The sequence below is a fragment of the Mesocricetus auratus genome, unplaced genomic scaffold, assembly GCF_017639785.1.
Source record: "Mesocricetus auratus isolate SY011 unplaced genomic scaffold, BCM_Maur_2.0 Super-Scaffold_6730, whole genome shotgun sequence".
In the NCBI taxonomy this organism is placed as follows: Eukaryota; Metazoa; Chordata; class Mammalia; order Rodentia; family Cricetidae; genus Mesocricetus; species Mesocricetus auratus.
The window spans coordinates 90,493,747-90,565,835 of record NW_024429184.1 but is presented as its reverse complement, the minus strand read 5'-3'; the positions used below and the strand labels follow the sequence as shown (position 1 = coordinate 90,565,835).

Below are 72,089 nucleotides of genomic sequence, written 5' to 3'. Positions count from 1 at the left end.
GAAGGGCGTGAGCCCGCCGGATTTATAGGCGGTGGCCTCACATTCATTTTTGTTTTCAGCGGCCGGTGTCTATCAGGGTGATATCTTTCTTCCTCATACCGTGCCACCTCCTCCTCTAGACCACCTTCTTCGCTAGAATCCAGAGTGTCAGAATCGGAATTATCTAGCTCCAAGGCTTCTAGCTCTACCGTAGGGTATAGGCTAGATTCTGGCTTTTTCTTTTTCTTAGATTTGTTAGGGGGTGAATGATCACTCCCTTCTTTCTCTCCCCCTTTCTTAACTTCTTGGGGAGGGCCTTTTTCTTAGACATGTCTTTCCTTTTGCGAGCTCCCATTCTCTCACTCCGTTCAGTTTCTGACATGCTATCCTGAACTTCCTCTAAGGTTCCCTGACTTTCTACTATAGCAGGGTGACAGGCCTCATCCTCCAAGCAGTTTTTAACTAGCTTCCAAATGGCTTTGGTACCTAAGCGGAGATCTCCTTCTGCATGCTTCCTGTCTAGTTCTTTACCTAGCTTGTTCCATGAGGCCACAGTGAGGGACCCGGAACAAGCATACCATGGTGCCACTCTATCTACCTCCTTCACAAAATTTTGAAGTGTTCGTGGTGCAATTTTGAGATCTCTTTGTTTTAGCACAGTCTGTAGGGCAGTAACCACTGACTGTGACAACCCCATCGCGCTAGCTGCTTATCTAAAAAACGGCGCTCGACTCCTTTACCAGACTGACAGCACCGTTCTGTCAGCACCAGCCACGATGAAGAAGAAGGACAAACAGGACTAGCACCAAAGCCTCCACTGACCCATCCCACGGTGATGACAAACTAAGGCCAAAGTCGAGAAAAGGGGTGTTCAGGATAAAGCATACCTCTCTGAACTTACGTCCCTGCAGTTCTGAATCCGCCCCGTCTTCCGAGGGGTCTCCCGCGGCGCCGGCGATGTTGAAGAGTTCCCGGGTTTCGGCACCAGATGTCCCGCGCTACCGTCTCGCCAGCAAGAACGACGCAGGACACTCGGATCCTTCTGCAGTAAAGCTTTAATACATCTTGAGAGATAGATGATCAGCTTCTGAGAGGGAGACCCCAAGCTAAGAAACCCAGCCCCTTATATAAGCCTAGGAGCTCCGAGTGAGACGTGTAGAGCCGGGATTGGTGGTTTGCTCATCACCAAAGATGACGGGTGAGGCACAGCTTAAACGGTAAACTCCAACTGACAGCAGATGTCAGCGCCATCTTCTAATGGCGATAGCGATAGCGAGGGCGGCTCCTCACACTAGTGTTTATATATTATCCTTCTGTGGTCTTTGATGGAGTTGAAGACAGATAGTTATAATTATAGTTTTCCTTAGTTATGATAAAAGATAAGCTACATATAGAACTTTAGACTCACAAGGATGGGATGGATGATATTTTCTTTAAATCTTGCTAAATGTTTATAGACAAAATATTGTAACTGTATTCTTACTTGATAACTGTTCTGTTATATATGATTTGACTATGTTAAAGTTAAGACCTTTCTTTTTGTTTAAACAGAAAAGAGGAGATGTTGGGGAAGTCCTGTGCATTTGTCAATAAAGTACTGTCTGGCCAATGGGGAATCTAGATAGGAGGGACTAGGAGTCCAGGAGGACTCTGGGTAGGAGAAACACAAGAGAGTCGAGATGTAACCGCCATGGGGGTAGGAGCCCAGAACTATTCTCCGGTAAGAGACATACTTAGATTAACAATTATGGGGTAATTACTTAAAGCAGAGCTAGCCAGTAAGAAACAAGCAAGGCCAACAGCTTCATAACTAATATAGCCTCCTGTGTGTTTATTTGGGAATGATGCGGCTCTAGAACCAGGCTGGCGGGAAAGCTTCTCACAAGGAAAAAGCTTCTCTTTACAGTTTGTTCATTTTATGTGTATGGATGTCTTGTTAGCATGTATGTCTGTCTACCACATGTGTGGCTGGTGCCCAAGAAGGTCAGACGAGGGATGAGAGCCATCTGTAACTCCAGTTCAGGGAGCTGCCATGTGGGTCCTGGGAACTAAACACTGGTCCTCTGGAAGAGCAACCAGTGCTCTTAACCACTGAGCCATCTCTCCAGTCCCTGTCTAAATAAAGTTTTCATTCACCCTTCTGACTCTGGGGTGTGTCCTTGTTAAACACAAGCACACTCTGTCCTGATCTGGAACTCTACTGAGAGACTGCACTGTAAGAAAGTCTCATCACACAAAGGGATCAAGACAGGACTGGTGAAACCCAGAGAAACAGCTGACATGAACAAGGGGGAGATCTTGGACCCCAGACTGATGGCTGAGAAGCCAGCATTGGACTGATCCAGACCCCTTGAATATGGGTGTCAGTGAGGAGACCTAGGCAATCTGTGGGGTTTTGGGTAGTAGATCAGTATTTATCTCTGGCATACAAATGGACTTTGGGTGCCCCTCCCACAATGAGAGATGCTCTCTCAATCTGAACACTTGGGGGGGAGGGCGTGGGCCCTCCCTGGAACAAAATGACAGACTCTAGAGAGGGCCTTACCCTCCCTGGGGAATGGAGTAGGGATTGGATGGGGCCTGGGGGGGCTGGTGGGGGGAGTGGGTGTGGAGGGGAGAGAGAGGGAGCTGGGACTGACATGGGAAATAAGCTTGTTTCTAATTTAAAAATATAATTAAAAAGTGTTTAAAAAAAAGAAAGTCTCATCACATGCAGCCCCTGGACATTGTATGTCTCAGCCCCAAGAACTGTGAAACTGTGAGAAACAATAAGCTTATCGTCTTTGTAAGACACCCAGTGTGTGGTGTTCAGTTATAGCACCAGAAAATGGGCGTGTACTCCAATCCTATACAAGCACTTCCTGGAACTTGAGAAATGAGTGCTTGGAAGGCCATATCCACGTGTTCAGTCCCTAGGCTGTTCTTTCATTCCAGACTACCAAAGCCTCAGGTCTGAGTCCCCACCTGGCAAGAGGACACATGTCTGCATTGCTCTAAAGCCCCAAAGTGCCCAGCACACTCCAGGCCCCGCTATCTCTAAGGGGCCCTAGGGTCCCGCCAGAGGAGGAGAATGGCAGGAAGCCATAATATATTAAAACGGTGGATTAAAACAAACAAGGGCATTTTGGATCACATTACACATCCCTTTCCTCATGTGCGACAACAGGAAAAAAAAATCAAAGGCGGCAAAAGACAATTGCTGACCATAATGGTCTAATAACTTGGTGCTAAAAGTGCTTGTGGGAGATCGCGGGAGGAGGTTGCTTCTGGCTGGGGAATCAAAGCTCTGTCAGATCCGCAGCAGTGTGCGCAGAGGCATTACTGCTTAAGTGCTCGTTTAAGACTTCCTCAAAACATAGCAGGATCGCTGGAGAGTCATAATTAGCCTCAATTGTGGGCCATATTCACACATTGCGCATCATCCTTAAAGATGACAGGGGAAAAAAATCACTCAGGGCTATGTGGGATGGGTCTTAGCCCTTTCGCCACTGGGAAAAAAAAATAAAAAGTTCGCTTAATAACTCCTGTCTGAACACATAGCCTTCGGAATACTGAGTGATATGACTGTTTTGTTTCAAAATAGAAGAAACAAAGCCAGTACAACAAGATGCCAGGGATTTACATTACTTCTGCCGACTTCGTCAGAGCCATGGACAAAGAGAAACAAGGCATTTTTCTGTTCAGGGGAAGCAAAATTCCAGGTAAGTGGCAGGTGAAGTTAGTCAGAGAGACAGCAACCCAGATCTGTTTAAAGAGATACAGCGCTACGAGAAATGTCCATCTGGATGTCCACGGTGACCCCGCCCTGACCCCAACTTTCTGTCTCTCGGGAAGATCGCATGGATTCATTGTTTTGTCTCCACCTTCCCATCATCTGGAGCTCATGATTCACACTGGCCTTCATTGTTCCCACTATCGTCCTTGGCTCGTGTTGCCTTGGCTCGTGGGGCTCCCTCATGGGCACAGTCTTTCCAGGTAAGCAGCTCTCTGAGCAGAACCTCTCCAAAGTACTGTTCGGTTCATTCCACGTTGCACAGTACTGTCTCTTGTCTGGAGACAAACGCCTGTAAGCAGAGATGGAAACTTCTAGATAACGCCTCGATTTAATTCCTGTTCATTGTTTTCATTACCGTTTACCCTACACATACCACCCAATCCCGGAGAAAGAAACCGGTTCCTTCCCCATATTTAGAAGACTTGGGGGGAAACAGGCGTGTGATGTGAGTACGAGGAAAGACACAGTTATGAAACAGGACAAGGTACGCAGAAAGACTTGGAATTCTCCCGTTAGTTTGGAACGAACCAAGGAGACGAAGCCCAACGACATCCTCATTCGTATCATCTCAAGGAAACTGATGGTCACTTTCTCTTTTCCTTCTCTTCTTAGCCACCAAAGCTCTTGTTGGATGTCTCAGAGTCTGACGCAGGTTCACATAGATGTGGGGGCTATCACATGCTGTTTCAGTGATGCCTCTAGGTAGTCAGCAAGAGGTGGCGATTTCTATCTTTCAGATTCTAAATTCTGCATCAGTAAGCACCCACCAGCCATGAAGGAGGCTTCATCTGTCGTGAGGAGAGAGTCATTTGACTGTGCATCTTCTGGTGGTGGCAAATAACTAAGTCCTCATCTCATATCATAAGATGACATAAACTCCAAGCATATCAAAATTATAATGCCTTAAAAGGAAGAAAATGGTCAGAAAACGCAGCTAAATATTTATCTGGCCCATACTTTGAAAGCATAAAATAACATAGGAAGTCACAGAGCAGACTAACAGATCACCCAAAGGTTTTAAACATCTAGATGTAAAAAAAAAAAAAAAAGCAAACAATAGACTGAGAAAATACTAGCCACACACCTGACAGGCAAAAGGTTAATATTCTTACTATGTAAGGCATCTCTACAAATCAATAAGTTACAGAAATAGAAAAAAAATGGGTTAGGGCTATGCATGGATAATTTACAAAACAGAAAACAGGCATGCATGACAAGCACATCTAAGAAGCTATTTATTCACAAACATAACCAAAGAAATTATATGTAAAGTACCCAGATACAGCTCCCTGCTTATCAAATTGGTAAAAAAAGAAAAGAGAGAGAGAAATATTGACAGCAGCAGACAGCACAGAGGTGAATCGAGATGGGAATGTAAACGATGAGCCCTTCACCCTTCCCGGCGGCAGCTTGGCCATACGGCACAGCCTGGAGAAGCTCTCACTGCCTCAACTGCTGATTCTTCATTAAGGACTTTATCCTAAAAGGCAATCCGAAATGCATTTGAGATATTTGTAAGTGATCCTAGAGAGAAGGTTAGACCAGTATAATATGGAGACAAGGTCAGCCAAGAGTGTGGTTTAGACTGTTGGATCATTCATATGGACTATCATAAAGACACAATAATGTTAGTGGCAAGGAGAAATACCTTGTTAAATGATGTGTGCTGGCTGCAAAATGGTATGTAGTATAAGCTCTCAAGATCTTAAAAGTATGAGCATGTGCTTAGGGGAAAAACTGGCTAAGTAATGTGGTTATCAATGAATAAAATAGTAATATATTTTTATTTCTAATTTTGTACAAGAGACATATGTCTTATGATAAGAAAGGATTTCAGAAAAAAATCTGTTTTTTTGCATTAATGTCGTTTTTAATTTACAGTGTTTAATTAATATGGCTGGGTAGATGGTTCGGCAGATAGAGGCCTTTGTGGGCAGGCCTGACAACTTAAATTTCTTTGTTTGTTTATAATCTGTGTCTTTCACATCATGCATCTCCATCCCGTTCATTTCCTTGACCCTTCATATCCACCCTCTGCCCTTGAATCTCCCCTTCAAAATAAAATAAAATGACATTTAAGAAAGAAGGAAAAATCTCTGGGTGGTGGTGGCACACGCCTTTAATCCCAACACTCGGGAGGCGGAGGCAGGCGGATCTTTGTGAGTTTGAGGCCAGCCTGGTCTATAGAGTGAGTTCCAGTGCAGCCTCCAGAGCAATACAGAGAAACCCTGTCTCGAAAAAAAAATAAAAGGAAAAATCAATCTTGTCATAGAAGCTGTGGCGTGACACAGTGAGTCACACAGTAAACCCCTTTGTCCATGTATCTTTACTTGCAAGTGTTCATTGCAGAGTCATTGATCTGGTTCTAGGCCTCTGGTTTCTGCTACACTGTTGATTTAGGCTTGTAACCAGAGGTTCTTTGTCCCTGCCTTGTCCCACCACCCTTCTCCACCCCACATAAACACACAAATGCTATATTAATTATAAAACTGTTGGTTGATGACTAGGGCTTCTTATTGGCTAGCTCTGTCTTAACTATTAACCCATTTCTATTAATCTAACTAATTCCACATGGTCCATCTTACCAGAGAAGGATTCAGACCTGTTACTCCTTTGGCGGCCTACATGGGGACTGTTCTGGTGGGCCCTTTCTGCCTACCTTTCCCAGAATTCTCTTTGTCCTAGTCCTGTCTATATTCCTGTCTCATTGGCCAGTCAGTGTTTTATTCATCAGCCAATAAGAGAAACATATATACAGAAGGACATTCCCCCATCACAGGGCCCTCACTGGGACCTGGGACTCCTCTTGGTTATCCTGCTGTTGCCCCATCTGATGGCTTAATTTTGATCCCAGATCCCACAAGGTGGCAGAAGAGAAGTGGTGTTGACCTCTTACCTCCACAAACATGTTGCAGCATGCATCTGCCCCTTCCCCAGCATACATACACATGCAAGATAAATAAATAAAAGCCTAAAAATAGATGTCATTGACAGTAAGGATTAAAAATATTGGATGTGTATAACATGACATTTATGTACACATTGCACAATGATTACCACAATCAAAGTAATTGACATAGTCCATCAATCAGTACCATGCTAGAAACCTGAGACTTATTTATTAATTTCAGAACTGAAGAGCACAAGTCCTTTCAACCAAAAACTCCCCATGTCTTTCAGCCTACCCCAGTCCCTGCAACCACTGTTCTATTTTCATAGACACTACATAAAAGCAGAACCACAGTATTTGTCAGATTTATTTCATGTAGCATAATATCCTCCAGGGTTATCCATGGGGTCTCAAATAAGTATTCATGTTTTTAATGAAAAAAAAAACTCAAAAATAAATTCACATGGAAGTCAACCTCCAGTCCAGTGATTTTACAACTGCTCCACCCCCACCTTCATCACACTTTTTCCTCTCACAGGAGGAAAACAAAAACAACCCAAACAATTCAAATGGCTGAATCTAAAATCACTTCCGAATTGGTCAATATACATAATTATGACTACAAGATTATTAGTTAATAGTCCTAATTAGTACTCTGTGTTCTTTCTGCCTTTTCTGCTTACTGTATTTTTAATATTTAAATCCCCATGCGTTGGTATAACCAACGTGTATCATGTTAGTGCTGTGTCAGTATACTGCTGCTGTCCATTCTCCAGACTGTTCCCTTTTCATTTCAGACCTACGGTGAAACTAATTTCCCAGGCTCCTTTGCAGTCAGCTGTGACCAGTGACTGGCTTTTTGCTCTGACAGTGTGGGTAGAAATATCATTGTCCCCAGATTTGCAGTTCTGGTTCTGGAAAATGTCCTTGTACTTTCCCTGCTCTCCCTCTCTTTCCCCACTCCCTATCAGAAGCAGAAGGGAAACGATGGAGCCTCTAGATGTAGAAACATGGATCCCCGAGTGACAAGGGAGAGGAAATAAATCCCTTTCCCCAAGGACCCACACTGAATTGTGATGTGGGCAAGGAATGAACTATCATTGAACTATCATATGATGCAATCAAAGTCTGAGGCTGTTGAAGCAGTTAGGCTCCAGCTGAGGCCTAAAGCCTTACCAACCATCCCATCAGACATACTCCTCTTGGATAGTCTTGTTGTTTCCAAATAATCCCATAATTATTGCTGATCTAGCTCCATGTTCTCATTTGCTCCTCTGGTTTATACTCACAGAGCACAGTCCCCAAGGATAATTACCAGGGGGGATTACCAAAGCATTAGGGGGTTGGATGGACTGTTTCATAGTTCTTGTTTCCCTGTGGGCAGACTGTTCTCCAGAACACGGGGCAAATGAGTACAACCTCAGCAGTGTCTGCAGGGCCTCCATCCCCAGCAACACTGAGCTCAGTTTTTTCTGGTATGTTAATGCTATGGCACCCGTTAGAAATGCTTTTAAGGAGACTTCACAGTGGGCATTCATACTGTAGCGCTTGGTGGGAGTTCTTTCACTACAAAGCACACGGCAGATAGTATATTGACCCACCAACCCCTCCCTCCTTCACCCTTACGTAGCTGCAGGGATATTCAGACTTCCTGCTTTAAGGAAGCAATGACATCGCAGAATGCAATAAAAAGAATCAAGCTTTCCCTTCTACATTACAAAACAGGGTTCTGGAATCCCAGCAGAGACAGAGTGTAAAGAGGAGGAGAAGGTCTTGTTGCTTCATAGCCTGACATTTGAGCATAAGAAGCCTCAGGGCTGGAGGACTCAGGGCAAACGGCTTAGGCATTAATAATAGATTTGGAAGAATACTTGATCTGTCTGAGTCAGGCCACTCTGCCTCAGGCTAGATAAAGTTGCTCTGGACTGAGGCTTTGGAGAATTGGTGAAGGAAATAAAGATCTCTGCAGCAGAGCATGTGATAGGAGCTGAGAAGGGCAGACAGAAGCCCTGTTCTCTATGCTCTCACAGGAGCCTAAGAGGGCTGTGGGTGACTCGTCATCCTAAGATTCTAAGACAGACTGTGTGATGAGCACTCTGGATCCCGCAGGTACTAGAGAAGACGTAGGTGGGGCTCCTGTGGAACAGCATTGTGATGGGGAAACCAATAACAAACAAATACATGTGCCGTCAGATTCATATCTTCTCCTGTGTTTGTCGGGGCACTGCAATTTAAGGTCACTGGGATGCCCCGTATCTGTGAAACCAACCAACCAACAAAACAACCAACCAACTAAGCAGAAATAAAAAACATGTGTGTTGAGGGGCAGGGAGTACATTTAGATTGAATATGTGCATAATTTTACTTACCATTATTACCTAAGTACTGTAACGTAACAGGTGTTTACAAAGCACTTACATTGTAGTATTAGATATTAGATGTGGTCTAGAAATTTGCTAAACTGTATGGGAGGTTGTACACAGGTTGTGTGCAAGTACAAGGCTATTTTATGTGAGACTTGAACATCTGGGGATTTGCATATCTGTATAGGATCCTGTAGTCACGAGTGCGCATGCGCATGCATGTGCATGTGCACAGCACACACACACACACACACACACACGCATTTATGTAGACATACATAACATCAGTGGTGGCAAGTGCTTAGACGACAAATTAAACAGGACGAATGAGGGATGGCAGTGTTTCTTTAAATAAGGTCAGGGAAGGCCTCTCTGGACAGTGACAAGTGAAGTGGGAAGGGAGCCAGGAGCATATAGCAGCCCAGAACATTTCAGGAAGTGAGAGCTGCAAGCACGAAGACCCAGAGAAAGCCAGGTGGCTTGGAATACAAACTCTGTGAAGGGGGCCAGTGTGATGGCACCTATCAAAAGGAGAGAGGAGAACAGGGTACCAGGGAGGCTGTCTGGACACAAAGGATGGACTCACCCATAGCTAACACTGATCATTTTTTAGGTTTTCATCAAGTCCCATAGGACTCTGGAGAATCAAGGCAATGAGAGTAGGGTGTCCATTTGGGGAGCGTGTCAGAGCTGACTTCATAGGGACCTAGTTGATAGGCCCCTAGTTCTCTGTGGTTGCTGGCTAGTTCCCTTTTCTCTGCTAACCTCTGAGCACATAGCACACAGGTAGCAGTACCTTCTCCAGATCCTGGGGAGGTTGCCTACAGGATGCAAAGAAAATCTCAGAGGAGAAGCTGATCTTGGACACCTTTTTTTTTTTGGGTCCAAGACAGTAGGTAAGGGAGAAGAAACAAGGCATCAAGACTAATGCACAAGAAACCAATGCCAGAGGAGGAAGATTGGAACACCCCCTAAGGCCCCCCTACAGGCTATATGTAGCAAAACAGAGCATGCGCAAAATGTCCCATGATCTCCAAACAGCAGAAACCAGTGCTAGGTAAAAGGTCATGACACTATTGAGCTTTGAACCTGCACCAACTCTCTAGCTCACTTCTATTCCTGGGAGTTCCTTTCTTCTTAATAAGCCATCTCTGTTTCTATCATCACCCATGTGAGATGCCTGAGAATTCCAGCAGGTGCTCTCATTCGTGACTGTAATACCTTCTCCCATGTGTGTGCCCTCACTACAAGCTAAGGCCAATGGGATATAAGCTAAGCTTAGTTCCCACCCCTTCCTGGAGCTCAAGAATTGAGACCAAAGTACCATGGTGCAAAGTGACATTTACACTCATTTTAAATGTACTCTCTGCAGATGTCAGTCATGAACTAACCTAAACAAGTCCCTAACTGATGAATGGACATGAGGTTTTCCTTTGTGGTAGTCTCTTACTTGTTTTTTGCACTCTGGCAGGTGAACACACATACATCTCCCAACCCCCAAGAAACACAGTGGTCAGGAATCTAGCACCAGCCTGAGACAGATGGCCATTCCAGTTCTAAATGAACTATGGCTCCAGCCTCCTTTTCATCTCCAAGGCCGTTTGGCATAACCCCATTCATCTGCAGAGACTGTCAACTTCTTTCTCCTGGACTTCTCTAGTGACCTTCATTTTATTCCCTGCTTGTGCCTGAGTGTGGCCGCTGAACTGGATTGATTAAAGTTTTAGCCCTGACTTGTTTTAATTCAAGAGAGAGCTAAACAGAGCATTTAAATGAACTCCGTGCAGCACTGACTGTCAGGATTCTGGACTCTGGCCCCGCATTCCTCCCCCAGCAACCTCACTCCCCATTACTGCTGCTCTGTCTCCAGATTGGCTTCTGGGTGAAGTTTACTGTTGGTTAAAAATGACATCATCGAGCCAGCGAGAGTAGATTAATGTTCACCTCCATCCATCCATCCATCACTGGAGATCCTGGGTTCATTACGTGTGTGTCAAGCACGGTTTCCCTCCATGTCCCATAATTCATCTACAGGTCTAATGAACCAGTATTGAGTTTGTCAATTGCCCCTAGTTTTGACTAGAAGGGACAGTTCTTTGTTGCTCAGTCTTTTTACACTAGAGAGACATTGTGACTGTGTAGAAAGGAGGAAAGAAAATCCTGGCATGGTGACAGAAATGTCAGAGCATGCTCATTCATCATTTCTATTTGCAAACACCATGAAGGGCTCTCACAAAAGCAGGGATGTGGGATTCCCACATTTTCTTCTGTCTTGAGTCTTCAGTCTGATTGCAGATTTTCAGGGAGTCATATTGTTCTACTGTAATTGTCCATGATTCTTTTTATAACAGAGGAAGGAATTTGGGATGATGTGCTGGCACCCAACATCCAAGGTTGAGTCAAATGCACAATATCACACTTTTCCCCTACTAAATTCTCAAAGATCTGTCTATTTGCCCATTCAAACATCCATCCATCCATCCACCCATCTATCCACCCACACATTCAATCATCCATTCATCTCCTTCATCACTTATTTAATTTAGTGAATATATATCACTTGCTTTATATGTGGCAGGTTCTGTGTCAAGGGTTGGGTTTGGGGTTTTTGTTTCATTTTGTTTTACATAAATCTGGAATTTTGCTTGTATTCAGGTATAATGCAGCCAAAAAATTAGGACCTACCCCCTGAAATGTTAGTCCAGGGGCTAACAATGTATCCTGGTTGTTACGAGGAGTGTTTGCTTACCTTGCATGCATGAAGCCCTGGGTTTGATTTCTAACACTGCAGACATGCAGTATGATGTCACACATTTGTAATTCCAGCTCTCAAGAGGTAGAAACTGGAGGATCAGTAAAGGTTCAAGGCCATCCTTGGCTATATAGCAAATCCAAGGTCAGTCTGACGTACATGAGACCCTGTCAAAACAGAAAGGCGTGTGCGTGTGCGCGGGCGTGTGCTAGTTTATTGTTTATAGCTGCCAAGAGAAAGAGCCGCACTGAGCCACACCAGAAAGTGCCAGGGTGATTCTGGAGGTAGGACAAGGAAGGGAAAAGGCAGAGCAGAATCCTTTGCTATGGGGATTCAGGGGGCAAGGAGTACAAGGCAGCGTTGCCTCTGAGCATGCTAAGGAATAGATAATTTGAAGCACTGTGGTGGACTCTAGCCTAAGGAGTGCTCTAGTTGCCTAGAAGCATCTTCCCTAGGTGGTTTGAGGCTGGAAGATGTTGTCAGAGCTACTTGAACTTGATGAACTTGATGAGGGTGGAGATGGCCTGGTTTGCACATCAAAGGCATTCTTGCTTGGTATTTCTAATATGTGCTCAGCCTGGCAGGGACTACTCCCCCAGGGTCTGCAAGGTCCCAACATGCCAAAGCATCATAAAGTATAGAAAACAAGAGACTAGATTAATGTAATGTTTCAGAAAAATGACCATCTCTGCTCTTAAAGAGCTCTGCTCAAAATAAAATAAACTATTACAGTGGGGTTTGATATCATGATGACATGAGGAATTATTCCAGTCACCTTTGGGAATGTCAGCCAAACACACAATCATCTCACTCTTGAGAAATACTCCACAAATACAAAGGGGTAGACTTTTCCACAGTCAGGGTTATCATTCATACTCCTGCCACCCCAAGGTGGACACACGGTACCCAGTTCAGCCAATCAGATTTCCCATTCAGTTAATTAGGGGTTGAGATTCAGAGACCACCAGAATCAAGTAACAGCCTGCCTTTGCCATTACAGACCTATGACCCCAAGCCTGTTTCACAGTTCAGTCACTTAGGGGCTTAAAGTCAGGGTTGCAATTCAGGCACCTTTCACTGGAGTGTCTGCTGGTGATGTAATAGTTTTGCTGAGACTGCTTCAACTTTCTTACCCCTCAAAACTGAATTCTTTTGGGCTGGTCCCATGCCCCCTCCCCCAACACAACCTCTGAACTGTCTTATTTTGAAGTGTACAAGTGACAGTGATGAAATTATTATAAATGGTCTATACATTTACAGACACATGGAACATGGCACTGTGGGGGTTGAGGTGTTTCTAATCAACATTCTCCAGCTAAACTTCTAATAAAATGAATGTCCATCAAAAGAAGATGAGCAATGCACCCAAGAAGTCAATACATCGATTAAGCAAGAAATATTTTTAGTGAAGGAGATGAATGGGAGAACAGTGTTTCTAATTTAGTTGGAGAGGGAGTTTGGATGTTGCTGTAGATATCTAAATATATAAATGCATATGTACAGTACATGCTGTTTAGTTAACAAGAGGAAGTCTAGCAAGGTATGCCAGATGAATGGCACACTACAGGATCTAAAGGGAAGGCCCTTCTGGGCTAGACTGGTCCAGGAAGACTTTCTGGAGATAGCAGGATTAACGCCATCTTTCAAAGATAAAGGAGTTCAAATTATTGGAGAATGCAGGCAGAACATCACAGACCCTCGGATGGACAAGCCAGCTCTTGAGATTCATGAACTAAAAGAGAATCTTTAACTGGCTGTGCAAAGCTTCTCTTCTAGGAACTCTGCCTCTCCACCCCCTTAAATTCTCTCCCGCAAGGCACTGGGGTGCTGACAGCCGGACCCATCCAAGGCTTTCTCATGTGGAGAGACCCTGTCTTAGGGCTCATCCTCCTGTTTCATCATGAAGACGGGAAGACAAAGGACCTTAAATGACCACTGGCTCAGATCTAAGCATATTAAAAACACAGGCGGGGTCCCTGATCTGCTTAGGGACAGGGTAGGAAGGTGATTAATGACAGGATGCTTAGGCGCATCTCTGCCACAATGTCACTATTGCATAACAGGTACATCAAACACTGGAAACCCATATGCCAGGCCCCTCCTTTAAAGTAGGCAACAGCTTTGCACATGTGCTCGGACCTTCTCAGGGTCTGGTTCTGAATGCTGAGGACCTGAGCTATACAAAATCCAGTCATATGGGAGCTGGGGAGATGACTCACCAGCTGAGAGCACTGATTGCTCTTCCAGAGAACCGGGGTCCATTTCCCAGCACCCACATGGCAACTCACAACTGTCTATAACTCCCAGATCTGACACCCTCACACAGACATGCATGCAGGCAAAACATCAATGCATATAAAATAACGATAAATACATTGAAAAACAAACCAGTCATCATGCGGAAAGAATCCTTCCTTTGTTCTAGCCCCACACTGGCAAACCCCTCCCTGGCTTGAGAAGTACCAGCTGCAGCCAACTCTCACGTGTTTTACCTAAAATCTGTGACTCTCTAGTGGGCCCTGCTAAAGGCCTTTGAACCACAGCCTTGGGCCCTCTTACCTTGGGGAGGTCAGATCTCTGCATACATGCTTCCCCTTTAGATGTATCCTTCCCTGGAGCTGCAGAGATAGCTCAGCAGCCAAGAACACAGCTCCTTACTCTTTCAAAGGACCTGAGTTTGATTCTCAGTGCTCATGTCCAGTTCCAGGGAACCCTACACTCTCTTCTGACTCCTATGGGCACTGGCAAACATCTGGCACACGCACACAAAATACATCTGGGGACAGATGAGTTCAAGTCACCCTATGTGGGGCTCTGTTTCCCCCTGTGCAATCCACAGTGGACTCTGACTTCTCTCCCAGGCTGTTCCTCCTCCCACATCAGGTTCTGTTTATGGGGTTTTCCCTCCATGCCACAGTTTATCTGTAGTTGGTGGCTTTCAGCCTGGCTTGGCTTTGCTCCTCTCAGCTGCCATGGGCCATTTTGCATGCCACCAGGGAGTGCAAATGTCCTCACAATGCATTTTCGAAAGACCTTGGAAACCTCTACATAAATCAGGAGAAGCTCATTTATGGTTTGGGAATATTCTGGATCATTTATTTGGTGTGAAGACTCCTAAGCCCATGCCTTCAGTGTTCTACCTCAGTTCTTGCCAGGCTTGGCTGCATTTCCTCTACAGGTTTGTTTTGCTTGGCCATGTAGTGCTAGCCAGGCACAAGGAGTCTTTTATCATTTTCCAAAATAGATCTTTCCTTCCTAATGACATGCTCTTTGGAGGTTTAACTCACAGCCAGCCCTTCTCCCTCCCTGCCAAAACAGCAACAACAAGAAAACCAAAAAGCCAGCAGCAAATATAGAGCTGTCCCAAGCCACGGTGGCCGCAGCTCTCAGGTTTCAGCTTTGCTCCGCTGTCCTTCCTGTGAGTCTGAACCCTAAGGTGGCCACACACAGAACCTCCTTGTCACCTCAGCTGTCTTAGTGCTGCTCACTGCAGCAGATAGAGAAATGAACCTGCTTATGGTGACACAGACCGCAGGTTTATAGACTAAGCTTTACCGGACATTTTTATCAAACATGGCCATACAAAGACTCAACCAACATATTTAGCAATTCACCCCATGTCTAGTCCCAGTGGCTCTGCTACATCTCCCTGTATATAAATTGAGACTGGGATGTGCTAATTCTGGCTTCCTGCTTGCTTGAATTGCCTCTATTTCGTGTCACGTGACCAAGCCTTAAACTCCTGTCCTTTGAGGACCATCAGAATGACACCTTTAGTGTTTGTGCCTTGTTTTATAGCCTCCTGATCTTGTGCCCTTTGGAGTTCAAAGGTCACATCAGGCAGCAGGCCTGGAGGTTTTTGATGTAACCTCTGAACCCCAGCAAACAAAAGAACAGAGGCCCACGGAGACAATCCATCTCAAAGCGATCCTATAAAGAATGCAACTCAATCAGCACACAGCATGCAAATCACCTAACATTTTTATGGTGCACCAGGCTAAATCCAAACCTACGGCCACGAGATGGGACACAACCCCCAGGAGCCCAATACATAAATCAAAGCTTGAGAAAAGCAGAGAAATTGGTTTGCAACTGGCTCAGAATGGAAGGATTTGCAAGAAGTGATTTACAAGTTGTTCTCCTCCCCTTCTTTGTCCCCTGCCCCATGTACAAACTAGCACGTGTGGGTACACACACACATACTGATATCACACCACCACCAGGAAATAAAGCTTGCCGGAAGGTTGGCCTGATAGCTAAGCTTGCTATGGACAGGTATAGGGAGCTTTTGGATGACTGCATCCCCCCACCACCACCAGCCACCAGAGCCTTCGGTGACAGGCTGAAAAGCAGAGGCTCCAGCAAGCCATCAGGAAAAATGATGATTTGGGGTTGTAGCTCAGTTGGTGGAGTGCTTACCTAACAGTCATGATGCCTTGGCTTTGATATTTAGGACCACAGAAACCGGGTGTGTTGTGACATACCTGTAATCTCAACACTTAGAAGCCGGAGGCAGGATGATCTTCAAGGTCATTTCAAGAGTTTGAAGCCAGACTTAGGTATATGAGTTTCAAAAGAGGAGGGGGAGGAAGATGAAAACTTGCTATATATGTGGAAGGGAGGCCCTGAGAATCTCATTCTCTGAACAGATGTTCCTTCCCCTACGACACAGATTATCCCACAATTGTCCTTAATACCCAGCACACATGCTCCCAGGGCAAAGGTCAGTCTAACTTCTGAATTGATGAGTCATGCTATTCGAATAGCTGGAGAAATAAACAGGGCAAACTCCTGTTTTTCATCTGTTTTGTTTCATTTCTTAAAAGAAATAGTTCAGTGTGTGTATCTATATCCCTAGGTGAGATGCTGACAATAGGAAATGGATCCTGAGAATTTTGTCAAATAGTTTGTGTAAGAAAAAGTTCTTCATGGAGACTGAGTATGGGAATACAACACATGCCTTTGTCTATGATGAACCAGAACAATATGCCTGAGACCTTGGAAAAATGTCACTTCATCTTTCTGAAATTTCCTGCCTTTGTTTGTGCATTCATTTGTGTTGGTTTAGAGGTGGGGGCTCCTCTGTCCAGGTCCCGGGACACAGCACTTCCTGTAACACTTATTAGTCTGTCACTTCTATGTTTCGGGAACACGGTGGCATTTAGATACAAGAGAATGGATTAAAAGGTTCCTTCTCTACTCCCGTTTGTTCACTCGGAGACTCTACCATCTGTCTCATTCTCAGAGATCGAAAGCAATCTCCTGGAGAAGCATATTTTTTTTTCAGTGATACCCAGGAAACACACCTGAGTTTGAAAACCTTTCAAGGTTTTTCTGTGCTCTTTTGGAAGCCTGGTCTCAGGAACACATATGAATTGTGCTATTGCTGATGTAAAGGAAGAGACTCTGCCCGGTGTTGTTTCTGCATATTCCACAGACTCTCAGAGGGCAGAGGGCAGAGGTGGGTAATTGCTCCCCCCTTAAACTCATAGGGAGTGGCACTACTAGGAGGTGTGGCCTTGTTGAAGTAAGTGTGACCTTGTTGAAGGAAGTGTGTTACTGTAGAGGTAGGCTTTGAGGTCTCGGTTGCCTTCTGATCAAGATATAGCCAGCACCATGTCTGCCTGCCCACCGTAGTGTTTCCTGCCATGATGATAATGGACTAAACCTCTGAAACTGTAAGCTACCACCTTAATGAAATGTATCCTTTATAAGAGTGGCTGTGGTCATGGTATCTCTTCACAGCAATTGAAACCCTAAGACAGTGGGGAAGGGAAGGTGAGGGGCATTAGGAGAGGTGAGGGGTGCTGGAGAGACAGCTCGGCCATTAAAGGGGAGGCTCACAATCAAAAATATGGGAGAGGTGAGGAGTATGACACTAGTTAGGATCAATCCATCAGGACTAAAGCCCGGGTTCTTCCTTCCCCAACTCAAGTACCTCCATTAAATTCACTATACAACTTCCTCTGGCCTTCCCCAGGATCGTCCCCACACTTTCCTCAAGCCCTGGAAGGCTCTCATCCCTTGCCCAGGAAGAACTATGGTATGCATAGTATGTGGAAATGGGTCTTGGAAGCAGGCTTAGTAGTAACCAGCACAGGCCTGCAGTAGACCATTACCCGGAAACCAGGCCTAACCTGGCATAATTTAGCTACAATTAGAGCAAGTCAGCACAGCTTCTCAGGGTTCTGGCTTCCCATCCCTGAACTATGAGAATGACATCTATCCATATCTTATAACTCAGAACCCATGGATGAGACTTGTCAGACTTCACAAAGTATTCTGCTGCAGAGCCCTACTGAATTATGTGGGTGGGCCCCAAATCCAGCCACATGTGTTCCTATGGGAACTCAATAGGGGATGACACACACTAGAGATGGTCATGTAGAGATGAGGGAGAAACCAGAGTGATGCGGCTACAAGGACAGGATCACCTGGAGACACAGAGCTGTAGGAGGCAAGGAAGGTGTGGTGGTGTGAATGAGAATGTCCCCCATGGACTCAGGAGTGTGAAGGCTTGGTCCCCAGTTGGTGGCACTGTTTGGGTAGGTTTAGGAGGTGTGGCCTTGATGGAGGAAGAATGTCACTGGACATACTTTTTTTTTGAGAGCTTAAAGCCACAGACCATTTCTAGTTTGCTCTCTCTGCTTCCTGCTTGCAGCTCAAGATGTGAGCTTTCCAACCATGATAGACCTTCTCTCTCTGAAACCATAAGGACAAGTGAAACCTCCTTTCTATAAGTTATTGTGGCCATGGAATTTTATCACAGCAGCAAAGAAGTAACTAACACAGTATTTTTATCTAGAGCCTCGAAGAGGAACATGACCCTACTAACCCTCCAAAGCTGTGTGGAACAAACATATGCCATGAAATCTATGGTTCTTTATCACAGCTGCTCCAGGGGACAAAGACAGCATGGGAAGTGGGTCGGCCTTCAGAATGATCACATGCTCATTTAGGTGTGGGTTTGGATACAGCTGATCCCATCTATAGCTTCCTCATAGCCATTTCTGTCCGGTATGAGGAGTTAGTCTCCTTAGCTTCTAGCCCATGGAACCACAAATCTTCCCACTCCCAATAGGAGGAACAGAAAAGCCACCTCATAAATTGTCACCAGCTGCAGCTGGAGCCCATCCATTCCATCTTCCTTACCATTAACAGAGCTTCTGGGAAGAGAAGGGTCTTGCCTCATGGAACCCATTTTCTTTCAGTGTTACAATTTAAGATGAGTACCCCCCCAAAGTCTCTTGTAGTGGTGACTTGGTGTTATTTGAGAATGTCCTGGAAGCTAGATGAAGTCTTAGTCTCTCCCTGTCTCTCTTTTGACATCTGACTGCCATGTTGGAGAAAAGTGATTTGTGTGTCTCTGTGTTTGTGTGTGTGTGTTTGTGTGTGTGTGTGTGTGTGTGTGTGTGTGTGTGTGTGCTGTGTGTACATGCCTGAAGTAAACCTTAGATTCGATTCCTTCTTGGTTTTTGAGACAAAGTCTCTCACTGGGACTTGGACCTAAAGCTGTGAGCCATCAAACTCCAGGAATCTACCTATTCCTGCCTCCAATACTGATAAAAGACATTAAAGGTGTTTTTTTTTTTTTTTTTTTGGTTTTTACGAGACAGGGTTTCTTTGTATTGTTTTGGAGGCTATCAATCCAGCCCAGCCTCGAACTCACAGAGATCCGCCTGCCTCTGCCTCCCGAGTGCTGGGATTAAAGGCGTGGGCCAACACCGCCCGGCTAAGACATTAAAGGTTTTTAAATATAAAATTATACAGCCAGATGTGATGTACAGCTGCAGTCTTAGTAAGTTTGAGGTTAGCTTTGGTTGTACAACAGAACTAAACACATACATGCACGTGCACACATACATACACACACACACACACACATAAAGATACACCAATAATAGAAACTTATGCTAAGAATTTTGATAAATGAAATCAAGACATAATAAAATTCTCTATGAACATTACTCCTTGATTATTGAAAACTCCATTGGGATTTTAAAATACAAGCTACACTTTCTTCTACTTTGAAAATGAAGGTATCTTTACTCTGTCCTCCATCATAGTCCTACCACCTTTGGATGCACACACACACACACACACACACACACACACACACGCACGCACGCACGCAAGGACGATGAACCTAGGAAGCAAAGAAAGATCAGTAATGAGAGAGCCCACTAATGGATTGGCTTAAGTATAGAACAACAGCCCATCACGCTTCTAGAAAATAATCAATCAAGCACTTAATTTTAAACATAAAAGTAAGCTGCCAGGAGACCGTTAATAGATAACCAAATAAATTAACAGTTGTAGGTGAGATTGGAAACCAGGTCAGAAGCTACACCAAGCTCTGAGCCCCATGCATATAAAGGGCCTCTTCAGCATGGCACTTGATCTCACACTGTTTCAAAGTGGGAAATCTCCTTTTAGCCAATAGCCCTTCTCAGCGGGCTCGTCACTTCAGGGAATTGTCCTTTGTGCGTCTTCCATAAATGTTATAACACCACTGCTTTAAATTATTGATGGCCATCTTGGCCTGGGCCCAGGCCCGCTGTGGATTAGCATGGCTATGAAAACCTTCAGGAGGGTAGAAACAGGAAGGAACATGTTCCCTGCTGACCTTCTGTAAGGGGACAATTGTGTTCATACAGTGGTTACCTGAGCCAAGGCATGCCTAGCTGTGATGGACAGTTCGGAGCCCCACAGGGGCAGAAGGGCATTAGGGACACACACAGGCAATGCTTGGGGACCTGCAGATCTGTAAAGGGTAAGAGAAATCAACACACAATTTCCCCAAATTTCCCAACCTGAATTTCCAATTTCTCCCAGCATTCAAAATCTTCCCCGATTTACTGATGAATGAAGACTGACAGCATTAGAGTCTTTTATTTCTGCCCATGACCCAGCCAGCGCAAGCGAGCAAAGTAAGTGGCAATAAGGAACAGAAAGGGCACGAGAGAAGAATTGATCTCTAGGTTGCTGGGAGCTCTGCATGTTCACGCACTCACAGTACCCTGATTCCAGGCTCTTCCTAATTGTTCTCAAAACCAAAGAATTTCACCTTCTCGAATAGCCATCACTGGAAACAACAGCAGTCCACTAGCCAAATTAATAAGAGACGTCATTGGGCTTGGTTTTTTTAATTGGACTATTGCCATGCGCACACATGCACACATGTACAGAAAGATGCACACGCACAGACATACACAGACATGCAAACAGTTCATTCTTCTGCCGAAAACTGTGCAAGTACATCCTATGATCCGGAGAACTCACCTTCAGGGATTTTTTTTTCCTCCGGAAATCATTGAGGAATATACCTAAAGACTTTTGTCCATAAGGATGTTATCGAGCCACTGCTTAGTAATAGGTGCAGATGAAAATAACAGGCAGTCTCAGTAACTAAGTCATATTCATGTGATAGTGCTGTAGCCATTGGAATGTGTATTATAAAATAATATAGAATGACAAGTGAATTATTATTTCTAGGAAGTATTATTCAATGAGCAATATAGGCTTCATTAGAACAAGAACAATATGAGCATTTTTACAAGTTTAAATTATGTATAAAATATGCATGAACTCAGACGCATATATTTTCAAGTTAAGACCAGGGATGTGTTCAAATATTCATGGGTACAGTATGTATAAAGTATGTAAAGCATGTATGAAGTATGTACAAAATATGTATAAGATTAGATTCATGTATTTTTAAATTATGACCAGGAATGTGTTCAGATATTCACAGGTACAGTGAACTTGACAACAGCCTCACCGAATACACGAAGCCCATTCTAGTGAACTGTGCTTTTACATACATTGTCTCAGATGATTTTTACAAAAACCTTTTCAGGAGGTGAGCAGAACAGTTACTTTATAATTCTAAGGAATTTCAAACACACACAAAAATGGAATGGTATAAAGAATGTAGCATTCCCCTCCCCCAATGGTCTGTAACAGCCTGCACCCAGGTCTCTCTGATGAGGGCCGGTCTGGGTTACCAGCCACAGGAAGGCTGCTCTGAGCTCTCTTGTCACAAGAAAGGATCAGCTTGAGCATTTCTGAAAGCATCTTACCTTGTTCCTTCTCTAGCTCCTCACCACTCCCATCTGTATGTTCTTGGGGTTCTGCTTTGCTTAGGAGAGCAAATGAAATGGTGGAACATTGAAGAACACATACAGAGAAGGGCCTCTGGTGAGGGGCTGAGTCAGCAGCAGGGTAGAGTCAGCTTGTGCTGGCTCATGAGGCCAATATGGCCTCTCATCCCAACTCTATGTCTGGTGACCTAGAGTAACTGCAGTGTGGGTATTTATAGATCCGGGTTCTTTTATTTTCCTCTCCCAGGAAGTGTGAGACAGTTGTTAAGCACTTGCTAGGACCCCACTGCAAAGTCTCAGACAGGAAAGTCTACTCACAGAAATGAAGACAGACCTACCTAGACTCCTGATGTAAGGAGGACAAAGCAGACTATGAACATGAGTTAGAAAAATGAACCTCTTACTTAGAAAATTGGTGCCTCTGCAGAGCCTTTGACTGAACAGTACACCCATTCTGTGTCCAAACTTGATGACTCTGAGCCACAGTCAAAGAAAGACAACTGAGTTCTGGGTACCAGGGGCAGGTACCCATATCTGTGTCACAATTATTCCAGTCTTGTGCCTAGGTGAGGCTGCTCACAGGCAGAACTTGGAGGCTTGTTTGTTTCCACTCCGAAGCTGCTCAGTCCTGGAAGCCTTCCCTCCTGGAAAAACATTTCTAGATCTTCTGGAGTTGAGCATGACCCAGCTGGGAGTTGAACACGATGGAGAGACAGTTTGGTTCAGATGGTGTGAACACTGCTGTGCAGCCTTAGCCTGGGGGAGAGGGACCCATTGAAGTATTTCAAAAAGAAACTGTACCTCATGCTCCACAGCTGCTACAAAGTGCCTGATCAGGCTCCTGAAGAGACATTTGGCCTTCAGGCAGGTGATGCCAGGCTAACCTTTTCTGATGGACATCATAATAGCTCAAGCTTGGTACTTGGCCTTTACAGGATATGGAAGAGATCAGGCATAAAACCCTGGAGATAGTCCTAGCTCCGGAGGATCAAGGGATTTCAGTGAAGGAAACAAAAGAAAGCATCTCAGAAATGTGGGGGTTTCAGCTCCTGCCAGGAAGCCGAGAAGAAGTGCGAGGAGGCTGTAGAGTTCTCTAATTTGGCCAAGTTATGAGGGACAGAAACAGGCTGCTGTCGGATGCCCTCCACACACTGGCGATGGAAGCCAGGGACTCATGCCAAGCAAACCCTGTACCACCTGAGCCACACCTCAGCATGTGTGATGCAATTCTCTCTCTTCCGTCATGTGGCAGATATGAGAAAGACACGGATAAGAAAAGCAACAATAAGCCGGGCATTGGTGGTGCATGCCTTTAATCCCAGCACTTGGGAGGCAGAGGCAGGCGGATCTCTGTGAGTTCGAGGCCAGCCTGGTCTACAGAGTGAGTTCCAGGACAGCCTCCAAAACAATACAGCACTGTCTCGAAAAAACCAAAAAGAAAAAAAAAAGCAACAACAAAACACTTGGCTGCAGAGACTAGCTGTGGGAAAGAACGGACAGCTTTGCTTCAGGCAAGCAGGAACCCTGGAACCAGAGGCCCTTGAGACAGGGTCCCTCTGGACTCAGAGAACAGCTGAATGGCCTTCATGAGCCATCGAGAACTCGGCAGCCCCTGTCTCAGTGGTCCTTCAACTTCTCTTACCTGAGGGAGGCAGCGCAAGGTTTGCTTCTTCAGAGGAAGAGGCATGCAGGATAGAGCCTGGCTTCATCTTAAGGAAGAGCAACTCATGTTCCCTTGGACAAGGTCCAACTGCTGCATGCGTTCCCCCATGGCAGTTTTCCAGGGCCAAGTGGCATGCGAGTATAACAAAGACTGCCTTTCAGGCAGACCTTGCTGTGTGGAAGCTCTCCTGCACAGCCCTGTGGCTCAAACTTCTCCTGAGATCTGCTTTCTAGGATTCCCTCACAGGCCCATGGGCCTGCGTTGGAAACAAAGGGAATCATTTCAGAAAGAGCAGGACCAGTCACCAGAGCACTTTCATCCCAAAGAGGCAGTGACGGGAGAGCTGTCCCTCTAGAAACTGAAATCTAGAGAGCATGAGTATGTTTCGTTTCCGGCACCCTGGAAAAACACCCAACAGACCACAATAGAGGATGCTGGGAAATAGCCACACCTAGCAATCTGGAGGGGAAAAAAAAAAAGACAGCACAACAGTCTATGCATGAATGTGAGTTTACATTACCGTAAGTGTAACTTGTCTGGAAGCATTCTTTTGCTCATTAAAGAAAAAAAGGTCCTATTGATTTATTGTCGGTGTGCATGCTGCTGCACCTGGGGTGGTGAGTGTGCCAGGGTGGAGGCCACAGGACAACTTTGTGAAGTTGGCTCTCTCCTTCTTCCTCTATGTGCTTCTAGGGTCACACCCAGCCATCTTGCCAGCCCATCATTGCTCACTTTTATCATGATTTGGGATCTGTAGTCAATCGACCTGAACCTGATCAACAGCTATAGTGCTGACATAAGTGCTGATCTTCTGTGTTTTTAAACAAATTATCTTATGTGTATGTGTTTGCTTGCATGTCCGTGTATTATGTGAATGCCTAGTACCCAACGAGGCTAGCAGGCATCATCAGGTCCTGTGAGACCAGAGTTATAGACAATCGTGAGTAACCATATGGGTGCTGGGAATAGAACCCTGTTTGTCAGGAAGAGCAGCCAGTGTTCTTACACGCAAAGCCATCTCTCCAGGCCCAGAGTTGGTATTTTTTGTTCTTACTAATACATAAGACACAAATAAGATAACTGATTTATATGTCAAAATGCCAGTTGGATAATCTGGATAATACTTTTTAAACAACTGAAGTGGCTATGAGAGTAACTTTAAACCATGTTATCATTTTCTCCATTATTTTCCCAAGTCTAGATAAAGAACAAAACAATGAGGTGGTAAAATGAGTAAGAAGTGATGGGATCTGAATGCCACCTCTTCTGTTAGTGTCATAGGATGGCGCTGTAAGTGAGAACACAGCATTGACTGTAAGCCGGTGTGTGCAGCCACCCTGGTTCCTACATCAATATGCTTTCAAATAAAGAAAATGAAAAAAATACAACATACCATGAGTTCTCACGGTAAAATCTATGAAAGCCTCCTCCTTGTGTTCATCTTCTTCAGGGTCGGGCATAGAGTCCAGGGCCTTCCTTGTACACACCAGGCTCCAGTCTACGGCTGAGCTACAACCCAGCCCTATTAAGGTGACGGGAAGGTGAACATCTGATCACAAGACAGACTGGAGGGATCAATCTGAACTTATGTACTAAAAGCAGCCCACTAAAGGGGAGTGTCTGGAAACAGAACATCAGCATGATAATCTGAAAGAGACAGAAACGGGACCTAAATTCATGCCCACAGGCTGATAATGCAGGTCAAACCAAGTTTATTCCAAAACTCTCTCTCCCCCTCCTGTCTCTCGTCTGTGTGTCTGTGTGTGTGTGATACATGTTGTGTCAATGTACTCATCCATGTGTCCCTGAGGCTGACAATGGGCTACCATTCTCAATCCTCCACCTTAACTCTTTGAAACAGTGTCTTGTTTAATGATTCAGCTGGATTTAGGTTTCACCTGTTTCCGTCCTGTGCCCAGCGCAGCCATATCAGCGTGCACAGCCATACTTGTCTCTGCTAAGGGAGTTGGCAATCTGAAGCTAGGTTCTCATGCTAGAGCAGCGAGTGCTGATCAAATGAGCCATTGCCGCGGTCCACCACAAGGGTTTTTAGTTCCAGCATCCAGGACTGGAGAAATGGCTCAGTGGCTAGAAGTATATACTCTTCTTCCAGGAGACCCAACTTTAATTCCAATAACCCATGTCAGGCTGCTTACACTGTAGCCCAAGGAATCAAACACCTTTGGCCTCTGTGGGAACCTGCACTCACAGCACCGCCCCCAATTAAAACCACAAAAAAAAGTTCTTAAAAATAGTTCCAACATTCTTTCAAAGCGGCCTATTACATATTAGTTTGTTATACTAATATACTAATAACTCAGCTAAAAACAACCATGCAGTATTACCAAAGAAAATTGTACAAAACTGATTATTCCAGTGTACAATCATTTTCTTCACCATTTTGTATGTAGAAAGGCTTCCACATCAAAGAAAAAAGAAAACACATTGCCTCCTCTCCTGGGACCCTAAGTGTTACAACTGTGCTCTCAAGAGGCAAATGCCTCCCGGAGCCCTTAGGGATGCAAGCAAGTTGCTTCTCAAGGGTGTCCAGCTCTCAGCCCAGTGCTGTGAACTTCCCCCGGTTTCTAATTTCCCAAAGAAATGCATTTTGAAAAGAAGCACACAGGCGTGCAGCTGGAGGAACTTTCCAGGTGCTACGGTCTGGGTCAATAGCAGGCATGCTACCAAGTAGACACAAGAAACCTAAACACAACTGAGAACACCATTACATGTTTCATTGGCAGTGATTTGCTTCTTGAGCCACATCAACTTCTGTTTTAACCCACTTGACATATGTACTCAGAAATCCTGTGATTCTTGCCTCTATAAATGTAATTTGGATATCACTAAAAAACTCCTAGACTAGGAGGAGTTACAAAGGGAAGGCAGGCTCCCAGGAACTCTGAATGACGAGGCAATTGGAAGGAGAGGCCTGTGAATAATAGGCACGAAGCTTTTCTAGGATGTTAACCTTACACAAGTGAAAGCAATATTTGTGCGTGCCTTACTCTGACAAATGTCTCCCCCTCCTTGCTGGCACAACTGAAAAGCACAAGGACCGTGAGCAAAGTCACCATTTTCATGTCAACTCTATCTTGTTGGTGAGTTTCTCTTTCCCCCCAGACTGGGATGTGCCTTTCGGCCCTGTCTTCAGAATTTGGACAGGGATCTGACAATGAGGCCAGTGATGTCTGTGCCTGGGCACACAGATGCACACTTGTCTCGATTTTGTTTCTGTTGCTGTGACAAAATATCTGGACACAAGACAACTTTGGCGAGACAGGCTTTATTTGGCTTTCAATTCCAGGTCAGGGTACATTGCTGAGTGGAAGCCAAGGCAGGTGTCACATCCATGACAATATACATACCTTTGCTCATTTTTTTTAAATGGCTGCCAACTTCATATTTGGCCCTGCAGACGAAGTAACACAAGCTCACTCCCTAGGATTGAGGAGCAAACAGTACAGCCTAGGGACAGGAGAGCGGGGTGTCACATGGTCATCTTCACCCCAGCAGGTTGGGGGTTTTTCTGATGGCCCTACTGGGCATTTCGCATGGTATGTCCCTTTGCCTCATGGTGTGACAACCTAGTTTAAATAAATCCACTCACACCAAGCAAACATGTGCCTTAAACTATGGCTTCTTGAATTATATACCAAAGTATGAGAACAGATTAGAGGAAGAAGCTAAATGCATCGACTTTATTTTAGATGATCTATTCTGTCACATCAAGAGGAAGAAAGGGGAATCTATTTTCAAGATCAGCTGAAAACATAAAGGCCCCAATATTACCTTACAGTTGTTGACAGGCTTAGTTTGGGCATCTTTCGATGGGAAACCCCACTTTTTCTTCATAAGTGATTGTTGCTAACTAACTTCAGGCATAATGAAAATAGTAAGAGTTCAAAGAAACACTAAACCTGCTCGTGGGGTTATATGAGTAAGCACACACACTTTGAGGAAGCATCAGAATTAAAGCATGGTTTTCTACCATCCATCAACGCTAACTCAGTCCTGATGTGAGGCTGAAGTTAACAGTGAGTTCACTTCCGAGGCAGACTTCTTCACACAGGTCTGTGGAAGAGCATCCTCCTCCTGACTTCTAGCAATGACAACAGTGGCCTGGACCTTCTCAGTACCCACCAATCTTCCGGATCAGTTAAGAGCCAGGTCTGTACACACAGCAGCTCAAGACTCACTGGCAGTTCATTACCAATTACCAGGGCAAACATTTGCCCTTCAAAGCTGACAAACAGGATAACTCTCAAGCATTCATCAGTTCTAAAAAGATTTCCATCCTGCCAAATGCGACCCTTCTATGTGAGCCTCGCTTATCTATGGTTGAGGGTGCCACCGGCAGTGATTCCCAAAGGGCAATCTGCCCCCAGTTCAGTGCCAGTGATACAGTTCCAGACAACTCATTCAAAGTCGCCTTCGCAAATGGAGGGGTGGGGCTTCGGATACTCTAGCAGTGACTTCTGAACTGGCACTTCCGGCAATACCTCCACGCCAACGCTGTGTTTTCATCTGAAAAACTGCTGAAGAGCCAAGACTGATGTCAAGCAAGTTCCCTGAAGCGGGGATAATGGCTGTGAGCATAAGTGCCTGCCAACAGAGGCCACTAACCCTGAGATGTCCATTCACTGTGGGACTCTAAACCTAATCCCCAAAAGGTGATGAAATGGACACAGGAACATTCCAAAGTACCCAGACCTTTGATCTTTCTCTAGAAACTGTATACTAATGAAGATAAAGTCAAATTAGTAACAAAAAGGAGGCGTTACTCAAATATGAAGCCATTATCAGCATAAGAAAAGTCTCAGAGGGAACAGAAAGTATGCTTCCTTGCTAGATTACAAAGTAAACTCTCCATGTTTAGTCATTTTGGGTCAGATTATGGAGACAGCACAAATCAAACAGACTAAAACCATAATGTTTATTAATAGTAAATCCTCAGTATAGAATATCTATGCATCATCCTAATTACTTCCACTTTATGAACTGTTTTTCTATTTTTAAAAAAAAGCTCAAAGAAGTATTCTTTTTGAAGAACAAAGTTTCAGGAAAAGTGATTATTACAAATCCTTTGAGGATCCCAAAGACTTTAAAATCCATTTAAGTCTGAATTCAGAGTATCAGGTTCTGAATTCTTACATTTTTAGAACAACTTTTCATTACACATTCAGGTGGATCTCTTTCCTTAGGAGGTAAAGGAAGTGACTATGATGAGCTATGCTGAAATTCTCAAAGAATCAATACAAACTGTGTGTGTGTGTGTGTGTGTGTGTGTGTGCTATCCACAGGAAAGGGCTGGAATAAAATGATAACTATTATATTAGAGTGGTTATTTCTCTTTGTGTTTTACAAATGGCCTATTCTATGACTACATAATTTCATAACAAAAACTTATTAATGAAGAAAATTCAAGGTTATCAGACAGTCAACTTTATAAAGTAATTTTCAAACAAGTGAACAGAGAACAGAGGCATTCAACTAAGAGCAGGACGATGTTAGGAGGCTCCTTGGTTCTGGGGAGACCAAATCCATCAGTAGCATTTCCTGGTGTCACTGTCCTTGGAGACAGGAAGCAAGCAGAGCCCCACCTTCCTTCCCTGAGGCACCATGGACTCAAACTGAGGCATATACAGCAAGGACTGAATTTCCATATATTTATTGGGCTGTGTGCCTGGGGAAATCTCAGAGCACTTTTGAAATGAGCACTCATTTCAGTTTCAGGGGAGGAGAGTGAGACTCTTTCACGGACACCACAATGACCGATGACTGATGACTTCACTGGCAATAGAGGCCAACTCACCAGTATCCTGGTACCCATGGACTTAGGGAAAGAATAGGTAACATAATATCGACATGTATTTCAGGGGATCAAACTAGGAGCCTCATGAATGCTAGGCCAGCACACAATCACTAAGCTATGCCCTCAGCCCAATTCTTTTACAAATTATATTTCATAAATTAACTATATTCACTTAACCTGCATCCATGAGGTTGTAGACATCTCATTCACCACTAGTAGCACATAGTGGGGACTCGAAATACTATTTTAGGAGGCTGTTTGGGGCAGTAAGTGCAGAATCTGTGTGTGTCTCATAAGATGAAAACTTAAAACTCACTCCTGGAATTTCACAGTAGACATTCCACATGAGAAAATTGATCCCAGAAATGGTTGTGAGTATTCACTGTATGTGTGTATGAAAATAGAAACCGCAGTAAGAATTTCAGAGTCTATTCCCCGAGAAACACAATTTTGTGTGTCTGTGATGCTAATTAGCATTCAGGAAATTCGAACAGGAGGCCCATTTGGAGGCCAGCGTGGACTACACAGGAAACAAAAAATAAAGTAACATAAAATAAAGGCAAGAAAGAAATCACTATCTTTGTCCACAGGCTGTGTCCAGGCTATGTGGCTTCCATTCCCATTGGAGGTGTCTGGAGGCTGCGCATCTGTGAATCCCACGGGTCCTCAGGCAGGGTCACAGCTGCTGGCTGGTGAAGAAGGATTTAGTCTCCCTGCAGACAGGATTTACACAGAGCGGGCAGCTCAGAGTCAACTGCGTAGAGCACAGCTTGTTTGACTGGATGTGTGAGTATACCAGATCAGCCAAGGCCTGCAAGACACAGTACAGGGCCAGCTGAGACGAGAGGTCTGCTGCCCCTGTGCAGGCCACACCCTCCACTCATCCCAGGGAAGACCGCTCTGGTTGAGGTTTCTGTTCAACTGAGTTGACCAGAATTGTAAAACAGAGTCCTTCCGGGAGTCGTCAGCTCAGGCAGAGTTAAAATGGAGACTTTAGGAAACGGGTCCTCTTACCCCACCCTTTTACTGAAAGGCAGATTTAAAACAAGGCAGCTGTAGGTGGGCAACATTAGGAGACTGGGCTACCTAAAGGAAAAAGGAGGAGCAGAGAAGGAATTCACTCCTAGTTTTGTAATTAATTGGAACTCCAAATGTACTAATATGTGAGAAAACCAATATTCTGCAAGAGCTTCTCAGAGGGACCGCTCTGCGCTATGTTCTACTAAAACGGTTGTAACACGGTGGTACCTTAGAGAACAATGGATTTCCATTAAGAGACTCCGCTCTTCTGATGTTTTCAGCTCCACACTGAATCAAATGAGAATGGGAAGAAAAAGACACATTTTATTCTCCTTTCATTTTCTTCCTTTTTTTTTAAAAAGTCACGGAGTGCTACAAAAGATAAACACACAGAAATACACTCACACAACTCCACCTGACCTTGAATGGTCCAGACTGCTCGTGGATGTCGGTCATGAGGGAGATAGGCTGACCAGATGACCAGAAATGGCTCCTGTCTCTGTCACCTCCACCCTGTCACCTTTGCACAGGCGCAGTTACGCTGCACGGATTCTCAAGAGTGACTCAGGTCCACACACCACTCTTGCCCTTAGTCTACTTCTCTAAGGCAAACCTTACAGAATCTATCTAGGTAAGTGTTGCTGTAATCAAGTAAAATTTCCTACTTGCTTTGGTCCCAAGTAAGTGCCAAAGTGAAGGAAGGAAATTAATTTACGAGTTCTACTTCATGTTGAGTCTAAACTGAATAATAGAATTGGGTTCTAAAATAAATTCTTATAGAGAATAATCTAAGAAAAAAAATCTGAGTATTGTTTAGTACCATTCTTTCCCCAGCTTAAAAAAACAAAACAAACAATAACAACAACAACAACAAAAAACCCAATAACAGATACAGCTAATTATTCTTAGATAATGAAGAACTATGTATGATTTACTCCATAGCTAGGCTCTCCTCTTTCCCACCTATGCTGAGATATAGTCAGCTGCTTCATTTTCTGCATTGGCATTTAAAGGAGGAGCCCACAGGAGAAGCACACTGGTATTCAGCGAACACCTAGACCTCAACACGGAGGAGGCTCCAAAATGAATCACAAATCATCCATGGTAGCCAAATAAGCAGTGTTAGTCATCAGTGGGGGGGGGGGGGGGAGCTAGGAAGATGCAGCAGCAATGAATCTGCCCCCAGAACATTATTGGAAAAGTGGAAACATTTATAGCATAGAGCATATGATAGTAAAAATTTTTTAGAAACTCGAATGACTATTAATAAAGGATTTGCTTTAAATGGCTATAGGCATTTAATTATATTTACTCACTTATATCCAAAATATGTTTTAAGAAAAGAAAGTGGGGATAAAAATATGGATAAAATACATCATTAAATGCGGAGAAGCCTATTTTAGGGTCAGAGGATGAGTGAGCCCCACTAACACAGCACTTTCACGGCACCTCTGAGAACTTTATTATTTTTATCAGCAAAAGGCAAAAACATAATTTCTATTGTGGAAAAATTAAACTTTTAAAGTTAGTTGTTTTATGCATACTATATTTTCATATCATAATAATGATAACTACATGGTTTCCTTTATTCCCTATAGGAATTAGTTTGTCAATCACTAATAACCCTCTTGATTACTGTTAACAGTCTCTGCTTATAACAAAATGAATAGAAAAAAAAAAACATGTTCAAACACCCTCTACTAATTAAGGCCTTTTTTTACTGGTCTTTCTAGAGTGCTTAAAAGTAGTAAAGTCATGGTGGGGATACAGGGGCATTAACAAATGAAACCCATGGGCAACAATGAAGCCTCATCTTTGCAAATTACAACTAGCTCATAAACGTCTAGTGATAAGGAAATACAGGCTCTCCTTCATTCATCAGTGTTTGACTGATGACTGGCATGGACACAAATAACAGGAGTTGGCAGCTGGTTCCAGTTCTGCCCTCTCTACCCTCCACCCTGCCTCTCACTGACACCACTCCCAGAAAGGGTATAGTGTTCTCTGGAGCCAGATTTGCATCAGTCACACATGGGAAGGCGAGTTCTCATCCCAGATTAGAGGGAGAAAGGGGCTCCTGAGTTCCCACTGCTTCCAACTGCCCACCAAAACACAGCAATAAGCCATGAAGGTTTCAGGCTAGCCCTCAGAAGCTACAAGGTAGGTAAGCAACAGTTTTTCCCCACTCTGAGTGGCACACCACATCCATCTTATGCCAAGAGTGGTATTTGTTATTTCAATAGTCAGATTGATCACAACTTGTTAGCAAACAGCTAATTAAGTGAGTGCATAGAAGAGGTCAGCGGAATCACAACACACACTGCTTCTGTGTTTGTTCTGTGTAACTCTCTGAAATGTCAAAGACTCATATGCCAGCAAACCCAACCAGAAACAATATAATAGCCCGAGAACTACTGCTGTAGCAAGTACAGAGCATGAATTATAGACTAATAAACAATTCCCCTCATATTTGGTGAGATGTACAATTCCTTTTCACTAAAGATTTCACCTTCACACAATACAGTAACTTACACTAAACAAAGTTATTAGTCTCCATAATACTGGGCAACGTGGTTTAATAAAGGTATAAACTTCCTCTTCTACTGTTGATGTAGAATTATGAAGTATTATTCAAAATGATAAGGACCCAGTACATACAAACACACCAAAAGCTTGCTCTCTCCCTCTCTCTCTCTCTCTCTCTCTCTGTCTGTCTGTCTGTCTGTCTGTCTGTCTGTCTCTCTCTCTCTCTCTCTCTCTCTCTCTCCCTCCCTCCCTGTCTATCTATCTGTCTGTATATATAAAAATTTCTTTCCTCATTTGTTTTTTTGAGACAGGGTCTTTTTATGTAGCCCTTGCTGGCCTGGAACTTACTAAGTAGAAGACTGGCCTTGAACTCACAAAGATCTGCTTGCCTCTGTCTTCCAGTGCTAGGATTAAAGGAGTGTTCCACTGCACTTGGTCCCATAAACAATCATTTTTTTCAATAATACAGTTTGATAGTTGTAGAAAAAAATTCCCGTTAAAACCAATCATGATGGGACTAAGAAACCATATGGATATACTTACCTTCTTGGCTAACACTTGGGAGTATTCAATATCCAGTTCATACAGGGTCTCGATGTGATCACTGGTAAATGCTATTGGAACCAAGAGAATATTCTTCCTCCCTCTCTCACAAAGCCCTTTGATGGCCTCATCTGTTTGAGGACCCAGCCAGGGTACTGGGCCAACCTATGAGAAAGAGGACCAATGAAGAGATGGAACATTTCTCCTAACAGGTCATTAACATATTATTGCCACGCCCCCACCCCCAACACACAAGGAGCACACACATTTGCCCATCCAGGTGAGAGCCCCTCTTACACCTCCTTGAATGGGTTTGAGTATTTTCACATTGAAGCTTGAATCCTTCTAGAGGCTGGCCCAATGATACAAATAAATAATTTCTTCCATTAAAGCTAAAGTCAGATATTAACTGACGAAACTCCACCAGTCATTCAATTTCCCCTTCTATCTTCTTGCTTTTTGCAGAGTTCTTTTGGCCCACAGTGAGCATTTGACTTACAGAATAGCTTGCTGGCATGGACAAACTCAAATTACCCTTTGTAAGCAAGTGATAAAGCAGATTTTCAAGAGACGATGGCCTAAAAATATATGAGAGGTACCTACCTTGGACTGCCAAACCAGTCGGTAGGGGTTGGGATAACCTAGTTCTTCCATGACTTTGTGGACAGTGGCACCTACTTCCTGGGGATAGGGATCTCCTCTGTTGACAACCTGCAGGAGAGACAAAGTGATAGGCAGTCACCAACACTGAAGGGAGCCAAGATCACTGACTATGTGGTAAGAAGAGGATCATGAGCCACACCCCTCCCTTGCTGTCCCCTGAACTAATGGCAATTGTATCTGAGCACTGTTAGGAAAGTTCCTTGATTCCAATCATTCATTGGCCAAAGAACACTGTATTCAGTCAGCTACAAGATCCCCAAGAAGGTCCTGTTTGTGGAAGATGGACAAGGTCTACCCATGAAGATGGTTCTCTTTTCCTCCAGGACGGACAGAGTGCAGAATGGCTGAGCTGATGGTAAACATTAGGGGAAAGGTAGAAGGAAGCAGTTCCTGGTTCAAATTCCACTCTTCCCTATATGATCCGTGCCTTCAACTCAATCTCTCTCCAACCTCCTCCAGAAACTGACAGCAGACAAATGATTTGTGAACAGTGAGGCTCGTGCTCCCAACAGGAAAGCCTATTAAAAACCTTTGAAGATATTCAGCATATATTTTATTTTAACTGCTTTTATCTTCAGTGGCACACTGACTCCCTAACTCCATCACCTTGCTTTATGGTGTTAATTACCTCCTGACCCACCATGCTATTTCCCTTCACATTATGTTAATTTTTTCCTGTTAATGCACAGGGACAAAGGTGTTGTCTGTTTACTTCTTCCCCACATCTGATGTGTCTAAAAGGTGCCCAATAAATATTGTATCGATGAGATGAAATACTAAGAAAATATATTATGACATTACTAGTGGCCAAATAATCATGAGAAACATAAATGTAGATGTGATGAAAGAAATACAAAGTTGCCTTTGGCACCGTATAACAATAACTGCTACAGGCAGGATGCACTCTTAGGCAGCCCCTGTGAGGTTCCAGTGTAAAGATTCACCTGCCCTCTCTGGAGCTTCACTCTGGTGCCTCGGGTCTCATCACACCTAGAATGGATCCTCGAAAGGATGTGCATGACACTAGAAAGGAGATGTGATCCCATCAAAATGAAACAGACAGGTTCCAAAAGGAGACATTTGTCTCTAAAGCCATCTATTACTAATGTAGTGGCTGCATCTTGCAGGTGAGCAGCACAGAGCTTGACTCTGATGACCATTAAGGAGCAACATGGCACCCTCCACCTGAGGCTGGCTGGTTCCATTAATCATGTGGTTCCGACTGATCCCATGTAAGGAAATGTAATCTTGGGAAACAGTGCTTTTGGGACAGGATTCCAGTTCTAAGCAGATGAAACTGGGTACCGAGGTCAAGATCTTTCAAATACCATATAGCACTCTAGCACGGCATTGTCACCTATCCTGAAATATAACAACCATAGCACAGGAGGTGACATTTCAATGAACAACCCAGTATATGATTAACTAAGGATTACAAGCTGTATGCTATATGTTCTCTAGTCACATAATGGTCCCTAGTTTTAGCAAATTTGAAACCATATTGACTTCCTAGAATGCACAGGCCTCTGCGAAGTCTTGAAGACAGAATCAGGCTTAGTGTGAGTGGAATTGGCTGCAGAGTTCAGTATGCGGAAACTGCACGGTACGCTCCTTCCAAACAGCAGGCAAAAGCATTCTTCTTTTAGCTGGCACACTTGTTGGAAATTCTTATATCTGGATGAATCTTCCAGTTACCATTTTAAAGAAAGCCATTAACAAGAGGTCTATTTGTAATGCTGGGCACTGAATTAATTGGGGGAGGTTTCAGAAAGCAAGTCTACAAGCAAGTGAGGACTGGGATTTTAGAAGTCATTCTTGCGCTGTGCTAGGGACAGCACAGAGCCAGGACCTGTTTTATACATTTCGAAAGTAAAAGAACCCAATCCTTTACCAGTAGGCCACCTAACAAAACATTCTTACTTACGGACATTGGCAGGGAGTGGGCAGAAAACAGAATGACCACCTCGCTTCTCTTCTCCCGCGGAAAATGGTCCAGTTCTTTCAGAATGTGGTCTGCAAAGCACTGTGGGAACCCCAAGAATGGGGGAGAAAGAAGGTATTGAGAAGAGAGCGAAGAAGGGGAGAAAGGACCTCAGAAATGAGAGCTGTACCAAAAAAATCTCAGAGTAATCTTCCAAATCTGGAACTCCGTCTCTGTTTTTAAAAAATGCAAACGGCACGGTCTCTCTGATGTGGTTCAGCTTCAGAATGGACAGCAATGGTTTCAGGGCCTAGGGAATTTGATGGGAAACTTCTAAAGCTCACTAATGGCTCTCTGCAAATGAACGCCGAGGAGGATCTGCTTCCCCTCGGGAAGGGCAGGGCACACTTCCAGATGGAAAGGAAACACAGATGGGAAGGAGAAGTTGTTTTAAGACCTCACATTTGCTCTGTTAGCAGGAAAACAGCTTACGGGGTCTTTCTAAATCTTCCCCACTTTGGCTCTCAGCATATAGCACATTAAAATACATTAGCCAGAAATAGGAGAGAAATAAGAAAATACCCATCTATTTTTATGACATCTCTCTTACAAGGCCAGGATCTGCACCAAAGCAATCCTCCTCACAAGCCTCATGATGACAGATGACAGACTGTACAACCCCCATTAAACACGCAGAGGGGGAAAGATGTGGCAATGTGAGCATTGGCTAGCCATATGTGTGAATGTGGACTAGAATCCGGGTCCTTATGCCTCCAGACCTCTGCCCACCAGACCTGCTCCCTCTCGCTTCTAGTTGGCACTTGCTGATTCTCATGGCTAGGTGCTGAAACACCAGATCTGAAGAGATTTTCTTTCATCTTACACTTGAATCATTCCTGGCCATTTGGCTTAGAAGGAAAATTGGTCGACTGATAACCCTGGAATGTGCCTGGAAATTAATTAGACAGGAGTTGATCATCAGTGTTAAAATAAACTGCTGTGGAATTTTGTATTGTAGTTATCTTAAGAGAACAGCCCTGGTTTCAAAGTGTGTGCTCATTATCTGCTGTCAGGCAGTTCAGAAAAAATACGCAGACATATACATATATACACATACAGAGAATGGATAAATGATAGGGCAAGTGAAACGCATGTTAACACATGAATACAGGTAAAGAATGATGGCAGTTCACTCCACCATTTTTAAGACTCTATTTATTTTCTGTGTGTGGGTGTTTCATCTGCATGTACGTCTGCATACTTGGTGTACGCAGAAGCCAGAGGAGGCCGTCAAAGCCCCTGGGACTGGAGTTAGTAATGGCTGTGAGCTGCCATGTGGGTGCTGGAACTCAAACTGTGGGTCCTCTGCAAAAGCAGCTGGTGCTCTCAACCATGGAGCCAGCCCTTTTTGATTTTTAATTACGTATACTTGTGTATGGGGGGTGGCAGTGTACACGTGAGCCAAGGTGCCCGCGGGATCCAGAAGAGAGTGTCAGGGCCCCTGGAGCTGGAGCTGCAGCAGTTGGGAGCGCCCTGAGAGTAGTGGGAGAGAGAGAGAGAGAGGGAACTGAACTGGAAGTGATATGTGCTCTTACCAATGAGCCTTCTCTCCAGTCACGTTACCCTTTTAACTATTAGTCTTGTAACAATTTTGCATGTCCAAACAAAATTTAAAGAACAACTTAACAGAATCATATCAACTTCATCAGTGTTAAGTCAATACTATAAGTTCCAAACTAGTCCCTAAGAATACTAAGATATTTATCATTCCAGAGCTCACATATTTTGGTAAGCAAATGCCCTATTGAACAAAAAGGTACGTAGAGACGGTATCTAGAATTCTGTTTGCCTCTCCCCCTTCCCTCCCTTCCCTCCATATTGTAAGCTTAGGAAGCAAGGTCTCTCAGAAGGGTCATTTTTATCTGCATGTACACCTGCACACCAAATCAGGATCCCACTATAGATGGCTGTGAGCCACCATGTGGTTGCTGGGAATTGAACTCAGGACCTCTGGAAGAGCAGCTGGTGCCCTTAACCACCGAGCCATCTCTCCAGCACTAGAAGGATCTTTTTTTAAAGCACAGCCTACACAAGGAAGCAACTGGAAAGTTTATGTAGAAGTCCAGAACACACATTCACCACAAATACTCCAACAGCTGGATAAACAGCAGTATTAGAGAAGTGGTAATAATATGACTGTCTTGAGTAGTTACTACTGATAGCATGCAATATATGTGGATTTAAGGCCACATTTTCAGTTGCATTTAGGCAAGATTTTTAGGGGGTTGCCCCCCTTTTTTTCCTTTCCTCGGGTTGTAAAATTGCAAGTAAGAACACAGTTCCTTAGGGCTTGCAAGAGTCACTAAGCCATCTTCAGAACTCAAGCGGCATGGGCAAATACAAGTGCTACTTAAGTCACCTAAACCCATCTGCAGGATTTTCCGTGCACGGCCCCTGTGCAAAATGAAAGCAGCAAGGCCTCTCAGAGCCTTCAATCACACCATCCAGGAGGGCAGATAAATGCCTCTAAAATTCCCTTTCATTTTATGAACAGAGACTTCCTCGGTTAAGAGACCTTTCCATCTTTCTGCTTCCCCCTTTTCAAAGGGCTGAATTTTAATGCAAATCTAATTACTCCCTCGATCAGGGCAGGCAGATGCTGTGCAGGCCTCTCTTCCTGAGCCACATGTCAGTGCAGACCTGAAAATACCCCTCCTTCCCAGCCAGAGCAGCAGTTGGGGCCTTAGGCACTCCAGCTACCCCTGGCTGGACGCAGGAGAACGAAGACCGCTGGACACACACACACAGCCCACAGCGACACCCATCCCTAGGGGACCCCTTTCCAGTTTTTACTGGAACACATATATTAACCCTTTCCCTACCCACAGGACACTGCTCTGGGGAAAGCCAGTCTGATTTTTAATGCCCTCTAGCACCATCTAGTGGTCACAGGTTTTAAATGTTGCCACTCTTTTCAGGTATTTTGCCAGAGATCAGTGTGATCAAAGAATATAAAATAAATCGAACAACAATCCAAACTACTTCATATTTCTAGAACTAAAATAACTCAAACTTCTGCAGACTAAAAAAACCTATCTGAATGACTCAGGACTTTTTTTTAAACCAACTTCACGCTCATTTTTTTTTTTGTTTTTTGTTTTTTTAAGAATAAAACAACACCTATTTAAAGCTATTGGTTTTAGAACTGCAATTTGAACTGATTCTTCTAAAATAAAATATTCATTGGTAGAATATTACAAAGATAAGTGTACAAGAGAAATGAGAATTTTCTTTTGATCTATGAAACTTCCCCATTGAAATGTTGTTTACTTTCATGCATCTGAATTTTCTTTGTCTGTCTGTTTGTTTGTTTGTTTGTTTGTTTTTCAAGACAGGGTTTCTCTGTGTAATCTTGGCTGCCCTGGAATTCACTTTGTAGACCAGACTGGCCTCGAACTCTGAGATCCACTTGCCTCTGCCTCCCTAGGTCTGGGATTAAAGGCGTGAGCCACCACCTCCCAGCCAATCTTTACTTTTTAATCCTTTGCTGTTTTAAGGGATTTATAAAGTGGAGGATTTAACCTATTTGTTGGTCATCCAATCTAGGTATGTAAGTTAATGGAAATACTATGTATCGATATAATATTTAATGTTCTTCTGGTCACTGAAAAATACAAAACTCAAAATCTAACTATGGTAGCAATGTATAATCTGCAGAAAGGAGCGTGTACCATCTTAGCCTTAAGTTTATTATCACTTTTCATGATAAGTAAAAAATCTAATAGCGCGGCTTTAATTCCCAGCATGAAATGCAAGCGAGAGACCAGAGGCTCAGAAACGGTCTCAATCCGAGCAGAGCTGACTCGCACTAGACTCTGTGAGGTCGGAGGCTGCTGGCGGCCATACCCACCTGGATGAGGAGGGGATGCGTGGGCCACCTGTCAATTGTGCTCCACTTCATGGTGGGCTTCCGTCCCATCTCGTTATAGTATCTGTAAATGGCATTTAAACTGCTGCCTAAAATACAAGGGAGCCATTTAGTACACACTTGATTGTGGTGCAAATACAACACAGACGAGGAAGGGCAATAATTGTAAGTTCAAAGTAGGCAGCTGTGTCTATACAGAAACCCAGTCTAATTACGATCTTTTCAATACTCTAAAATGCATATAGATTTAACTACCCTGCAAATGAAGATCACTAAAGAGCAATCAATTTCAACAGACCTTCAAAGATTATTGAGGCCATTTCCACTGAGAGACGTGAGGGCTGCAAGTTTATGAAATATAAGCTATTGTGAATTTGCAGGGACCAAGTCTTCAAATTGAGAGCATGTGAAGAAAAGCGTTCCCATTATGACCGGAATCAGCCCCATTACAGGCAGTGTAGGGGGTGAGAGAAAGACAGAAGTGGGCTGTTATCCCAGCATGCTGACGTTGCTTTGTGTCACTCTGGTAGAGCTGTTTTCTGGTATTTTCCTTTATAGCTGTTTCACTTTACAAACTCTTCATGTTAGAATATGCATAATTCTATATCTAGAGCATTTTGGACATTTTCAGTCAATATTACAAGTCAACTATTTCTAAGGTTCAAATAGAAGCTTTGAGGCCACCCTTTCTAAAGGTGCAATCATAGGGCAAGCAGCCTATCAAGGGTCTAAAAGCCTGCATTTAATCAATTTTTACAAAATGTACCATTCCCTGGAAGAAAGGAAACAAACGCTGCCCTCTGGCAGGTAACCTAACAAGAGCGGTGTTTCTAAGTAAATGGTGAATATGATGATAATCCAAAGTCCAGGAGAGGAAGCTGACACTAGTGTCAAATCCTAACGCCCATAAAACCAACCCTAACGGGGAGTAGGGGATGGTGATGGTGCCTCTTCCTCGGTCTCCCTCAAAGCAAGCTCCAACATGTGTACGTCCTGCCTATCACCAGCTTCCTGGTTTCCTTACCATAGGAGTCATAGTTAACTTGCCAATTTAAAAGGCTTACTCAGGACAGAGACACGGTTTAACTCAAAGTGTTTGCCCAGGCTAAGATTTAACTTGCATTAAAAAGAAAAATCAATGAACTCAATTTCAATGAGTAGAAACAGTGATGTAAGAGAATCTAAATTTGAGGGACAAAAATAATCTCCACAGAAATCAAAGTATCCCATCATATTCCCACTGGAGGTCTCACCACACACTTGGGCATCATTTTATGATGCAAAAAATGGTTTCTGGCTGGGCGGTGGTGGCGCACACCTTTAACCCCAGCACTCGGGAGGCAGAGGCAGGAAGATCTCTGTGAATTTGAGACCAGTCTGGTCTACAAGAACTAGCTAGTTCCAGGACAGCCTCCAAAGCTACAGAGACACTGCCTCAAAAAAAAAAAAAAAGAATAAATAAATATGGCTTCTGGGTGCCACATTGACGCTCTCAAGTCACCGGATACCAGTCAATATCCTACCGGAAGAAGTAATTAAGAAGGGGGAAATATAGGTGAGAAAGATGTCATGAGAGACACACAGAACACATAGTTCCTGTTTAAAAGACACTAGCGAAAGGAGAATATTGGCCTCAAAGAATAAATGTGTTTCCTAAAACACCCGTAGCTCAGACGTACAGATGCTTGGTTCTTATACATGAGATGCACTGAGGAAAGCCATGTGTGCCCCAAGCCCTGCCCACACAGCACGAGCCATCTGTGAGGTAGAGAGCATCTGTTGCCACACAAATAACAACTGAAACTCACTTACGTACTTATGAGAGCAGACATCTGTAAGCTGAGGGACATTTTGCAAAACATGATAAAAATACGCCTTGAAAATTCTAAGATCTGACTCATTCCCCCAATAATATATTACCAAGTATTTTAAAAGCGTAGATTCCCACAGTAAATCACAATTCAAATTTTCAGATTTCTGGGTGTATGGAGAAGATTGGTCATTTTAACAGGTGCATGTTCTCTCTCTCTCTCTCTCTCTCTCTCTCTCTCTCCACACACACACACACACACACACACACACACACACACACACACACACACACACACAGTATTTAAGGCACACAACACTTGGAATGTTTCTTCCATAGCCTTTTGTTCCTCCCTCTAGGTATAATAACATTAATATTCAAAGGAAAACTGGGAATACTAATGTGCTGACCTAAACCCTTGAGAGAATGCAAATATACTGGTAGGTAATAATAAAGCTTTACCTATAATTAAGAATAGCAGGGCAAGGTGGTACACACCTTTGATCTCAGCACTCAGAAGGCAGAGGCAGGCAGATAGATCTCTGTGAGTTCAAGGCCAGCCTGGTCTACATAGACCTGGCTCAAAAAAGCAAAATGCAAACAAACAAAAAAGAATATATGTTTTCCTAAGCTTTTGTTTCCTCTTTAGTCAAATATACAGAGAACAGCAAGGAGTAATGCACTCCAAAAACCAAGAACACAGAAAGGTTTGTAATATATTAATTTGAGCCCTCCCATTAGGTTTTTGTAGTTTTTACTTGTTGATTTTGTTTGTTTATTTGTTTGTTTTTGAGATAGACTCTTACCATGTAACCTTGGCTGGTCTGGAACTCACTCTATGGATCAGGCTGGTCTCAAGTACAAAGAGATCATCCTGCCTCTGCCTGGGATTAGAGGTGTGAGCCACCACACCTGGACAGGGTAGATTTTATTTTCCAGATTTCCATATGAATACTTCTGCTTTCAAAATGGAAACAGTTTATTCCCTTAATAAGAATTTCAAGGTAGACATAGAAATAGTAAGGTTATGATGCAAACCTAGAAAATGACGAAGGTTTGTTGCTGATCTTTTAACCAACTGTATTAAAGTATCAACCAAGTGCAGCCAAGCCTTCCACCCACCATTTGTAATTCTCAGCTGGCAGGCCAGTGACTCCGGAAGCACATGCAGCATGCAATTTCAAATCGACTGACCTGAACTCTTAAGTGTCAAGGAGACACTTGACCAGATCTACCAGATCTGCCATTCAAATTGCAAATTCCTTCAACACTCAGACTCCTGGGCTAACTCTGCCAGGGTTATAGCCACCTTTGAGATGCCCTTACCGGTGGTGGAGCAGCTATACTGTGGATACTGTGTGAAAGCAATGGCCCTTTCTAGGCCATCTCTCTCCATCTCTTCAATTGCTTCTTCTGTCAAAGGATGGACGTACCGGAATCCAATATAGTATTTGTGAGGTGCTATTAGGAAGCACAAGAAGGAAGGAGAAGGTATTAATCTTTATATAGATTCCTCAGAGTCACCAAACATAATGTAATGACCAGAATAATGAACAACTAACCCAATTTTCTACAATGCTGATACAGTGAACAAGTTAGGCTATTCCTAGCATCTTGCCCATCTTTTTAGCAGGTACAGGGGCACTTGGTTATTCTCTGAAATCAACAGTACTACCCGCCTACCTTTTATTAATATGATCATCTTTAAAATGCAAGCTTTTATTATTATTCATCTGTTCTCACCAGGCATAAAGAAACTGAAAAAAAGGGAGGGGGGACCTAAAGCTGGACTGTGGTGGAGCACACCTTCACTCACAGCACCTGGGAAGCAGAGGCAGGAAGATCTCTGTAAGTTCGAGGTCAACCTGAGTTTTTCTGCCATATTTAAAGAGATGCGCTGTGGCCTGTAAGGCTGAGTTGCCCATGAAAAGCCCTTGAGCCCAGCAATGCAAACCTGATGGTCAGAAGTACAGTTGAACAATTTTCTAAGTGAGATGCTCTGCTTAGGGAGTAGGCCCCTTGGTGCAACGGGGACTGGTAGATACTGAGAACATTCCAAGTTGAAGTTCAGTGATGCTTTCTCAGAGAGAACTCTTATGGTCCTGCCAAATAGGCTGTGGCCCTAGGACCACACTCTTGTCTTGAGTATGAAGTCATGGAATACATTTACAAAAAATACATTTTCATGTATCATAACTTGAACTTTTTCAGTTTTAACATTTCCCATTATGCTGGTTGATTCTGTCAAGTTGACATAAACTAGAATCACTTGGGAGAGGAAACTTCATTGGAGGAATCGCCTTGTCAGATTGCTTTGCGGGAGTGTCTGTTGGGGCATTTTCTTGACTGATGGTTGATGTGGGAGGGTCAAGCTCACTATTGGCAGTGCCACCCCTGGGCAGGAGGTCCTCAATGGTATAAGAAAACAGACTGAGCCGTGCATTGGTGGTGACCCACGCCTTTAATCCTAGCACTTGGGAGGCAGAGGCAGGTGGATCTCAGTGAGTTTAAGGCCAGCCTGGTCTACAAAGTGAGTTCTGGGACAGCCAGGACTGTTACACAGAGAAACCCTGACTCAAAAAAAAAAAAAAAGAAGGAAAGGAAAGGAAAAAAGAAAGAAAGAAAGGAAAGAAGAAAGAAAGGAAGAGAGGAAGGAAGGAAGGAAGGGAAACAAAGCAGGCTGAGCAAGCCAGGAAAAACCCACAAGGAAGCAGCTCTTGCCTCCAGGCTCCTACTTGAGTTCTTGCCTTGGCTTCTCTCAGTGATGGACTGTTACAAGGAAATATAAAATGAAATAAGCCCCTCCCTCCCCAAGTTGCTTCTGGTCAGTATGGTATCACAGCAACAGAAAGCAAAGTAGGACACTCGTCCTGGCCCACGCTTTAGTATTCTATGAAACTACGTGTCCTGTAATCAAGTGGACCTTGGATGGGAACAAATGTAGCACTGTAGCTCATTCCCTTGTTTAGTGTCTCAGTCTATGCAGAGGTCTCACAAGTTACCAGATGTGTGCCATTAGAGTCAGGTCAATGTGGCAAAGCTCAAAGCATGGCTGAAGATTGCTCAGCTATCCTTAGAGCTACAGCTAGCCACTTCTTAAATGCTCATCTAATTACTATCTAACTAGAATAAGGGCATTGCAACAGCCTTACCCATCTTCTGTGTATGGCGTATTGCTTCTTCTTTGCAATCTAGCTCAACTTAACTTCAAACTTCCTTTTGAAACATTTTCTAACTTTTCAGTTTATTTGTAGCATTTGAAGTAATTTTAAAAGGGTCTACAGTCAGAGGACAATGTCTTGAGAACTCAGTCAAATGACGGTGTATTATATATTATAGCAACTTACAAATCAATAGTTGTTAGCACCTGGACCAGGGGAACAGACAGAAAAAGTGCCTGCAGCACACACATGAAGACTGGAGTTGAGAGCCCCAGTAACCACACAAAAAGCTGGCCAAGTCAGTGGCCACCCATAACCCCAGCACATAGGAGGCAGAGGTAAGAGATCCCAGGACCAGCTGGCCAGTTTAGACTAACTGAATTGATGAACTCTGGACTAAACTGAAAGACCCTGTCTCTATATATATAAAGTGGAAAGCAATGGAGGAAGATCCCAAACATATTAACTTCCGTCCTCCACATGCACACACATGCGTGCTCTCACAGCTGCAAACATGTAATACATCAAACACACACACACACTTTGCCAATGTGTGTGCTAAGAATCATCCTGCCTCTCCCTCGTCCATGCTGGGATTACAGGAGTGCACCACCATGCCTGACTCTTAATTTCTACTTTGACAACCCTAGCACTGTAGCAGTGAGAACACACACCTGTGTCAGGGGACAGCTCATCCAGCAACTTCACCATGCCTTCTCCTTGCTTGGAAGTCCACATCTTGATGGGGGAGCCACCTCCAATCCTGCGATACTGCTCTTGAATTTTGGGGGTTCGGCGTTTGGCGATGAATGGTGCCAGCTTGCTAAACCATTGAACAAGCAAGTGGATTTTATTCCACCTTTGTAATCTGAGATATATTTTCTACTCAATAAAGAAGAGATGAGCGAAAAGCCTAATATTAATATGACCAGCCTTTAGGAACACTGCCATGAGGTCCCTGACAATTCAGCATGGATTTGAAAGGTCACCCCTGTACCCCATGAGTGTTTGAGGAACACCTCCTTGCACATCCTAGGTACCTGACACCCCCAACCTGGATGCTGCTAGCCAGCATCCTACATGCTGACTCTGCATGGGAAGCATACATTGATTTCATGATGCAAGACTGAATCGACTGAATCAGGGTCCTCATCAATGCTGGGAAAGGACTCTATCATTGAGGTGAAGCCCCAATACCATGCAATTTGTTTTTAATTTGGAGACAGACTCTCACCATGCTGCATCAACATCCCTGGAACTCACAATGCTGCTGAACCTGGCTCTGGGTGTTACTTCCCCAGCTTCTTGCATCACCAAACCTAACTCACACAGGCTTCTTTTTAATTTTTGTTATGTTTACTATTTGTTGTGTGTGTGTGTTTGTACCTATGCAAATGCACATGTGTGTATACACTCTGGCACAAATGTGATGGTCAGAGACAACTGACAGGAGTTGGTTTTGTTTTCTTCTTCTACAATGTGGGTCCCTCCATGACATGTACACACCCACACAGATACTAAATTAATGTAAAAAGAAAATTATTGTTTGGTGTTATGAAAGGGGTTTCAGTGGATCAACGTAAAGCTTAAATTTCAAACAACAATTTCTGACACATCTATTAATACTGAGTACAATCTTAAGAAAGTCCTCTGGAAAATAATACATGGCTCAGCATATTTCCTTTTCCAAAACAACTACATATTACAAAAACAAAAATCTCTCAACAATAACAGAACTGAAGTGAAGAGTTTAGAAAGCATAGTATCAAACAGGCCTTGGGTTAAATTCCAAAATTCTTGGGCATCCAAACCCCACTACTGGACTGGAAAGATGACTTAGCAGTTAAGAGCATGCACTGCTCTAACAGAGGACTCAAGTTCTGTTCCCAACACCCATGTCGGGCCGCTCACAACCACCTGTAACTTCCACCCCAAGGAACCTGACGCCCTCTTCAAGAAGCCTCAGCACCTGTGTCCACACATGCAGACACACAGTTATACACATAACTCAAAATCTTTTTCCCCCTGAGACAGGGTTTCTTCTGTGTTGCCCTGGCTGTCCTACAACCAGCTCTGTAGACCAGGCTGGCCTCAAACTCACAGAGATCCATCTGACTCTGCCTCCCGAGTGCTGGGGTTAAAGGTGTGCACCACCATCTTTTTAAAAAGCCTCTCACAGAGAGATATATTTAGTTATATCCATATCCAGGTACACCTTGTGCTAAGGTTAAGGTAAGCTTATCTGTAATTGTACCAATGCCAGTGCCTTCCTCTTCTCAAAGTGCCCGTAGAACACTTTGTAACCTGCCATTTGCTCTATTTAATTCAAGGCAGAGGTGACTGTGTGACATTGTGGCTGGGATGGTTTGGAAGGACTTTGCATAGGCACTCACTCCACACAGTCACCTTCCTAAGGCACTAAATAGCTCACCAGCATTGGTGGCATTCTGGCACATCACCAAACAGTAAGAAAAAATGAACAACATAGATCATCTGAAAATAAACGTTTTAATTGTTTCTCAGCTGGCAAGTAAGTTAATAATATTCTAAGACAATAGAGTTAGGACGAAGGTAGGGAATTCCTGGGCCCTGACTAGCAAGCCAACAAACAAAGCGAGTCTATGAATCCAAAGCTGAAATCACTTTTAGTATGATTTGTTCTTTACCACAGCTACATTCTCAGTGTCATACATTGCTCTTAATATGTATGTTTGTGTGTGTGCTTGTGTTTGGGAGGCGCATGTGTATTTGGGTACAGATGTGTGTATGTGTGTGTAGACCACAGAAAGACCTTAAGCATCGTTCCTCTGCCAACCACCCTTTTAAGACAGGGCCTCTTCCTGGCCTGGGACTCACTAAACAAATTAGGCTGGCTGGTCTAATTTGTTCCAGGGGTCTGCATGTTTCTACTTCCCCAGTACTGGGATTGGATTACAGCTGGCTTAAAAAACAAACAAACAACAACAAAAAACAAAGACTAAGACATGGGTTCCAGGAACTGAACTCCGAGACATCACCATAGTCCACATTGCTCTTAATTGAACAAAAGGAAGGCTAATCCTATATGGCTGTATATGTGGATGGTGAGGTACACAAAACAGGGTTTACTGCCACACTGTAAACAATGTCTACCCATGAAGTGAAAGTTAATATAATCATACAATGTAATTATAAATAGTCACGAAAAAAATGAGATAGGTCTATATAGTATTTTGGGAAACAAAATAACAAAAGTCACTAAGTGCCAAATAAGGTACATTAGTATGTTCCCATTTGTATAATGACATGGGGAAGAATACATAGGTGTATACATACTCACATACGCATGCATTGTTTCAAATAGAACAGTACTTACATCTGGTTAACTGTGCTTGAATTCAAGGCGATAGGGATATTTGCTTTTTAGTGTAAATATATTATTTGCATTGTAGTCAAATACATGTATTAATTTTTCATCGGGAAACATCTTCAGAAAGAAAACTAGAGAAAAGGAAGTGGTGAGAAGCCACACCCCACCCTCAAGTGCAAGGGCGTGACAAGCCGAGTTAAACAGCAGTAAGTGCCAAGCACAGACACATCTCTAAAAATCTTGGAAACTTTCAAGTTGCTTAGCTGTGCTTAGACAACTGTAACTCCCAGGGCTCTGGGGAGGAGGGTGCTCAAGGAGAGCGCTCACTAACTGACTCCCAGCAAGTCCTCACACACCACTTCCTTCTCCTTTCTAACAGAAGACAGAGGGCTGTCATGACCACGATCAGAGCTACGCAGAACACAAGTACACAGCACACGTTGTATCTACACAGTATATCTTACTTTTGAATGGGAAGTGTCATGAGGTCTCGGTCCAAGAAGAGTCTTTGAAGGAAGTCTTGAACTTCTCCAAGGGTTTCGGGGCCCCCCATGTTTAACATTAATATGCCGGTTTTTGGCTTCCTACACAAGAAAAAAACAATTCACTGGCCACAGTTTCATTTGCTCTGGGGCAGATGTTACTTCAGCTGATAAGAACGGGGCAGACATTACTTCAGCTGATAAGAACCCACAGCCCTTTGCTGCCATCACAGGGCTGTCTTCTTAGAGGCACAGAGGGCCCCCACTTCTTCACCTCAGACTCTGACCTTGTCTCTAGGTTCCAGCCCTGAAGTTGGCATTAACTGAACTCAAAGCTTCCCTATTATCCTGTATGGATCATGGATTCATCTATTCTGGATATGTCACAGAATAGACTCGCACAGCTATGTTTGGTTTCTTAGTGCAAAATGCCTTAGATTTCTCCATGTTACAATAAGAATCAGTACTTCATTGCTTTTGACTGCTCAGTAACAGTCTACTCTACAGCTATCCCCACCATCTAGTTTTAAAAATATTTTTATTTATCTCTGGCCATTCCGTGTATGTATTTGACCTGCTTTAATGCCTCCCACTCCCACTGAGTTCCCTTTTTCTTCCTAGGAAGTCTCCACCCTACTGTCATGGGGTTTTAGTTTGCTCGTGACATGCAAAATTCAACTTGGTTTATTTGCATTCAGCAACTCACCAGTGGCTACACTACTGAAGAAAATGACTCCCTCTGCCCTACAAAGCACGAATTTTAACGGCCAAGCACTCCTCAGGGAGGAGCAGGACCTCGGGAACCCCTTTACCATCTGCGCTAGAATACTGATGAGCACACTCTTGAGCATGTCTCCTGTGGATAGCCACTGTGGATATGAGCTCAGGAATGGAACGGCCATGTCATGTCTGAACCGTCTTACAACACACCTCTCCATCTTCTAGCTTTGACAATAGTCCCACCTCCTCCTCCCACTCACATGGAGAGGCCACAGACTGATGTCTTGTGCCTTCCTCTAGGGTTTTCTACTTTACTTTTTGAGACAAGGTCTCTCACTGACTTGGAGCTTACCACTTCAGCTAGCCTGGCTGGATGGTGAGCCCTCAGGATTCTCCTGCTGTTGCTCCGGCCCCCAGCCTTGGGATTACAGACACACAAAGCTGTGCCCAGATTTTATGTGGGTGTGGGGACTTCAACTCATGATTGCTCAGCAGCCCCTTAACCCAGAACCATCTCCCTAGTCTCTATTAAACTTTTTCACACAAAAATGCTACAGTTACACTTACAGGACTATGGAGTTTTCTTGCTACCTAAATGTGCCAGATACATCACCTGGTGAAACTGCAATCTCCCTGAATCTTCCCACTGAGACCACCCATCCTTCTCCAAGTTCTTGTCTCTGTGACTCCTAATAAATTAAGTGCATTTTCCCGTGGATTGCTGCCAGTTAGCAGATTACTGGTTAAGGAAGCCTAGGCTATAAGACTTACCTAAGCCACAAAGGGTATCAATGTGCTAACGGGATTTAGAACTGTGCTTTCCATCTATAGCACCTGAGCTCAGAATAAGAGTGGCTGCAAAGCGGATGTTGCTCGGCCCTGCTCACGTTTCGCAAACCCGTGTTGATTTTATACATGAAAGAGTCGCATATGATTTGAAAATGCCCAACACACGTAAGGCTTAATTCCAAACTGTGTTGTGCATGATGAACGCTGCATTAGTCTGCCTCTGCTGTGTTTCCAGTATGGAGTGCAAGGCTTTAATCAAGAGTCGCTGTCTCTTTTCCCCTTCACGGTCCACACCTGAGACCACGGTCTCACTGGCCAAGGCTCTCTTTGTCTGAACACAAAAGTATCTCCTGTAACACGTGTTTTAAAACTTACTTGGAAAAGTTTAAATGCTTTGCAGTTGCTATATTCTGGGACTTTCAAAGCACAAAGCTTTTCCTTTGAAATGTGTACAATAGGCACTAGAACTCATCAGTTAGCAAACAGTCATTTTATTCCGTGGTATCTGGACAGCGTTGATGAAAAGAAATGAAATCTCAGTTCTTCATTAGACCTATGAGATAGCAGTGACCCAAGGATCTATGCTACTTCTAGAATAGAACCCCCTAAACAGTAGAATCTGCACCAAATTTACAGACAGAGACAAAGACAGACAGACAGACAGAGAGAGAGAGAGAGAGAGAGAGAGAGAGAGAGAGAGAGAGAGAGAGAGAGAGAAAGTTGGAACACAACTCCACTCTCATGTTTGTCTTATCTATGGCTGCCTTGACACTGTAACAAAGGTTAAGAGTAGCAAGGGAGATGATGTGGCCTATAAAACCCAGAAATAAAATAAAATAAACAACCAAACTCCTGATAAAAGCCTGTGGACTCCTAAGCCAGTATAGCAGCTGGTCTAGCAGTGTAGCCTAGCTCAAGCCAAGCCCTAAGCAACACCATGTCTTTCAAAAACATGGCATCAGAATGGCCCCCAGGATGCTCCTTATGTTAGCATCTCAAATACACAAAACTAGACATAACCAGTGCCTTGAATGCAGGCTTGGATAAATAAACTGTGATCTAAACTCTTTGAGATGGTTAAGATTGGCTGTCATTTTGACAGCATTCAGAATCAGCCGGCAGACAAGCCTTTACGATGCCTGCAGGGATTTGGGGCGGAGTTAAGTGATCTACCTTAACTGTGGAGAGCACTATCTTATGCATCCCAGAGTAGATGAAAAGGAGAAAGCAAACTCTGCTTCCCGAGTGCAGACTAGAATGTGGCCTGCCACCTCACACAACTGCCACCACGATGGACTGTACCCTCAAACTGTGAGCAAAGAAAAACCTTCTTTATGTTGATTTTGTAGGTATTTTGTCACAGCAACAAGAAAATAGAAAATATTTGTGAATATATGGTGATAGTAGAAAAATGTAAACAAATATGCATAGTACTGTTTACATGTCAGTAAGTACATATGAGTGGATAATAAAATACTAGATGGTAAGATTACTATGATTTTAAAATCCTTTCTACCCGAATTTTCTATTGTTTAATATAAATATTTCATAAAGTTACTTAATAAAACCTACGGCTTATACTTTTACTTACTTTTAACAATTAATATAATAATAAGGCCACTTATATTACTGACTTTTGTCACTACAAAATATAGCAATTGTGGTGGTTTGAAAGAAAATGGCACCCAAAAGGAGTGGCACTATTAGGAAATAAGGTTTTGTTGGAGGAAGTGTGTCACTGTGGAGGCAGGCTTTGAGGTCTCATGGATGCTCAAGGCATGCCAGTGTCTCAGACCACTTCCTGTTGCCTGCAAGTCAAGATGTAGGGCACTCGGCTACTTCTCCAGCACAATGTCTGCCTGCATGCTGCCATGTCCCACCATGACGATAATGGACTAAACCACTGAATATGGAAGCCACCCTAATTAAATGTTCTTCCTTTATAAAAGTTGCCATGGTTATGGTGCCTCTTCATAGCAATAGGAACCCTAAGACATCAATGAAATAATTTTTCTTCCAGGCTCCTCACAGTTCTTCCACTCAACATTAATACTTTTTCCAAATCTTAAGGGACTGTAGAGTGCATAAGGTACCATGTCCTGCTTGGCATGCCACCAACCCCAAATGCCTGTGCTTCCTACCCTACCTACCAATCACATCTTCTAGGAAGACAGAGTTGACAGGAAGGGATTTGGGACCTATCCCTAATTCCATATCCTAAATAAAACGTCAGTTTCTTTGCCTTCAATCAATAAAATATCGCAATCACAATGAAAAATAACAAACACAAAATGAAAGCATTTCATTTATGTGACTGTTCATGGTGGTTTGAGAATGTCCCCCATGATCTGGGGCATTTGAATACTTGGTCCCTAAGTGGTGGCACTGTTTGGATAGTTTAGGAGGCGTGGCTTTGCTGGAGGAAGTGTGTCACTGAAGTTGGGCTTCCAGGCTCAAAGACTCCCACCACTCCAGTTTGCTGTCTCTACTTCCTGTCTGTGGCTCAAGACGTGAGCTCTCTGACACTGCTCCAGCTGCCATGCCTTTGTCACCCTCTGGAACTGTAACCCTAAATAAACCCTTCCATAAGTTGTGTTTTATCACAGCAATAGAAAAGTAATTAATGATGCCCAGTGTGGCCCACACCTTTAATCTCAGCACTTGGGAAGTAGAGGCAAGAGGATCTCTGTGAGTTTGAGGTCAGCCTGGTCTATGGGCTCCAAAGCTACACAGAGAAACCCCATCTCAAAAAAAAAAAAAAGCAAGAAAGAAAAAGAAAAAAAGTCACTAATATACTGTACAACTCTAGAATGACGTCTTGTCTGGCAGGAAAGTCACAGCCCCTTTACTTCTTAGATCTGAACAACTTCCCTGTATAAAACCTGCTCTTTTTTTTTTTATCACAGAGGAGGTCATTCGGTCATCTATGGCTTCTGCTGCTCAAGACAACACTCAGCTACACCATGGCCATTGCTTCCACCCATAAATACTAAGAGTGAAGCACACTCTATTTCTTTATAAAGGAGAAACCATAGCATATCATTGGTAATTATGCTCATTATGTTAAAAGCTAAAAGTAGAATTTCCTGGAGAAGTTCTTGGTAGGTTAACTACTTTTTATTCTATACAAGGCACACATTTTCTAGGCATAAATATGATCGGTTCATACACAAATATTCAGTATGTACACAATTGATTTCATATATGACATATACTAGGGTCACATTCTTACATGACTGAAGACTATATTTAACTATATGTACTTTATTAGTTCTTGAAAACCTATTATTTAACAGCTGTTAAAAGGAAACCAAGAAAATAACATAACATTGCTAATAAATATAATTGCATTTTCCCAGTCCCTCTCCCCCTAGGTTAGTTGAACCCACTTGTGTCTGTCATAACAGAAAGCAAAGAGAGTCTTAATTGAGCCTATAGTTACCTCCTTTCTGGTTGAGCTTGAGGCTTTGCAGTTTTGGCATGATGCACTTTCTCTGTGGTGGCCGCTGCCGCCGCACCCGACTGGCACCTCCATGGCTGACAGGCCCTCGAGCTGCCATGCGCCACTGTGACAAAATTAAAGTGCTAGCATGAAATCTAGTTGGAAAGTAATTTCTTTTCAAGAGGTCCTCAGGGCATAACTCCTGGCTTTAAATTTTAAAATGGTGCAACTGCAGGGGTGATTTTTCCCAGCGTCTCTGCAGGCAGGTAACAGTACTGAGGACTTCTTGCTCCAGCAGGATGGGGTGCAGGTTCCCTGCTCCAGTCACACACACCTTCTCACCCTGCCCTGACTCATCCCTAGAACCTCTGCACACTCAGAGTATTTCTACTGGTGGGGCAGTGCTAAGACAGTACCATGGGAACCATGGGGAGCTTAGGAACTCATAATGTAGGGTCGTTTAGAGTGGAGACAGTTCCCAAGTAACTGTATCCAACTTCTGTCTTCAAGCCTTCTGGGTAAAGCATCGGTGATGGGAACCCCGGAATTGCCCTGTGCTCTGACCATGAGAAGGGGGCACATTCTCTTCTGCGGGAATACATCTACAAAGTGTAGAGCCCATCAGAGTCCAGTACTCCACATGACATACCAGGCTCTCAGGGCCCAGAACTCAAGAATTCCCTCTCCCCTAAGCCCCACAGCTAATTCCAGAGTCTGTGCAGACTCCTTCCCTGGATCTGTCCTCTGGAGGACAGACGTTGCCACCCATATAAGCAGTTTGTGACCTTCAGGATGGCCAAGGGGTGGTAGGAAAGATCTGGGGTAGGAAGAGAATCAAGTAAAGCTTGCGGGTCAACATTCTCAAGGACTCTTCTCCACAGCAGCTTAGGAGAGTTCGAGACTTCATCCTTCCAGGTGGTTAGGAGGGTCTGTTGGTGAAGGCTCACAGACAGGACTCGCTATTCTATGTGTGATACCCATGTCCCTAACAGACACTCTTGACCTAAGCTCCGCAAGAGTAGGTGATGGGCCAGGAAAAGAACTGAACCAAGGAGTATGCGCGCCATGCTGAGCTGTAACATGGTGCGTTGGTCCTTAAGCAACAGTGAAATCAAATTGAAACCACAAGTTAGTACTAGGGAAGACAGCAAGGGGCAGTGTGTGGCTACTGTGTGGCCTCCTTCCCCACTCTCCCAATGCCAGGTTAGAAACTAGTCTGGGACCCGTTATCGTCTGTCTGTATTCTCCTCTAAGTGCCGTGGTGAGGGCAAAGTTCAGGCTGGATCAAGCTGGTCTGACTCTAAGTTCAGCTTCCACTTCCTAGCACTGTGACCTGAGTCAGACTACAATCTCATAGAGCCTCAGCTCCCCGGCTGTAACATGATGAGGGTTTAAAAATCAGAAGCACTCTGGTGCATCTGCCATGTGACAGGTGCTAGTATCATATTAGTATAACAGTTTCATCTGGAAGTTTCTAGAGAAAGCAACCACACCTGCTCTAGTTTCTTTAAATCACCCAAATGGGAACAAAATAAAAGAAATGGCACAGGCTGCCCAGGTGGCCTGGATGTCTTTCTATCCAGACTGCATACACTCCCATGCCGGTGCACGTTTGTAACCACAGCACTCAGCGAGCTGAGGCAGGGGGATCTTTAGTTTGGGACCAGCTGGGGTTTGAGTCAGACTCTGCCTCAAAACCAGTAAATAAAAGCAGATGGCGCACATTTCCGGCAGAGCCCACTACATGAGTTTACGCTGGGGAAACCTCTCTAAATCAAGGCAGAGTGGAAAGACTGACATAAAGAAGTTCAATTTCACTCAAATGAACTCTCAGACAACTCACACACACCCTTGTTTCAGACAAGTTTAATTACAAACTACACGATGAGATTTAAACAGGTATTCAACATGTGCAATGTCTCCAAGTCCCTACCTATGAGATTCCATCAGATCCTATGAGCTATGATGATAGAATTCTAACTGATGGTCATAAGAGATCTTTCTGTGAACCTAACAAAAGGAAAGGTGGTGAGACAGGACTAGATTCCCCAGGTAGTACATTACGGTTTCCTAGTACAATCTCCAAGCTTCCTACCTGTTGCCATGCCCTGGAATACAAAATTCTTGTCACTGGCTGAGCAAACTTAGGTACTGATAAGGGATCGCTCCTACTGTGACTTAGGACTAACATACCCATCCAGAACAGCTCTCAAACATCCCACTCTGGCTACTGGGCTATTAGAGATATGGAAGGGCACAAGGAGCAGGTGGCCAGAGAAGATAACAGAGGTCAGTATGCTCACAGTGTCACATGCTTGTATGAAAATGTCACAGAGAAACCACACAAATTGTACAAATTACATATACTAACTAGAATTAAATAGGATCCCACACTATCTTAGAAGCAGGGGCCGTGGAAGTAGGAGGACTTGCTTCCCAGATTTGGCCAGTTATTCTGATTTTTGTTGTTTCAACGCATTGTAACAATGAACAGGAGAAGGACTGTCACTGTTTGTGATAACTTGCAAAACCAATATAATTTCTGAGCCATTAAAATTTAAAATATTAAGCCGGGTGATGGTGGCGCACGCCTTTAATCGCAGCACTCAGGAGGCAGAGGCAGGCGGATCTCTGTGAGTTTGAGGCCAGCTTAGTGCACAGAGTGAGTTCCAGGACAGCCTCCAAAGCTACAAAGAAACCCTGCCTCGAAACTCCCCCCACCAAAAAAAAGAAAAAAAATTATAAAAATATTTTGTGGCTGGAGAACTTAGGGGTTCAGAACACTGCTGCTCTTGCAGAGGACCTGAGTTCAATTCCTAGCACTCACATTTGGTAGCTTACAAACACCTGTACTCCAGCTCCAGATCTCATCTGGGGTACCTGTACTCACATGCAAATACACACACACACACACACACACACACACACACACACACACACACAATTTATAACAAGTCTTGTAAAAAAATAGAAATTTTACTTTGAGCATATCATGAAAAAAAATTCCATGCATCAAACTGATAACAGGCTGCTGTCACATATATTGCATAAAAAAAGCAGAAGACATTATGGATGTGTATATGTATCATTAAAAAAATCAAAGATGGGAGTGGGAGAGATGGCTCAGTGCTTGACACACTTGCTGCTCTTACAGAGGACCCAAGTTTGTTTCCTAGCACTCATTAGGTAGCTCACAACTACCTGTACTTCAGCTTCAAGGGGATCGGACCCACACACAGATATATACACATAATTAAAAATAAAAACAATTTTTAGAAAGATGGGATTAAACAGAAAAGCACTAAATGCATAATAAGCTACAATGTTTGTAGACTGACTGCAAAATATACAAGGTGAAATAAAAAGCGATTAACATGAAAGATAAAAGTTCAGTTTCTGCTGGGTGTTGGTGGTGCACACCTTTAATCCCAGCACCTGGGAGGCAGAGGCAGGTGGATCTCTGTGAGTTCGAGGCCAGCCTGGTCTACAGAGCAAGTGCCAGGACAGGCTCCAAAACAATACAGAGAAACCTGTCTCAAAATACCAAAAAAGAAAAAGTTCAATTTTGTAAAATCTTAAAAACACAAATGACAAAACCAAAAAAAAGGAAACATGCATAGATCTAATAGAATCCTTGAATAAGAAAATACAGAATTCTGTGTGTGTGTGTGTGTGTGTGTGTGTGTGTGTGATGTACAGTATATGACACACTAGAGGAACCATCTTACTACTTCTAAATGATAAAAACAGAACATAAAACTGCCTTTTCCAGTTTCATTTCCAGAACTCAGTTGCAGAAAATACTCAATTTTCTCTTAACTAATATTAACCTTTTCCTGTCCACCAAAGTACCACCTTAAAAACTGGAGTGTAAACAGTTAACCCCGAAACTCACAACTACCTAAAGTGCAAAGATTGAAAGTCTTCAAGCCACAAATGGTCCTATCACAGCCCCTGTCCACAAAAGGCTGAGGGAACAGAGCCGAACGGGGGCAGAAAGACTTTAAGAGTCAGACACTGAGGAGGACTAGGGCAAAACATTGTGTCCCAGACATGACAAAACTGCCACATTCATGAACTCATTGCACTTGCTGCACAAGATTTGCACACGATCAAGCCAGCCAACCTGCCATCATGGTGTGATGAGGGACTCCTGAGCTTCCACCCTCGCTAAGGAGCTACTGTCAATTAATGGTTTCTGGAGAGGGAAGTGTCAGGCTCTTTCTAAAAGGCAAGGCTGATAGCTGATCATTCTCTAGGGCAATGGTTCTCAACCCTTGGGGGTTAAATGATCCTTTCACAGAGGTCACCTAAGGCCATTAGAAAGCTCAGATATTTACATTTTAATTCATATCAGTAGCAAAACTACAGTTATGAAGTAGCAAAAGAAATAATTTTATGGCTTGGGGATCGCCACAACATAAGGAACATTATATTAAAGGCTCGCAGCATTAGGAAGGGTGAGAACCACCACTTTGGTGGCTGACTCCATGCCTATGGGCATATGGGTAGTATAAGTAGGATTTATGGGCTAAAAAAAGAGAGGAGAGGAGAGGAGACAGGGAGTTAGGAGGGGTGGGGAGTGGGCAGGAGTTAGGGAAAAGAGGTTGGGGTGAATGTAATCAAAATACATTGTATGCATATATGAAATTCTCAAGGAATAAAAAATATTTTTTCAAAGCATTGGAGCCTGTAATGAAGTTAGGACTGAGATATACTGTGGATTCTGAATCCTTTCACTTAGCTTTCCACAGAAAACCATTTCATTTCTCATATTGTTTCGTGACCTCCAATCTTGGATCTGTTTGACTTTATTTGCCACTGGAAAGGATGGTGAAAGAAAAGATTAATTTGGTACTTCCTTTACTGACACTGTCCTTATCTTAAAGATAATACCTTTTGTTTCCCAGTGTCCTTAGGAGGCTGATTTTCGGAGTATATTTTGTCCACCCGAAACAGGTGCCAAATTGACAGATTAGGACACTCCTTTGAAATAGGTCAGGTCTAGTCACCATTCAGATTTATTAAGTGAGTGTCTCACTTGTGGCAGTCAGTAACTGAGTGGCATCAGTAACTGAGGGGCTCTACACTGCTACTTCACCTGGGTCCTAAATTTCACAGCAAACAAGCGAGTTTGGCGAGGTTGGAGCCCTGGATCAAAGTGTCATTGCTCAATTCAGTCCAGCCGAGTGTGTTCCTCCCAGAGTCCATCTGGTGGGCACACTCTACGTACCGGCAACACTTGAGATTTCATTTGTTTTCTAATATCCCACGAAAACTCTAGTCCGGGCCTCCCCACGGTGGGTTCTTCTTCCCAGAAACCATGGCATTGGCCTGGGCGGAGCAGCAAAGAGCAGAGTGACAGTCACCAGCAGAGAGCGAACTGCAAGGCAGATGCCAACAGTGATGGTGACAACGACGCCTGAGTCGCCATAATCACTAACGCAGCTACTGCTCGAGCCCCTCACCGCGCCCCCCCCCAAGGTGGCCCTTGCGACTCGAACCCGCGGCCTGCCGGCCGCTCCTCGCGTTCGCGATCGCAGACGCAACCTCACTTACGCGGCTGGCGGAGCAGCGCGCCGGCAGCCCGCAGGGCTGCGGCCATGTTGGCGCCGGCCGAAAGCATTTCCGGGACGGCCAGGGATCCTCTGCGGCGGCGCTACAGCAAGGCCAGCGAGCGCCTACCGAACCAGCGCTCCGCACCCGCGCCCCGCGCGCTCGCCGGCCGCCAGGGGCGGGGCCTGCCGGAGGGCCGCCCGGGGGTGTGGTCGGGAGGGCGGGGCTTGGAGGTCCGAGTGCCCAGATGCTGCCGGCTGGAATCTGTGACTGGCCTAGATAAGGCCTGTGGCTTGGAGATCAGCTCCTGCCACCACGGGTCAGTGCACCCAAAGTCCCGCTAAGTCTGCGGCGCCGGCCGGTCGAATAGGCCAACCTGGTTGAAACTGGAACGACAGCCACGACTCGGCAAAAGACTTTCTGGACGTTTCCTTACAGTCCTTAGACGTGCCCAGGAGTTTGCCTCCCTTTCCCAGATTGTTTGCTTCGATGAGACCCTTTCACCTTGCTCCCAGAGCAGAAAAAGAGAGAGAGAGACAGAGAGAGACAGAGACAGAGAGACAGCCAGAGTTTGTGTGTGTGTGTGTGTGTGTGTGTGCTTCAAAGCTCCTCTCGAGTTTAAGACAAAGACACCAAGGTAATATTGCTGGTGTGAGGGCGTTAGAATGGGTGGGGTCAGGAAGGCAGGCAGACGGGTTAGAAAGGAGCTGTGGAGACAAAGCAGGCAGAACGGCATTCTGAAAGACGCGGGCACACTAGGAAGGGAGAAGAACGGAGAGTGAGACTGACAGAAGCCCTCATGGAGACTTGGGAAAAGGACCCCAGGGAGGGAAGCAGAGGGAGAAGGAAGAAGGGTAACCTGGCCACTAGTTTTCTGTGGCTAGACTCTGAGCTCCTGACTTTGCTTGCTGTGTTTATAAGACAGATGTAAAATGTAAATGTGTTACAATTCATATAACTGACAGGATCTTCAAACTCAAGCATGGCGTTCCCTGAGAAAACTAAAACTTGTTCTAAATTACTTCTGAGTGCATTTCCCCCTCAGCACTGAGGGCTGAGCCCAGAGCCTCCCACAGGCTCTGCCTGTGGCCTGTCACTTTGAGGCAGGGGTTTTAGGTTGTCAGGGCGGGCCTTGAACTTGCCAGCCTCCTGCCTCAGCTTCCCCAGTAGCTGAGAGTGCAATAGTGAACCACCAGGCCAAGTCCTTTGCCAATTCTTGACTTCACAATCAAAATGGTACTAGAGATTGCCCAATAGAGAGATTGGGGGAAGTTAGGGAATAGAAGGAGAGAGAGAGAGAGAGAGAGAGAGAGAGAGAGAGAGAGAGAGAGAGAGAGAGAGAGAGAGAGAGAGAGAGAGAGAGAGAGAGAGAGAGAGAGAGAGACTGGGGGAGGTTAGGGAATAGAAGCAGATAGAGAGAGACTGGCTTCTCAAGGGGGCCGCTTCCTTTCTCATGAGAAGGTGGAGGTGAGGGACAATGCTTGCACAGGGACAAACATCTGGAGAAAACGATAACAGATGGGAGGGCCCAGGGGCCTTACAGAATACCGAGTCAGTCCTAACCCAGAGTGCCCATTGTGAGATGACCTTTGTGGGTAACAGCGCTGCCCGTGTAAAGCTGGAACTTCTCTAAGTTCATTTAGAAAGTGACTGCAGAGGCTCCACACCACACTTAGAAATGCTGTGCCAGACGATGCAGAGATGAGGTCACCGGGCTGCGATGTCTCTTCTGTCACCTCTGGCAGGCCCTGCAGGAGTCACTCTGCCACCCCGGGTACCCAGCACTCCTGCTAACTGGAGATAACAGGGGTTCCTTGGCCTCTCCCAGACACACACTAATGATTAGTGATGAGGCAAATTTCAGTCAGTTCTCACAAACTCTGCAGCTGAGACAGGCTAAGTTTATGTGTGACCAGAAAGCAGAAAAGAATTGACAAAAATGCTGTATTCCAGACAATAAACATCATTTCAAAAAATTAACAAGCATCACCAGGTGGTGGTGGTGCACGCCTTTAATCCCAGCACTCGGGAGGCAGAGGCAGGTGGATCTCTGTGAGTTCAAGGCCGGGCTGGCCCAACAGCCTCCAAAACAATACAGAGAAACCCTGTCTCGTAAACCCCCCCCCCCAAAAAATTAACAAGCATCATTTATTTTATTTGTTTGCAGACTTTGAAAACCTTACTCAAAAGTCTATGTGTATAAAGTTCCTTGATGTACCTACTGAGGATTCATGGGTTTAAAAAAGAAGGCAAAACTTGGGCTGCTGGGAAACTAACTCAGAAGGTAAAGTGCTTGTCCAATGCAGCAACAAATCCTTCAACTCCTGGAATCCAGGGTGGAAGGGGAGCTCCCACTCATGACAGCTGTCCTCTGACCTCCACATGTGCTAATGAGAGAGAAAGAGCACAAGCACACACACACACACACACACACACACACACACACACATGCACACACACACACATACACACACACACACACACACACTAGAAAACAAGCAGAACTGTGTCACTTTGAGTTATTTTTCTAATTTGTGTCTAGGCAGGCCTTGAACCCTTGAACCTTCCTGCCTCAGAATTCCTGGTAGCTGGAATTATAGGCCTGAGTCACCAGGCTAAGCCCTTTCGCTAATTCTTGACTCTGATAACAAGAATGATATTAAATAAGGTTGCCCTTACATCAAATGTAATAGCTTCCCAGTGAGTATTTATTATTATTATTATTATTATTATTAAATAAAAGCACATAAAATGTACTTCATATGAGTTCTATTTAAAGCAATGTGGCAGTGGTGCATGCCTTTAATCCCCAGCACTGGGGAGGCAGAGGCAGGAGGATCTCTTGAGTTTGAGGTCAATCTGGTCTACAGAGCAAGTTCCAGGATAGTCAGAGCTGATAGGAAAAAAAAAAGAAACAGGTATATTTTGCTTTTTTTTTATTTTTTTAAGATTGTCTCCTACATCCCACATTGGCTTTGAATTTACTATGCAGCTGCTTCTATCATTTAAGCACAGGCATATACTACCAAACCTGGCTTCAAAAATTCCTGCTGAGCATAGCAAACATGCATTAATCCCAGAATTCGGAGGCAGGTGGATCTCTGTGAGTTTGAGGCCAGCCTGGTCTACATAGTAATTCCAGGACAGCCAGGGCTCTATAGGGAGGGAGATCTTGTCTCAAGGAACTGAAAACAAAGAAACAAAAAACTAAGTTCTTAGCCCAGAAGCTGTGGACTCTGGATTCAGGGGTACAGCAATTGTAAAAAGCCCTTGGAAGTTTAAAAAAAATATGAAATTTACATATATGTGCATATATGTATGCTCCTCTCCCCACCATGGATATATCCACATATATGCTTCCCCTCTCCCCCAGTTTATGTTTTAAGCAAAATTCTATACCAATTCCATTAGCAAACAGAGGCTGAAAGACATGGGCTTTGTGTTGACTGAGATAAGCAGCACTCGCCACGAGGGAGAAGATTTGTCTGAGCCCCTGCGACTTAATTAGTGAATAAAGCACTTGCCTGTCACAGACAACACTCTGGAGTTCAGCCTGTAGTTCTAACTAAAATGAATTTGTTGGTTTCAGCTCAGTGCTTCAGGGAAGGGGAGACTCCCCTAATTCATTATTTGCAGTGATTGGCGCCTCTGAGCTACATAAACTAAATTTAGATTACTCAACTTGGTCTCCGTAATCAGAAAAAGACTGGGGGAAGGGATTCCGTGCAAGAGAAACAGTGACTTCACGTGACAAATGGTGAGCTTAGAATCATCACTCAGGGAAATCTGAGTCATTGTTCCCACAATTAAGACCTAAGCCACCCAATCCAGATGCAAACACAGCATGCTTTGAAGACAGCTTCTTTAACCACAAGAAGTCTGGAGCCCACTGGTGCTCACACTCACTGAGTGTGTCCACGGTGAGAAAAGTGCTGCCCCGGGGATGAGGGGATACAAGTGTGAAAAAGTTCTAAAGGAACTTGTACTTGCAAATAGCTTATTTATGAGACAAGTATGAAGGCAGGGCCACTATCAGACCCCTAGTGTATGGCACTGGACAATAATCGGTACCCACATGGAACATTCTAGAAGGCCACTTAAGAACTGTCTACAAAAGAGATGAAGATACACAGGATAAAGACAGGTATGGCTAGGGGCCAGAGAGGAAAGCAGAGAAGGCAGAGGAATGCCGAGAGGCTGGAACTGCTACTTTCTGTAGCACAGTCGGACATGAATTCTGCGAAGGTGAAACCAGAGAAAGAACTCTGCCAACTGAAACATGAGCAAGGGTTCTGGAGCTTGCATGAGGGCTCTTTTGTATTAGTTTTCTTCGTCACCGTGACAAAGTCTCAAAATTTTGCTAGTTTTCAAACTCTTGAGTTTTAGAAACCTTTCGTTAACATGTGTCAACAGGGCCGCATGGCCCTGATCCATCTTGGTCTCTCCCTAGCTTCTGGTAGTGACTGGGAAGGGTTTGAATACCTGTTGTACTGGAATCAACTACCCCATAGTCCAAATGAACACAAACATGCAGGGTCTAGGAGTTAGAACATCGAATTCTTTTAGGAGACACAAGGGGCCTTGGAGGAGGTCACATGGCCTAGCAGGGTGAGGCTGGAGGTGGGCTAGAGAGCCAGCTTTCCTGATTTCTCTACAGAAGAGCCAGGCGTCTGAGCCCCTTCGCATAGGGCCGTGGCCCTAGCGCCACCATCCTGCTTTTATGGGGATATGCTAGATGCTATGCTCACCCATGAACATGCAGAGCAGAGCACTTAGGATGTGTGCACTGTTCTGTATGGGTGCTCTGCTTGAGGTCCCTCCACACTATTGCTGGGCTCGGTTCTCACCCAGCCCTGACTCTAGCTCAACAGCTCTGCCTTTGATTCTACCTCCACTCCACCCTGCAACTCTGATTCCCAGAGCTGTTCTTTTCACATTCAGCTAAGGGAGGAAGCACTAAATGTATGCGATGAATGTTTTTACAGTGGGGAACAAAAGGGTGAGCAGAAGTTTAACTGACTTCAGGCTCAGAGGGCAAAGGAATGCTCACCCAAGTGGCATTAGAATTTACAAGCAGAACTGTCAGCATGGTAGCACTTGCACAGCTGAGGTAGGATTGCCTTTAAGTTATGAGGTCGTGTCTCACAACACAAACCACAGAAATGATTTTACAAGAGAACACTGGAACACGCTGGAGATGCTGCGGACAGGCAGGACACACACGGAAAAGAAAAGCTCTGTCCTGTCCTCCATGAGTCTCTCCTAAAAAATGCCTGCCTCCATGAGTACACAGCCCTTGGCAATCATTTAAAGATTGTCCAAAACTAACAGTATGGGTCCATTTACTCAAAACTCCATTCCACCCCTATTCTAATACCTGGACGCCAAAGCAAATATGACAAACATGTTATGGAGATTTACCAGATATTAGGACCTGTGACTACACAAAATCCAACAGACCAACTATTTGGCTTTGCAACATACTGTTCTTAATGCTGGAGAGACGCAGCATCCTTCAGTCACCAGTCACCTAAACACCCTTGCCTAAAGACAAAGGGAGCTTGAAGCATACTGCCTAGAGGTGGTCTTTAGGACTCAAGCCCAGTGAGTCACTTTCCTTCCCAACAACCTGTCCTTGAATCACTGGGCTCTTCCTGAGCAAGTCAACAGACATGGGATTTTAACCATGGCTGTAAAGAAAGTTAGCCTACTTCTTGCCTCATACCCACATTAGCCACAAAAAACAAAACACTGATTTTAAAGAGGGGTTTCCGTTGAGGTCTAGACCCTGCCAATCATTAACTCCATTCACTAAAAAAAAAAAAAAAATAAACACTCTGAAAAGTGATCTACCCTATTGTACAGATGAGGAAAACACATTTGCAGAGGACCACTGAGTGCCTGAGGCCACACTGCCAGGGGCTAGGCTGGCATTTGAACCTAGGTGCACCTTGTTCCAATGGTGGGGGTTGTTCCATTCTTTCAAAATACAACTTCAAAGAGAAAATGCTAACAAGGGTAGGGACCAGAGAGCACTGGGGTTCACAAGTTCATGGCCAGTGTTGTGAGTTTATTAGAGCTGCTGACCACAGCTGAGAACCTATGAATGCAGACTCATAGCTAAACTGGAATACACCATGGAAACTCCATTCAACAACCACAGTCCAAAATAAGCCTCTCAGATCCCAAGACCCACTTAAACATCCCCTACAATCTTTAAGTTTCCTAGGTTCATTTACATTCGTCTTCATTCCTTGCCAACCTGTCTTTCGCATCAGCTAAGGATTGCATATTCCTCCCGATACTTCATTCTGGTTTGTATGCTCAAATACAATTGTGACCTCTCCGTGAGGAAGGGGCTTAGACACAGATTTAGCTTCACTTTGGCCCAAACCGCACCCAAATCTCCACAGAGGTCTTAGAATGGTGGGGGTAGGGGAGTGCTTTTTATTTTCAAGCACAAGTCAAAAATAAGAAGGAAAGAATACCACAGCAACAGAATTTTAGAAGCCAGAGGGTAGATGAATCAATATTTCATGGTTCAGCCAGCCGGAGAAAAACTGAATTGTAAGCTGGCCATTCTAAAATAAGAACCATTTAGATTTACACAACAGAATCCCTAGTGGCGGGGACTGGCGGCAGCAGGTGCCGTTGGAAGTGGAGATGAGAAAAACACGCTATAATGAGACGGATTGGAAATCTGTGAAAGCAACTGTCAGATGCCCAGGTCCCCACTCTGCAGTGGCGCCCAGCTTCCCTAGCTCATGGTCAACTGAAGACCGCACTCCTGGACAAGTTGGAAAAGTTCTAGTAAAAGTGGGTAGACATCCCAGGGGCGTTTGACAGGAAGATGCTAACAGAAAGATTATACAGGATGTCTGAATGTCTTTTGGGATTGAATCAACTGAAAAAAACCTGATACTAATTGTAAGGAAAACAGGAAGGCACAGAAGGAAAGTAATCCCATGTTTGCTACATACCAGCAGGGATGAGAAAGGAGGTGCAAAGATGGAGACATGAGGGGTGCAGATGGGAAAGTAAGTTCCTGTCTCCCAGAGAACAGATAGCATCTCAAATGAAGTATCGATGAGAAAAAGCAGGTGGTCCAGCAACATGGAGGTGCATTTTAAATTAAACTAAACTTTAATTCATTATATAAGTGTTCTGTCTGCATGTATGTTTGCAGGCCCAAAGAGGGCACTGGGTCTCATTACAAATGGCTGTGAGTCACTATGTGGTGCTGGGAATTGAACTGGGGTCCTCTGGAAGAGCAGCCAGTCATCCCTCCAGGCCCCGATTAAGCTAAACTTTGACATCTTCCATGTCTCGAAGCTGGTATGCTCCACCAGATATAAAAGCTGAACTTTCACTCTAGAACTCAGTGGCCACACTCATGACTTCATTTAATTCTGGTCAGGCTGCAAGAAATACTAAACTTTTAGCATAAGAGTCACTTCATTGAACCATTTCCAGATGCTATGAATTAAAGTACCTGAACATCATGGCACCTTTGTTCCTAAAAGGCTTGAAAGACACACACAATGCTAAGACAGTTTAAACAACCCAGGCCTTCTCTAGTATTCCATTTCAACTAGAGATCACCAAGGACCTAAGTACTTACAGTAAGAAGAGAGCCTTAAGGTTCATTTTAGTAACTGTTGGCATCACCAGTTTTACTTCGGAATAAAAAAAAAACAATAAAACAAAAACAAAACACTCCATAAATCCATATTCAGCTAGTCTTGTTTAAAATCCAGGCATTACTATCTATAAAATCATCAGATAATTACAATGGGCATCCAGGGTTACTCACAACAGAGTTGAGCTATTTTCTGTATTTAAGACATTTTTAGGAATTGTTAACACACAGCAAGGTGGGGAGGAGCTAAGTCCAGGTGCTTCTTGGCATACAATGAGTTTACTCTCAGCATAAGCTGAAAACACCATAGGTAGAAAATATACTTTTTATATCTTATATAATATAGTGTGGCCTAAGCTACCTAAACATACTCAGAGCACTGAGCTAACAGGCAAAAATCCTCTAACACATGGCATACTTTATTAAGTATTTAACATAAAATGCTTTCTAGGCTAATCTTTCATAACAATGCATAAAGTCAAACATTGAACAATCCTAACTTGGGCATTATTTGTAATTTGAATTCCTACAGCATTAGCTTCTCATCTCTCTGAGCAGGTCTACCTCAGAAGTGGAAGCCTTCTGATGTGAACATCCACAGGCTTCTGAGAGGAAAGTGCCATGAGCTTGGAGCCTAGTGAGGAAAGCAGGAACAAGAACCAGAGGTGTCTACAAGCTGGTCCTTGAAAGGGATGAGGGATGGCATTTGTGATCCTCACAGCAGAGGATGGGGGTTGTTACCATTCATACTCAGTTCCTTGGTCCCAACTCACTATACTCTTGACACTCTTACCTCACCTAATCCAGGCTCTGTTTCAGTATTTTAACTATCAACTATTTATACAATCAAAATTTAAGTTAACTGAGGCTAACTTATTCCCCTAAATTTTGGTCAAGCCACCTGCTAACCTGAAGCTAAGTACAGCTTCTTGACAATTCCAGGTACATCACAAATGTCCCATTTCTAACTGTCATTTTACTTATCTGCAAAACAGTAGGAAAGTCGAAGTGCAAAAACAATTCTAACTAGGACCCAAGCATCTAATTTTAAAAACTAATTTTTTACTATCATGTAACTCTACTAATACTAAATTCAGTATCCAATAACAATGACAAATAGATTTTAAAAATGCATGATATGAAATGTGAGACAGAGATGTTCAGCTTTGAGACAATAAGCCAGAGAAACGGTTTGACAAGTGTTCATTTATTGAATAGCAGGAACACATGGCATGCATTTGGGGAAGAACTGAACCACCTGTGCCTGTGGACATTCAGTAAACCTGCTAGGACCCTGCGAGGCAGCTGGGACCCAATGATGTGGCAGGGATGGCTTAGTTGCCTATGGTGGCTAATATTCCAGGTGCAGATTCTTTTGGAACTATTTACTTTTTGTTACTTGGAATTACATCAGAAGAGGGAGGCCTGGCCTGAGCCCTGCTCTTAAACTGAAGGCTGAGGACTTCGTTGGAATCATTTAAATAACCATCATCCGAATCATGTTCACTGCAAATTTTAATCTAATTCCCCTTCATAAATTTTTCTGTCAATTCATACCCCCAGAACCAGAAGCACTGTGTGAATTTGGAAAAAAAAGATTACTAGCAAATGTAAAGGACTATGTATTTGATTCCAGTATCTATAACTGCTGCACTTAATACTAGATTTTTATGTCATATGGCCAATTTCTCTTTTGGACATTTGCTATAACATGTATGTAATAAATTAAGTAATTCCAGTGACATTTAAAAGGACAAAATATAAAGTTGATGGAAAATCAGAACGTAAGTAAAAACTATATAATTATATATGGTTGGTTTATTTAATACAGTGATTGTAACCTACAGTATGATGTCTCCCCAACTAAGGAGTGACATGCCATGTATTTTCTCAAAATTTTGTAATGAATATTTTTATTAAAGGGACATCAATGTCACTTGATGCTCAAGTCATACCTACTGCTTTTTATGGTAATGGGAAGAAACAACATATAGACAGAAAAAAGCTACTACACCCAACGGGGCATCAAGGGATAGTTTCAGATTTTTGTTCTTTTGCAGAGGCAGTCTTATCTCATGAACATTTCCCCTTCCTTCATGCTTCAGGGCACTTGGTTATGGCCTGCAGCGCTGGACGAATCGAGGGTACAAGCACACATCTCGGATGTGATACCTGTTCAGAATCCAACTTAGGAATCTTTCCAAGCCCAAGCCATAGCCTCCATGAGGACATGTGCCATATTTTCTCTGTTAAATAAATGAGAACAAAGAGAAAGAATGTATGCTTACTTTAAAACTATAATTAATCATGTTAAAATTTCCACAATGTTAATGGTTAACTCATTGTAGTAATAATTCAACCCAAATCCACAAACCACGCAGAGGATAGTTCAGTATAAAAAATACTTTGGGGATGGAGAGCTAACCTGAAAGGAAGAGATGATTTCAACCTTTCAAACTAAGTACCTTGATTTATCAGGAGACTGAAGAACAGTATTAGATGTTGGTAGGATCAAATAATATAGTTAAAAACTGGAGCAGTGGCTAGCAAGCTAAGAGCATTGGCTGTTTTTCCTGAGGGTCCGGGGTTCAAATTCCAGCACCCGCATGCTAGCTCACTATCTGTAACAGATGCTCCAGGAGATCTCGAGCCCTCTTCTGGTCTCTGGGGTCAACACATGTGAAACATACAAGCAGGCAAAACACCCACACACATCAAAAGAACAACAACAAAAACAGCCCGCAGCAGACAAGGAGCTTTACAAATGAAATTGACCTGTAACTTGCCTAAAGAAAAAAATGGCAATGTCCAAATGCTGCATGAAGCAAGCACGGCTCATCTGAATGCTCATGGATGACTGGGATTCGGGCATCCAATGCAATACAATACAATACGATACACTTCAATGTATGCAAAAAGTATTACAGTGAAAAAAAACTTAACGAAGCTAAAACTGCTTTTACCTGATCTGTATACCAATAATAAGGAGCGGGGTCAATTCCTTCCCTTTTATAGCCTTCTAGAATTTCTTCACTATCCCAAGAGCGCATGGAGCCACCCACAATCTCACCGACACTGGGCATCAACACGTCAACCTTTAAATAAGTAAACAAACAAACAAAAACCATCATAATTACTGTCAGTCTATCAGACACAATTGTAAGGCTTTAAGAAAAATTACAACTAGGCTCCTAACTTGAAAGGAAGCCCCGTACCTATGCAAGTATTAATCAAATTCTTTATCAGAACATGTCAGCCCTGATCAGGGAAGAAAGTTTTTTTTTACTTTTATTAGTCATTCTAGATTTATGAGATATTTGCTATGAACTATATCTTATCCCAAATGATAGTTCCCAGTCCCTTAGAAAAGCGACTTTTCTAATACTCATAGGATCACCAACTGACAGATTCAGTGAGTCGAGGATCCTCAGGACATTTCTGCATATAGAAGGACTTGATCTCCACAGGAAACCGACACAGCAGGATTGGCTCATTAATGGTGTCTGTCATCAGTCTTTCAGGAGCTTCGGGAATATCCTGAGGTTAAAGCAGATTTCATGACATGTAGAACTGCTGACAGAAAGCAGCTCCTTCACCATCAGTCACAGCTCTGGCTCTGTTCCTATACATAGACCTAAAACCCACAGACATGCACACAGGAACATTTTCTTCTAAAAAGGAGTAAAACTGACTTGTGGCTATCAAGTGAACTGTAGAAAGATCTACTTCTTTCAACACCACCCCCTACCAACACACAAATACACACAGTGTACCGAGTGCTGCTAGGGAATGACCACACCACCCAGACATCTCTAAACCGTGACGAGATACTGTTTGGTATCTTGGTCAGTGGCCAGATCCAAGCTCAAGCGAATGTGTCCCACTTAGTCTCCAGAGCGGAACACAATCAGTGTACACGCCAGCACATCGTCGATCAGCACGGTACTGAAGACACTCATCTTTAAACTGTGACCTGCACTTCTTTCCTGTTACAGAACCACTTATTCAATGGTAGAAACAGTCATAAAATAAGTAACTGACATTAAGTTTGCAAGTGTTATTTATCACACCTGCAACAATAGCCAAGAAGTATTAGATGACGATAAACCAGATAAATTAGTCTCTCTCCCAAAACTCCCTGTAGGAAACCATATTCAAATCAAAACTGGACAAGACTCAGTGATTTGTTTAAGAACTGAAACGGGGCTGGGCTGGACAGATAGCCTCCAAAACAATACAGAGAAACCCTATCTCGAAAAACCAAAAAAAAAAAAAAAAAAAAAAAAAAAAGAACTGAAACGGAACTGAGCAGTGACTGGCTCCGGTCCCTGAAGTCCAACGCCCTCAGGCATGAAAGACAAGAATGGGGGAACAATCTGTCTCTTAGCTTGGATCTGCCTCCCACACTGAGGAGTAAGTTCTGTGTAAGACGAATATACCCCTGGAAAAGTCTGGTCTGGGAGAAGAGTGATGGGGGAAGTCCTTCTGTGTACATGTTGTCTTACTGGTTTATTAAATAAAACACTGTTGGCCAACAGGGAAGCAAGATAACTGGGACTAGGAGTCAAGGATTCTGGGAAACAGAGGCACAGTCAGTCACAACGTAGAATGAGGGAGAAGAGGTCCGGACCCCTTTCTCTGATAAGAGAAGACCACATGGAAATACTCAGACTAACAGTATGGGTTAATAATTAAGTCAGAGCTAGCCGATAAGAAACAAGCAAACAGCCAACAGCTTCATAATTAATACAGCCTCCTGCGTATTCATTTGGGACTGACTTGGCTCTGGGACCAGGCTGGCGGAAGAGTACGTGTTACAGAAGAGGGTCTCACTTCAAGGTCGACACGAGGAGCCAGCTGGGTCACTAGTCTTCAGTCACATAACATGCTGAGAGAAGCCCACCTGAGGGACTGGGACATTTGGGCTCTACAGCTGGTGACTGTTCCACTCAATCACACTAGCTACTAGGGATAATAAAGAATTTAAAACTTCAGTTCAAAATTATGCTAAATGTTATACACTGAACTTACAAGACAGTAAGGGCAATGTGAGGAGACCTGGCATGTCGTTTGTTCTCAACATAAATTCCTTCTTACCCCAAAGCAGAACTGCTGAGTTGCAGCTACTCACATTTCACCTGCACACACACACACACACACACACACACACACTCACACACACACACTCACGCCCAATGGT

The 72,089-nt window shown here is 43.8% G+C and overlaps 2 protein-coding genes across 4 annotated transcripts in view; both read right to left on the bottom strand.

The window, feature by feature from the left end:
* Positions 1-26,795: 26,795 nt before the first annotated feature.
* Positions 26,796-59,390, bottom strand: Fech (ferrochelatase). 2 transcript variants are annotated; one of them, XM_021229806.2, is made up of 12 exons: positions 59,254-59,269; positions 58,928-59,077; positions 53,695-53,818; positions 48,726-48,845; positions 45,587-45,735; positions 43,078-43,212; positions 39,924-40,030; positions 36,017-36,115; positions 34,033-34,140; positions 33,430-33,594; positions 30,589-30,648; positions 26,796-30,151 (listed from the first exon to the last, which is right to left on the bottom strand). In XM_021229806.2, the coding sequence occupies exons 4-12, from the start codon at positions 48,821-48,823 to the stop codon at positions 30,017-30,019; spliced, it is 1,056 nt and encodes a 351-aa protein (XP_021085465.1). In that variant the 5' UTR covers positions 48,824-48,845; positions 53,695-53,818; positions 58,928-59,077; positions 59,254-59,269; the 3' UTR covers positions 26,796-30,016.
* An 8,690-nt stretch (positions 59,391-68,080) lies between these two features.
* The window catches only part of Nars1 (asparaginyl-tRNA synthetase 1), an 18,429-nt gene continuing 14,420 nt past the window's right edge, over positions 68,081-72,089 (bottom strand). For both annotated transcript variants that reach the window (XM_040741714.1, XM_040741715.1), the window contains exons 13-15: positions 70,295-70,426; positions 69,853-69,984; positions 68,081-69,135 (exon numbers count right to left, since the gene is read on the bottom strand). In XM_040741714.1, the coding sequence (XP_040597648.1) occupies positions 69,004-69,135; positions 69,853-69,984; positions 70,295-70,426 (396 nt within the window). In that variant the 3' untranslated portion in view covers positions 68,081-69,003. The remainder of the gene's footprint in view (positions 69,136-69,852; positions 69,985-70,294; positions 70,427-72,089) is intronic.

Excerpts from the sequence above, each read along its gene's own strand:
- Fech (XM_021229806.2), bottom strand. The coding sequence starts at position 48,823 with ATGTTAAACATGGGGGGCCCCGAAACCCTTGGAGAAGTTCAAGACTTC. Across the intron at positions 43,213-45,586 it reads TGAGCTGTCCCCTGACACAG|CACCTCACAAATACTATATT; the intron begins GTGTGTGTTCTC and ends GCTTCCTAATAG. Across the intron at positions 30,649-33,429 it reads CCCAAGTGTTAGCCAAGAAG|TGTGGAGCTGAAAACATCAG; the intron begins GTAAGTATATCC and ends CATTTGATTCAG.